Here is a 72089-nt window from a genome sequence, read left to right as displayed (position 1 = left end):
GCATCTATCCCATCATTAGCTTTATAGGTGCTGTGCATGTGTTCCTCCTATCCACTACTTTCTACAAGAAATACACTTTCTACAAGAAAAACATTCTATCCATGAGGAGAATCCACTTGCCTGAAGGTACAAGCAAGAGTGAGTAAGAGAGGCTCAATACTGTCAAAACTTGCACAGTCCTGCTAACACCCAGGGAAAACCCAGCTGTCTCTTTCCCAATGACAAAGTTATGGATAGCCTCAAACTGCCTATGGCAATAAATTTGCTACACACTGAACCACCACATAATAGAAAACTCAATTTGAGTTAAGAAGATGAGAATTATTTAGCTTTGAAGCTTGATATATCAAAACATTATCCTTTCAAAATATAGCTCAGCAGTGCAAGTTGAAAACCAGTGCAACACCAAGTTCTAGCTTAAAAAACAACTGATCACATTATAAGCACAGCCTTGGTAAAAAGGTACTGATAATTACCAGGGTGATTTGGGACCTTCTCATAGTCCAAGCTATAGCTTCTGCACAGCATTAATTTTCAAGCTAGAATAGCCAATGTAAGAGATTTTTAAAAAATAATCTGTATAAAACCAGAGAAGTACACATGCAGGTGTGAACCCCTCCAAGGCAGTGCAGACTGCCATTGCTTTTACTGAAGTGTTCATTCTACTAAATGCTTTTTACTTCATCAAACTACACGTAGGCAAATGCAACTCTTGTCAGCTGCACCTTTTGGGTCACGGCTATGAATGTAAATTATGCCTATCCCTGCTGGGTCCATGGCACTCAGTAAAGCACAGCACATCCCTGGGCTCCACCAAAGGACATTCCATTCATCAGTTCATCTGATGGATGCCCAAAACCTGTAGGTATTTGGAAGCACTGGTGACACCAGGCACCCTGAAGCTGCACTCAGTGATCATGAGCAGCCTGTGGCTGCTGATTCCTTCATTTCACAGAGTCCATAGTGCAGATACAGGCATCCAGTAGCACTTTCCTCAGAATGAATTTCTTCATCTACTTCATATTAAAATGCACATTTTTTGAGAAAGATAACGTGCTTGTGTTTGATGGATAAAGTTTAGTAACACAACATAAATTAGCAGTGCAGACTCTATCATGGAGCACACAGATTTTTACAATCTGAAATTACAGACTTTATTCAGACTTCCACAATCTTTAAAAAGCACCTGCTTATCAGTACACACTCTGCAGCATACTGTAAGGGCTCTGATACAGCACAATAGAGATAATTTTGTTATAGGAACTATTAATTATGAATTTGAAGTACCAGATTAAATCTTCAGGGGCAATTTGGAAATAAAATACTTACTAAATGTGGTTAAATTTTTTTAGTTTTCCCTGAAGACTTACTACAGCTGAATGCATCTCTGTCACTCATTTCTGAGAGATTGAAAGATGAGCAGAAAATCCTACTTTCTACTTTTCAGAGTGACTCTCATCTGCACGGGTTGAACTTCCTCCATCTGAAAAAATGTCTTTCCAATGCATTTCTCATGTGAAATAATTAATTTGGGCAACATTCAGTTCTACAGACCAAAAGAGAAGCACTTCTGCACACTATGGGATAATTCAAACTTTGGGTCATAGCTACAAAGAATGTGATGCTTTGCTTCCTTTTCATTTGCCACCATCTAATAACTTGTATGCAAAATTTAACAGAAACATGGAAAACATCATAAGTGTACTCTTGGTGCTAAACATTTATATCTGCACTAAATATCTCACAACAAATATTTGAATGTACTGCACACATTCCTGTTGCCTTATTTTGAACATTGTTCTGAATTTTATGGGCAAAAACCAAAGCTACACTTTTTGAAGTGTATTTCAATATCAGCTCTCAACTCATGTTCAGCTTAGAAGGTTCTCTACTACAAACTTTGGTCACTACTATGTAAAGTTAAAATAGCTTTGTTTCTGGGATTCAATGCTTTAACACAAGCATATGTGTACCAACAATAGTACACAGCCAGGCCAGCAAGTCTGTACAAGTTTACTAGTACACGGAATTACAATGTACAATTCTAGTACACGGAACTACAAAGCAGTCAATCAAGTCAAGAAATTTGAGAAGTGTACACCAAGCAAAAACAAAAGGTTATCCCATCAAAAATACATTATTGCTCATCCACCTGGTTGTATTTTCCAGTAAATAACCCCCATTCCCCAAAATAGTTCAAGAGGACTAAAAAACTGCTGCCAGCTGCTTCAAAGTAACATTTTTCAGTAAGACCCAGATTGTTGCAAAGCACTAAACTGAAGTTAATTCACAAACCCCAGAACAAAGTTTAAGAATTTAATCCTGCAGGCAGTATTTCTCTCTCAGAGTAGAAACCAAAATGTTGCCTTTTTATTGCTACATCTTTACCCATGTGAGAATAAAATTCTACATCACAAGAGTGAATAAGGGCTGAATAATATCCAAAATCCAGATGCCATGTGAACAAAATAGTCATTACTGAAACATCACAGCATTTAGTTATTTATAGACTCTATTCAGACTCCACCACTAGCAAGACAGCACATGCTACAACATCCTTTTTGATTAGCCTTTCAGAGCACTTGAAAGATATATTTTACAAGCCTGTACCACCATCCAGAGAAGAGCCATGTATATAGGGTAGAAGTAAAACACAGCAGGCAAATACATGCACTTGAAGGAATAAAGAACATCTAATCACTTTTCATGCAAAAAGAGTGTTGAAATGTTTTCCTCTAATACTGACATTCACCCTGAGAGCTCTTCTCATAAAAGATCTACTACCCTTAGAGATGCAGCATTTTGGAAACATGTGCTGATATTTTCTAAGAGACCACTTGAAGAAAAAAAGAAAACTGCCTATCCCCAGCTGGCACAGCCAAGCCATTGTATGTGTTTTTCTGTGAGTAAAGGCTCCAAGGGAAACTTCATCAAGAAGTGTAACTTTCCCTTTTGACCCAACCAACTAATCTTTTCAGTGTGGTCCTGCCTGCAGGGCAACCTGGTGGAAAAACTTCTTTGCCAAGGAGTAGATCTGTTCAAAAGTAAATGGATGAAATCCTCTTTCCAGGGGCAAATGGAAGAATCAGGCAAGAAGGACTTATGAACGGTGATGTCCAAAATTTGCTTTTAGGCTGGTTTTGGTCTAAAACCTTCCCTCTCATTGCTTTATTCAAGGTGGAAGGAATAACAGACTCAGAGAATTCACCTCCTCAGAGGATTCACACCCAGTACAGAATTAGCCCCCTGGAAACACATCTGCCTGCACAGCTGGAGAATCCCACATTGCACCATCACTCCTCCTTTGCTCCTTGTGTTTTATGCTGCTCTTTTATTTCCTTTCTCCCCAGCCCCTGGCACATACTTGCCAATACAAGCCAGTGCCAGAGGCCACTATCCAAAAGGTAATTTGGACTCTCAGACTCACACCTTCACCTTCAGAGCTGCTGCTTTGATTCCCAGGTAGTGAGATGCTCTCCTGACCAGTCTCCTGCTCCAACAGGTCTGTGGGCAAGGGAGTCCCTGAGGCAAAGGGCCTGCAAAGATCTTTCTGATTGCAGTGGAGAGATGACTTTCTAAGATTTGTCCTGGAAGGCACAATGCTTACCCAAAAGTAGAGAAGGAAGCAGTGGTACAGCAATTCTGGTCATGAGCCTAGAGCTGTGATGGCATTGTTACAATAAAATGATGGGGCAATGTGAATAATGCCTTTGTCTGCCAGGCAGCTCTGCCATCCCTGTGTCATTAAGACAACATGGCCATCTTCCAGACCTAAATGTGCTCTGCTGCATAAACATGCCAGGCTCGTGTGAAAGCAGTGCTTGATTTAATGGTTTTTCCACCTGGATTTTTTTGCATGCAAAAGAAGTCATTGCTTCCCCTTGACTGTATCACTTCTGTTGTCCACAATAAGTTAAATACAGAAATATCTGAAGGCAGGAGCTGACACAGCAGCAATAGTTGTAGATGTCTGTTCAGAAATGAAATGAGGACAGATGATAACCACTGATGTTTGACTCCTCCCTGTTTTCCTGGGTTTGGGACAAAGCACCATATTGTATAAGCAGGTTCCTAAAAAATATAACATGTACAGAACAGCAGTGGTGTAACACTGATATGAGGACTGGGAGTTCATTTCATAAGAATGATGCTATGCCCTTCAGCTACCTAATGAATGAGTCAGAGGTGAAGAAGTTTATTAGAGCTCTCCCACTTCATTCTCTTTCAGAGTTGCATTTTTATACCTGTTGTTCTGCTACTCTCACAGTTCTCCAATAGCCATTACAGGATACATCTTAGCCAGTGAGTGAAAACTTTGGTAGAGGAGAGAGGGAAAAAAATTATTTGGCTTGGTTTTGTTGTATTTTTTGTCTTGTCAACACACTTTTAAGGAGATTTTATTTAGTCTCTGATCATGCTTTGGCCTTTCACTACCTTGGCTAATATTCAGATCAGTAATGGTGTCTCATACATTATATACTCCATCAGGTTAAGTCTAGGGAGTTTACTATTTTCAGGCCAGAACCACTGATGAGACACTATTTATCCCCAAATTTCTGTCACTCTTGCTGGCCAGGCTGCCTTACTAGCACTGTCCTTTTTTGTCCACAAATTCAAATATTTCTTTGAGATTTGAATTTCATGTCTGCACTTCATCATGTGATTTCCTAATGCCCCCACAAATGTTGGTGAATGGGGTTATCAGCTACAGGGAAGATCTAATGTTCCAATGTTGCACAGGTTGAGCATATAAACCTTGAACAGTGTTGTCAAAACATAAGCTGAATGCATCAACTCTGTGTGTGCATTTTTCCAATTCCTCTGCCCTCCCACAGTTAAAAAATTCTAAATTGGACATACTGCAGAGCATTTAAAGGCCAGGTCTTTGTCTTTCCAGTCACTAGATGTGTTTCTGAAATGACTGTAAGATTAGTTTTTCTATAAAAAATGAATTCTTTTCTATGCTGTCATTTTCAAAGGAAATATGTGGCAATATAAATTAAACATTAAATGCAAAGCTTTTCTATAAGGCTGTTGAGTCAGAAACAGAAATGCAGATAATTAATGAGAATATCTGTCCTTGCATATTCACTTCCCTCTCCAGTAGAGACCATTAATCTTTAAATGGGTATGAAAAGTACACACATGTCAGCACACAAACAGCATGTATTAAGGACACTAAATAAATTAAGAACACCTCACATGACCGGAAAAAAAAAATATATTTCTAATCTCTCCAAGCCACTTTTGCACAGTCACCTTCCTGCTCCTGTTGCATGGATAACCAGGAATTCCTGGGAAGAGGAACAGGGAAAATCCCAGCTCTTCCCCAAACTGTTTCAATTTTTTAAGTGATTATTTAGACATCTATTTTGGCTAACTTATAAAACATTTTATCTCATGGATAGACACAAATGGGGAAAATCATAATTATAAATTGAGTCTTATGGAGGCAACTTTTCTTGCTTCTGGCAGAAAAGTTCTTACAGTCTGTTCATTCCCACAGTCAAGATGTTTATAGTGAGGAGGAGACATACCTGTGCTTTGAAGCTAAACAAGGCTTTTTAACAAGACTAATTCTGATTGTAAAAATAAACAGTGAGATGAAGGAATGGCAACACTTATGTGTTCTTACTCCTTATCTGCCCTTAGATCTCAAACACTTCAAAACCTGATCCAGTCTGTTACACCTCAAAACATGCCCTGTGAGGAAAATTTCCAAGCAACTTACTGGGATGGCTCATGGGTTGGTGGATTTTTGAAATTCCTTAGCTTTCTCCTGTACCAAACAACCATTTGGCCAGGAAAAATAACTTCAGGACTAAAAAAATTTTTTAAAAAAGCACCACCAAAAATCCACCAACCCACAAAATAAAACACCCCACCACCCCAAAAAACCAAACACCAAAGTAATTCCTCAAGACAAAACTTTTTTCTGAGATTTGAGTCTTGATGCCTAATTCCTATAGGCTCTGTCTCTCCACCAAAGGCTAGGCAGCATTTCACATTCTTGGGGTGAAATACCTCATCCAAATCTTTTAGTTCCTTCCAGAACACTCATCTGGGTTTGGATGAACCCCATTTTTTGATTCGAGGCTGCAGTCAAGAGGTTCTGCACTGCAAAAACCATCTCCTCAAGCTGCCAAAATTTTGCATCCTAAAGACCACATACATGGTCATTCCATCTTCTGGTCTTTCTCAACTATCTTTTGGATTTCCATGTGACCAGTTGCAGACTCCAGTGCCACTTGTTCTGCACAAGAAATTGCTGATGGCTCCATACTAATTTTTTTTTTAATCTTATTTTTCTAGTCTGAAAAGAAGAACTCTATCTCCTGTCTGTGGCCTCAGGTCACACAACTCCAGCAGCCACATCTCACACAGGAAGACCTTTGAGACTCTGTTACTCTGACTTATAGGTTAAAAATTGAAGTCACAAAGAATGAGGTCAACTAAAGATGTCTCAACTGCTTTTCAGTAAAACCTCTCAGTGTAGAAGGGGGTTTTGACAAAAAAAAAGTCTGATATTTGTGATATTTTGTCTGAAATAGTTCAAGTTTAGAAGTTTTTCATTAATTTCAAGGTTTGAATTAAAATGTCATTAAAACCAGACAGTGGGTAGGGTTTTCTGGTTGAAAATTCCACATGAGAATAATAACCAAAAAAAAGAAAAAAAAAAAGCCAACCTCACGGACAGATTAATTAATAAAAAAGGAAAATAGAGCTGCAGAAAAGTCACTTTCTTTAAGGCTTACCTTGTGACAATTTAGACATCCCAACAAACAAACATGCAATTTATTTGGCTAAAAATGCAGCAGTATTTGTTACCCTGAAAACAGAAAGGCATTTCACCCAAAACAGTAAAGCTGTGAGGATTTTCTCTACTCAATATTGTATTAAGAATCTGTTTATTCAGATGTATGTGAAAACAGTATCCATTTTTTTCACAGATATCTCATCTCCTTTGCAAAGAAAAAGTAAACATGGCTTCAGAGTGTTCCTCCTCACATCTATATTTCATGATAATGTGAAAATAAGGAAGTCAGTGCTGCACATGGTTGGGAATTTTGTGAACAAAAATGGTGAATATTGGAATAAAAATAACATCCTAAAGATCTTTTTTTGTGGAGGTTCATATCTCTTTATGTTAGATCTCTAGGCCCTAGGTAGATTTATAGTCCCACTGGAGAATTATTTGGCCAAAAAGCACATCATCATACATCTTCTTACATTGAATTGAACAATATTCTGCTTGCTTATGGCTCCTACATGAAAGATTGGGAAATAAGATGAAGTTCTACTGCTTAATGCAGGCAAGGACTTAAACAAAATTATAAAAAGCAAAAATTATTGGGTTCTGGGATCCAAACACTCTATAAGAGTTCTTTAACTACAGGATGATTCCATTTCTGACAGCACTGGAGAGAATCTGCCTCATTTTATTTTGTTCTCCCTGCACAAAAACTCCGAAAGAGCACAGCTTTCCTTTAGTTAATATTAAAAAGAGAGGGGGGGGAAAAATCTCTAAAAATGCCATGGGTATGAAAGCTGATATAAAGAACTGCAAGGCAGGAGCTGCTGCCCTGCAAACACAGCTGTGAAGTTCCAATTTGCAGGACTGCAGACAGCAGCATTTTCAGTCACTAGCCAGCCAAAGTGCCCAGAAAAAAACTCTGGCCCTGTGAAGATTGCACTGAGACCTGCATGGTGCAAGCCTGTCCCTGAGATGCCCTTCAGTCATCACCTCCTGACACCCAAAATACATTTCAGTAAAAACCACTCCAAAATTTGGAGCTCCAAAGGATTTGCCCTGATCAGGGAACAATGGCTGGGCAAAGTGTTAGCTGGCAAGTGCCAGCCAAGGAGTGAGCTTGCACTTGCCAGTTCAGGCAATATCAGTTTGCAGCCTTAAGAGGAAAGCTTCCCACCTCCAAAGCTTTCACCACTCCTGCCTGCACACTTCCTCTTCTTCCTTCACATCTGCTCTGATATTTCATGGGTCCCTTTTGTGAATTAAACCAATTTGCTAACCTGGCAGAAAAGTAACCCAGCAAAAACAACTGGGTGGTTTCCTATGGAGCTGCTGAGTTAAACAGCTGCACACCAGGTAAGGTCCAGAGCCAAAAGGGAGTTGGGCATAGGGGTCAGCCTGGAAGAAAAGGTCAGAGAAGAGGTGAAGCAACACATCCCCTTCACAATAGAAATGCAACTCTGACTCAGCTCAGTTTGCTCCTGAAACAGCAAACTATATCCAACTTAACTATGCAAAAAAAAACCAGGGCAGTAATACTCATAATTCACATTAGGCTGGTTAAGGAAAACTTTTCTTCTATGCTGTGAGACCAAGAAGTTTGGGAAATAAAAGTAGCTTTTTATGAGAGATCAAATTTAACAGGTTCTAATTACCCCAAACTGATAGGCTTAAAAGTTACAACCCTTTGTAAGATTTGCATTTGCTTCGTTAAATTAGGATCAAAGTCTGGAACTTTTACAGTTCCATTATAATTACATTATCTTAGATGCATGCCTACAAATATAAAAATACTGCCAGCATCTGATATGAAGAAACACATTCACACAAAGTGCTGTTTTGATGTGCATTGCTAGCATACTCCTATTTCTGTTGTTATTCTTGGTTCAGTCATTATCCTTGGTGGGTTTGACCAAATGAAAACAAAGACCACTTGCATTAGAACACTTATGAAGTCATTTTTGCACGCATCAGAATAATGAGTTGGCAGAATAATGACCCCTGGCATCCTGGGTTTGATGCCAGGTTCACATATCACAGAAAAGGGAAAAACTAATTTAAACTTTGATTTTAGGTGCGTTTGTATTATCATTAAGTACAATACAAGTCATGGGAAAAAGCAGAGAGCTAGGATAAGAATGAAATGGGAATACTGCAATACATTTATAAATAATTTACATTACATTTACTATATCTAGTAAAGAGTACAGATCTTGCAAAACAGCTGTGGGTTTTTTCTTAGCTCATTGAGATTCATGTTCACATGACTGTTATAAAAATATTAGCAGAACTAGAGTTTTAATGTGCTCTCTAAGGCCAAGAAGATTAAGGGGTTTTTTTTTGGTAAAAGCTTGATCAAAATTAGGGAGGTTTTAGCAAACTTAAACTATTTCATCTTTCTACACTACCAAGAATCACAGGTATAGAATAAGTCACATTGACAAAAAGAACAGAAAAATTCTGTACTTTAAAAAGCAGGTCATTCTTCCTTTTTTTCCTTGGATTATCTCACTGAACAACACCACTGTGCCTACTGTACAAAAATACAATCTGTGCTTGTTTCTGGGCTTTGTTATATCTGAGTGCTTTCATAAGCCCACCTGCCACTGACATATCCCAGGTTTAAATACAGGCAAACTGGAAAAGTTTTACTTTGAGCACACTAAAGTAGAAAATACTGTTTCATATTTCAGAGGTATCTCAAAGAAAATACATCAAATCAAGTGAACAATGACTAACAGCCCACCTAAACTTTATCTAAACTGGAATTCTGCAAACAAGATTGCTAACAAAGGGGAGTACTGGAGCACGCTGAATGGAAGCAATTTTTGTATTTTAGCACCACAATTGCTCATCATAGCTTTGTCATAAGTTTTCCTGATTAATGAGGAAATTCCTAAAATTCATCTTTATCATACCTATTTATTTTCTCAGCATTTGCCAGATGCACCCACAACAGAGCACACACAGGAAGGCTGTGGAGCACCCTGGTCACTGCCAAAGCACAAGTTCTGACAGAACTCTTTTTCCTGCTCTGATGGGATATGCCCTCCTGCCCCTTCCATTCAATTAAGGGACCCTGAATATTCAAAGTAAATTATTTAAGCAATTAACCTTGCTGGAGGGAAAAAAAAAAAGGCAAAAAATTTTAAAAAAAAAAAAAAGCTGTCTTCTCTTTGATTATGGATTGAGCTCTTTCAGCCTGAAAAAAAAAAAAAACCAAAAAAAAAAGAGATCTGCAAGATCTCTGGGCCAATAGATAGCAGGTCATCAGTCACAGGGGAGGATGAGCAGGCTGGTCCTTTCCAGGGTCACCTTTCCATTAGATCTGTTTAAGTTTAAGGTCACACAGCACAATCAGTGTGGTTTCATTCAAGTTCTTTTTGCCTGGGTATGAACCAGACCAGAGAGCCCTGGAAGTTGAGATGTGTGTGGGATTTTTGATTCATTTGACAATGAAGGCAGGTGTGCTGTGCCTGGGGAAGGAAGGCAGACAAGGGATAGTCTGATGGCTGGGGTGACTAAATGACCCTCTCTAAACTCAGGTTCTGACCTCTTCATCTTGCTCATGTGTGATGAGAAAGAGGTCATGAAGGCAGTTTCTCAAACACAGTTACTAATTGTGTGTACCCTCAGTTTTTAGCTGATAAGTGGAGCTGCCAAGTTATTCAATAAAACATCCACCTAAAAATCCTAAACCAGTGAAACAGAACAGGGTTTTCCCCACCAGTGTTCCAAGTGCACAGCCTGCTATCAGCCCTGCCTGTCTCTCTTCCAACCAGCCAGGGCTCCCAGCTTGGCCGTCTCTCCCTATAACCATCTCACAGGTAGCTCTCGTACCCTCAGCATCTCTCTGAGGTGGGGATGCTCCCATCTCACCCAGCACTGATAAAAAATTATGCCCTGCTGGACCTTTTGCACCAGAAACTAAAGTCCAGAAACTGAAGGTATGATTCACTGCCAGGCAATTGCAGACTTTTAACAGGATAATTTCTCAGACAGCCTTTGCACAAAAAGCAGTAACACAATCATGAATTAGTCCTTCAGCCTTTCCTAAGTTCTATTATACACCATCCACGACACAGATCCTTCAGATACTCTCAGTGTACTTGACAAAGAGTGCAAATAAATCAGTTGAGCCCTCCTGAGCCTGCTCTTGACCATTCTGCTGCAAAGAACCTTTCTGAGCTCACAGGATGCTGATTATCCATACTAGGAGAAAGGGTGAATTATTCAGATACTACAGTTAATGCAGTAAGATCTTCAGTAGCCATTAACTAGTTTATTTAGGAATATGGTTTTACCTTAAGGGATTATCCATCCAAATATTCTGTGTATACTATTGCAAGTGTTCATAAATACATAGCAGAAAACAATCCCACACAAGTAATCAGGAGTAATGTAATTGAACTTCAAATGTAACTGAAGCCAACAACCCAGAAAAATGAAATGTCTATTCCCAGTTTTATTTGGAGCTACATGACTGACACCTTCAATAAAAGCTTGTTCCCAGGCTGTGATGATTTACAATTCAGCACTGTCTTCTGATAAAGTACCAGTTTCGCTTTAAAATTTACTAGGGTTTATCAATATTTAATATCACTATTTTCCACTTTGAGCTTTTGTTTTAAGTATAATCCTGTTCCAGTAAGTCATGCTGGTTATGAGCATAAACCCATTACAAAAAGAAAGAAAAAGTGACTAAAATTAGTAAATTGTGAAAGCCTAGAAACATCTCTCCCCTCCCTTACATTTACCATATCATTTCTGGAATGTGAAAAGATGCTATTTTAGACCTGAGGAGTTCTGGATTCAGGAGAAGTGGATCCTGGTTTAAAGCCAGGGTTCATTTGCTTTCCTGAGCTCCCAGGTTGTTTGGTACACATATACATGTGAATATATTTGGGCCAGAAAGATTGTAAGTCCTGTAATATGAATTACTCTAGCAAATTATTGATGTAATATTTAAAATGAATAATGAAAATATCTATATTTAGTCTGAAGCTCTAATGTTACATGGTGTCCTCACCATAGTAACAAAATCTTTTAAAGCAAGAGAGGAGAGGAGAGGAAGGAGCTTGAATTCTTGCATTGCAAAGCATAAGGAAGTCAGGGGGGAGGGAAAATCCCACTTCACAAGCTTATAAACTTCAGATAGCAATAGAAGGGAAAAAAAAAAAAACTCACCAAAAATAAAAAACCACCTCAAACTAACTAAAAAACAAAACAAAAAGCAAAACAAAAAAAAAGCAAACCCAAACCTATAATTGTATTCATTCTGTGTAGCCAAGACCTTATTATAACTTCTAGAAATATATTAAAAAAAGTGAATATTCAATAAAATAAGAATTCCTCATTTTTTCCAGCCAAAGTTTAATAGGGGAATTATGGAAACACATTACACAGTATTCCAATTGCAGTTAAGGAAAGTTGCTTTTTCAGTATTTTATGCTTCACAGACAGAAATTTACTCATTCTAGAAATTGAAACAGGAAAGAAAATGAAACAGATCTTCATTATGTCATGGCCACTTGGTGATAGACAGCTTGCAGACTATTTGGTGCTACAATAGAAGGATTCTGCTCAGCAGAGTAAAGATATAATAATGAACAATAGACCCTTCACAACTGCCAAAATAAAAGTTGATGCTGGAAGGATGATGAAGTCAGTGACCTTTCAGTGCTGTGATCAGAGAGCATAATTTATGATCTCCTGGACTTCACTGACAGATTTCACATTGAGTCAGACAAGACACAGGAAGGGGAATTTTGCAAGCTGGACTCAAAGTTAATATTTATCCTGTATATTTAATGGTCAGCACCCAGCATTTTGTCTACAGTGACTCTGCCTGGACACAAAGTTAGGATGCAGGCTGCCTACAGCACAGTGCTCCATGTCCTTGCAGAACAAAGGCAGCACCAGGGAACCCCCTCTGCCTTTCTGCAGGCATCTGGCAGTGCTGCCAGAGAAGGGCATTGCTGCCCCTCCTCCTCAGAAGGACGTGCAGGATACAGGAAGGTGCTCGGGCTGCTGCTAAGGTGGAGCTCACAGCTGTGTCCTGCTGTGCACCAGTGCCTGCCCTGACCATGGGCCTATTGACATATCACAGGGATGCTAAGGGAAAATCAGGGTCAGTTCAACTGCAGATACCTCCTGTGTAGTCATCTAAAACTCAAATAAAAATCTATGCAGGACAATTTTAAACTTGTGTTTGAAATGCAGTATTGATCTAGCAGACAGCTTTCATTTAGTGGTATGACTTTAAAAAAAAAATTAAAGTCAATTATCTTATTCTTTAATACATTTCAAAATTTCAACCAGTAACTCCAGACTGGCTGCATGCAGTTAGAAACAAACCAACAAACAAAGTAAAAAAAACACAAACCACAAACAAACCTAGGAGAATCATTACTCACATCATAAACTACTGCTTTGGAGGAATGTGGTAGAGCAGGCCAACCACCATCCACACTCTCAACACAAAGCAGCATGACTCCATATAGCCCAAAAAGGGATTAGAGTGTCTTAGAGCATTGTATGCTATTATTATAGGATATATCATGAGTACATAAGAACTGGATCATGACCACATGCACGCCCACTCCTGATGATTGTTTTCCTGCAGATTATCTGCAGTTACCACCCCAAATTCTTTCCAATATATATCTGTATCCTTCATGCCCTTGGTCTGTACAGTCCACATCTCTAATATCAATTATAGTGGTAAGTAGCATTGGCAAGAGTGGTGAACTCAATATATCAGGTAATTCAGCTGTATAGATTACAATTATCTCAACATCTCTTTATTAACACTGCTGGATTAAAAACTACTTGCAGGGACAGAGCCTTTCCTTGTTGCAGTGTTATGTCAGTAGGCAAAAGAAAATGGTTGTGAGGTACCAGATGCTGAACAGTTGGTTAAAACTCTGCAATAATACATAGTTTATGGTTTATTTTGTATGGGTTTTGTGGCTGAAAGGGAAATAGGACAATGAAACAGATTTAGAAGAGAAGAAACACTCACTAATGTATTCTTCACATTCTTGACCTTTCCTAAGGTATTAAGGACAGGTTCCTTATTTTTATGTCCAACTCCTTTAAAAATAGGCCAATACTTTTCTTTTACTTTCAATTTCTCTGCTTGGTGAAAAAATCCAAGCCTGAAAATACCAGGCATCAGAACAGGCTACCTAGGTGTTTAGACCTCTGTAGAATTGGTCTAATTAAAAATAAATACATAAATTAAATAAATGCACCTCACAAGAGTGCATATTTCTAGGAAAGAGGTTTTGGTACTCTGCCCCTCTATCTTTGTTGTGTACATCTGTGTAGGGGTAGGACTCTTCCTAGGTTTCCAGAGATGTTGATTTTCCCTCTCTTCAGAATATGGTGTGAAGTCTGTTCCACTAATCCTCAGAGAGTGCAAAGGGTGTTTTAAAAAACAAAACAACCCTCTGAGCTGAAGTATGGCCATTTGCAAGCTCATTACACAAGACTATCTCTGCAGGAGTCTCACCATTCCAGTTTCTGCTCCAAGCAGCACACCTGTGGTTTGAGAACCTGAGCATGGTCTCCTGCCCTATTAGTCACAAAACTGTCACAAGGAGTTGGAGCTGGTGTACAATACTTCCTGAGCAGCTGGGGCTCCTCCCTTGCTCAAAGTTGACTTGAGAATTAACTGATAGTAGCAAACCAAGTGAAAAATTCTTGATTAGGATTTTCTATTATAGCTGTGCATGCTCCAGGGTCTCTGGAGAATAAAGCTGTCACTGCTTTCATATCCATTTAACATATTAAATGTTGTACAGAGGTTGTCTTTCACAAATAAACCAACTCAATTGTGGATGTACTATACACCATGTATGTGTATATTCCATTGTTGCCAGGAAAAGTAAACAACAGAAAGCCATGTAGGTATAAAAAGTAGCCTAGATAATTTACATGACAAGGTCTACATTATCTTTAAGGAATAATCATCTTCAGTGATTGATTATTTTTTCTGTAATAATAAGTAAAAATACTGCTTCTTTTCAATCTAAGCATTTCTTCTAGAGAAAAATTTCCAAAAAATTAACTCTGATTGTCTTTCCTTGATAAATTCTTTTACCTTAGATTTTGAGTTTTGCCATTCTGCTCTACAGATGTTTTACTACTCTTATGTCTGAGCAAGGCTGAACTCCTTGGGAATTAAATTTCATTTTCAAACACTACAAAATTTAGCATTTGGAAAATCTTTACTCTTGTTCACTAAGCCACTATATCAGCCCTAGTTCTCAATTTTACTGAGAACAGCTGGCTTGAGAAACAATTCCTAAATTTAGACCACAAGTAGATTGCTTGAGCAATAATTAGGTATTGTTACATGATTAAAAAAAAGAAACAGGCTGTCAAAGACTCATCCCACTCCTAGAGTCTTAGAAGGGGTGTGAATAATTATATACTCATTTCACAGTAACTTTGTTTGAATCAGTCACTGCAATATACAGCATCCTGGAACAAGATATCTGCTTCAAAAAAGAGCAATGGCAAAATAGCAAAATACCTCAGCATTTCAGATAACACTTCAACCATTGGAAGACTGGATTCAGTCTTCAGTGTATCTTTATCTTAAAAGCTGAATTTCCATTTCCCTCAAAGTTAAGCAGCTCAGGTCAATATAGAATTACAATGGTTTTTCTCTTGTATGTCACAGAATTAAACATGGATTAAACATGGTCTGAGTAACACTGCAAGTCTGAGTTCTCTAAGACACGTGGAAGCTTTTGCACACAGAGCAGATCTGACACAAAGCAGAAGTACAAATGCACTACACAAAGAAGAATTACAAGTTCATTAGAGGAACATCATGAAGCCTCCCTGTATTGGGAGGCTATATTGTATTCAATTGGTGTATTGGGATTTCTGGCTGTAGCCCTGATATGTAGCTGGAAATTCCAGCCAAATCACAACATTCCTGACTCTACTAGGGTAAAAATCCCTAGCAGAGGATGAATAGAGTGCAAGGATGACTATGGTATATGATTATTCTTACACTGACCAGAGTATGAGCACATATTTTTACAAGGAGGATCAAGGTTTGGTTTCTTATAGCGTTCACAATTATTTGGTTATGATGTTTAAAAACATTTAGCTTTATTATTGCTTATGGCAGAGTGTCACAAATATTAACAATATGTTGTGGGGATCAGCCTTGACATCCAAAATCAATTTATGAGAGTTAAATCACAACATTTAGGAAACCTGTGGCAAAATTTTCCCAGTTTTTTTCTAAATTTTTTTGAGTTAATATAGATTTAAGAAGATGAGTTATTGTTCTAGAATTTTATAACAAGCATAAAAGAAGAACAGGACTCAATTTATCCTGGGAGGGAGAAATAAGAAGCTCATCTAGAGATGGCCACTTCTGTGAACCTATCTACTAGGAAAATACCACCTTTTACAGGCTGCAGAGCCTGTGTCAACTTGAAATATAATATGAAAATCATTAAAGAGAAACCAAATAAAATTTTTGTACAAGGTCATAGCAATGTATTAAACATCAATGTTTTGACACAATAGGTAGAGTTTCTCTAAAATCCACAGCTGTATTTTTAAACAAACACATCAAATAGTGACTTAAAAATTACAAGGTCTCAATTCAAACCAGAATAAATCCAGAAAATACAGCAAGAAACAAATTACCACCTGTGCAAATTCTGACATTTTGCATCCATTTTCATTTAAGCACTTCCACATTCCCAGTTCTTATTGTTACCCATATATTTTTCCTATACAATTACTTTAATAATTTTTAATAATTCCTATAAAATTACTTTAATAATTTTTAATAATGTAAAATTTACATATTAAAAAGCAGCTAGATTATTCAGATGCATATTTCTGCAAACTGCATAAGATTCATTTCATATTGGGACCATCAGGTGGTAGGGAAATAAGAGATTTCCCAAAAAATGAGTCAATTTAAATATGCACAGAGAAATGCTGCACTGTCACTGAAGGGCAGGCACAACCTCAGCCTGCCCCCATAGCAGGAATTATACAGCCCTGGATGGCACCTCTGGAAAGGGGAGCTGTATAAATTCATATCTGCTATTTCCTGGGTCACAAACCTAGCAAAATTCTCACTGACTTAAGGAAAAGAAAATAATTGAATACTTGCAGTTTTGTGAAGGAAGGAAAAGGCAGAAGAAGACTGGAAAATGGAAATATTATTGTGTAGGAATAATGAAGGTAACTACAGTAAACCTAATTTTAACACAGAACTCATTAAGTTTAAGGTTGGCATTTCTCTTCATTTGAGTTAAGCAAATCAGGTCAATATAGAATTGTCATGGGGTTGTTTTATTTTTTTTCAGAAAAACAAACATGCCACAGAATTTTTTATGGATACATGTTCTGGGTAGCATTGGAAGTCTGAGCTCTGAGGCACATAAAAACCTCTAGAAGAGAGAGTTCTAGGAGCTCTTCTTTTGGAGAGGAGTGGAGCAGCCTGCTCCCAAAACATTATCCCCGGATGAGGCTGCCTCCCTCTCCCCACTCCATGCTGAAGGAATTCAGAGTTTCACTCATGTGAAAAAGAAAAGGTGGTGAGAGCAGGCAAAGCAGCTGGTCCAATGGGTCACCAGCTACCCAAAAAGAGACTGAAAGACTAAAAAGATCAAAAGTGAGTGAAAAGGACATTTTTATCTGTTTCAATCAGTTTGGGTTAAATCAGAATTTTTTTTTCTGCAGGAGATGTGCCATATCATCTTGGGCAGATGGGCCATTTAATTTAGCCCCCAACAACATGGAATTGTGATGCTAAATTCAAATTTAACATCACAAATTCTCATTCAAATTTAGCATCACAAATTCAAATTCTCAGATCACAGTCCCATCAAGAATTCTAGTATTTGATTTAAAATGAATTTAAAATAATAAAGGAAAGCAATATGGTGGCAGGTGAGTTCAAGGCCCCCAGTTGTAAAGCCTCTACAGCAGCTGTCAAAAAGAGTAAAGGAAAAACATGCAGCTAAATTTGATCAGCTGAGATGGGGGTAAGTGCTGTCACTGAGAGAGCACTGTGTGAGAACTAGAATACTAATAAGCACAACAACATTTAGAGGTCAAATGCAGAATGGATTTCTTTCCCCAAGTTGGAGCAGTGATTTTTTTTTTTTTTTTTTTGCCAGTGTTTAAAACATTTTAAATAATGTGAGAAGCTTGGGAGCCTTTAGAAAATCAGAAGTCTGAAGGGTGAGAAAATATTCCTTTTCTAGAAGAGGGACCTGCAGAGAGGTGAAGGGTAGGGCTTTAATAGAAATCTGGGGAGTTGCTCAGCAATGATCTCAGGAGAGCCTAAGGCTGCTCCATTTCACTAAGCAGGCATGTTGGGTCAGATGTCTTACCTGTTTCTGAAATGTTACCTGCCCTTGTGTAACCTCTAATTATAAGTTTCAGTGAGAGTCTTTATAAACTCACTGCAGCTGGCCTTATTTAAGCATGGTAAGACTTGAAATGGTTCAGGACCTCTGATACACTTCCCTTTTTCTTTTGTGTCTATCAGCCTTTCATCTTTCTCAACTGTCTCTTCCTGCCCCTACCTCAATTTCAATAGGATCAATTCTTACAAAACCATTTCCATCTGTAGGATACAAAAACCAAGGAAAAAATAAGTTGGAGAATGTACGAAAGTAAGTAATAAAAGAAATAAGAACTATACAAGTGATTAGAGCAGGGTAAGCCTGGACAACTCCTGCATGATAATAAGAAAAAATCCTTTAAACTTCTTTAAAACTGTACATCCAATTCCTGACCATTTCCCTGAAGCTGGATATGTCAGTCCATGTAAGTCTACTTCACCATGCAACAGTGTCACCTTGTTACTCAACCACACAGCTGAAGAGCACTAGGATTTGATGCAAGACCTCTACAACCCAGTTCAAAAGGACAAAGGTTGGTAGGGTTTCTCCACCTGACAGCCTCCCACTCAAAGCCAACAGAAGCTCTGTGCTGAGCTAGAAAAACATCATCAAATACACAACATTTTATATATTTTCAAGACAACACAGTTATGGTTTTCACCCCAAAATAAGCAAATTTTCATTGATGCAATGTAAACGTAGCACCTCATCATTCCAGCTGTTGAATGCAAAATACTTTTAAACACACAGAAAAACAGTGTCAGAGTCTGCAAAACCCTGACCCTCAGCTCTTTAGCTATTGAGACTAAAAGACTTTGTTGGATCAAAGGATATTTCAAAACAACCTTCTGTAACTGCATATTCAAGTCTAATTAGAGGCTTCAAGTAACACTTGCATTTGGCTTGACACTTGTTTCTTACACATGATCCTCAGATGGAAGACTGCCAAAAAAATACTTATTATTCCAATTATAAACAAATGGTTCTGCTTGGGGAATAATGGGTCTGACACTGGGAAGCTTCATGCACTCCCAGGTATTTGTACCATATCAGGAGTTCTTACATGCTCACTTCTTTCTGTGCTTTCCCTATGAAAAGCATTTTAGCTAAAACAAAGCACGGCACACCCACTCTGCTTCAAGGCACTGCCTCACAGGTGGTGACACATGACAGTAATTAGAAGGGTTTTGGTAATGCTTTGATGGCCAGCCAAATTTGTATGTGTCCCTTCTAGTAACTCCAGTGAGAGCAAAACGAGTTCAAAGCATTCAATTTACTCTCCAGAAAAGTAAATACTGCAAACCACTGACTGAGCAGACTATTAACTGAGAATTACTGGGGAAGAGATTTAAATTCACAAATATACATCTATGCATATTTGTGTGTTTACGTGTGTGTATCCACCTATACAGACATACACACAAACACAAACACACAAAACTTGTCCTTTCAAACAACAAAAGGAAGGCTGAGACCAAAAGCTTGTGACCGAAGACAGTGGTTGGCAAACACAAAATAAGGGATAATGAGGAGCATTCATTTCCACAGTCTCCTGTCCTGCAGGCACCTGTGGAATGGAGTGAATTAATCGAGAGTGCTTGCTAAATTCAAAATGAAGGCCGACAAAAAGGGTGTTGGCTACAGAAAAAAAAGTGAGCTGTAGGAAAAAAAATTATCCAAACAACTGAAACACACATTTTGGGTTGGAAAAAGAGTGATCATGAGAAACAGGGAGAGTTCAATATCTAAGGGGAGGCAAAAACTAGAACAGGCCTAATACAAAAAATTACATTTAAATACGATGTACTTGAAAACTGGAGGCTATCTTTAAAGGAGAAAGAAAACACAGTTTTCCAGACACAGCTACCAATGCCAAAAGTGCTTCACACCAGCCCAGTTTGTGAAGCACCTCATGGTTTTCAAGCAGACCACATAAACAAAACACCTCTAGAATTAAATTGTGGTGAAGAATACACACTTATAAAAATAACCAGATGACACCCTATGTACAACTGATGAAATAATGGGAGTACTCATTCTTTCTTACACAAGAAAACCCAAAAACATCCATACAAAAAAGAAAAAAGTTAACACAGATCTGGGAATTCAGTGGGAAATCCAAACTTTTCAAATGTTCAGAGCAAAAGGCAAAATGGCACAAAACAAAACCTAGCAAAAAGGCCATCCCCAGGGGAAAAACCAAACAAACAAAAACCCCAAAAAACCCAACAAAAAACCAACCAAACAAAAAAAAAATACCAGCAGCTCAGCAGTTAAGAAACACACTCATATTGTGGCAGACAATTTTAAATTCTCAGTCTGCAGGTCAGGTCCTGACATGCTAGCAGGGCATGCTCTCACCACTTGGCTATGGGCTGTACACTCTCTTTCCCTCTTCCCTACCCCAATTCCAAACAATAGTTTGTCAGATTTTACCCCTTTCAACAAAAAAAGCTTGTGACAACATGTTTCCAAACCAGTACTTTCTAACAAACCAGAGACTTTCTAACAAACTCTTTCTCCTATGATGAAATAACCACCATGACAAAGATGAGAGAGATGTCAAGAAACTGAGCAAACTGCTCATAGCCCAACATCTCTTGCTCTGGTTAATTGCACATCTTTCCTTTGAAAATCTCACCTTTGGGCCATACCGCTTTTATGTTTGTCTTGCTTCCTTACTGTTTTTCTGGCTTGTCTGGTCATTTTTATGTCTCAAATTGTTCTAAATTGCTCTTTTCAGCTCTCATTAATATTCTCGTGTCTCCTTTCCTCCTTTCCTCTTCTCACCATCCTCGCCAAATTTTATTTGCATATTTCATGCTCTTAAGTTGTTTACTGTATTTTCTCTCTACTCCCAAGTCTACATTTCTCTCCTATTTATTTCCTTCAGTAGTTTCAATTTGGAGCATTGGAGCAGATAATCTATCCTAAATTATCTCTTAAAGAGATAGTGATTTATTTTGAGGAATAAGTAGCTTTCTCTTTCTTACATTTTTCAGGAAAAAAATTAGCTAACGTAGGAGTAAAAGGAAATACAGATGGTGTAACATCCAGTTACATGCACAGTTAAACCATGCCCTTGATTACAGTGCTAAATATCTGTGTTCTTTCTTGCTTTGTGTCTCTCTTTAAGTGATAGCCACTTATTTTCAGATTTAAAAATGCCAATATGGGTTGTTATATTTTTAAGATAAATCCATAAAATAAAACACATTAAAGACATTTCACTTCCCTTTTGTGACAGCTTTCATTCACTTTTAAACATCAAAAGTGACAATCGATCCAGATTATTACATGGATGCAATTCAGGATAATGATAATTCCCCAATTTGGGCAGCCAAATCCACACTGAGACCCTTGGTGCCTTGTCCAAAGGACTGTTTAGGTCTTACATGTGCAGCTAAAATAGAAGCCCAAGCTCATCTCAGAGTTGGGTACAGCCAATAGAGGTCATATGTGCACACCTGCTGTGGAAGTGTGAGCTGTGCTGACCTTCAACAGGAACACATTGAGAACACCAGATACAGGAAGAATCACACTCAATGATCCTACCAATTCTTTTAGTTTGCCTGTAGCTTTAGGATTCCCACACCACTTTTCTGTAGCAAGGCCTCTGAACATTTTTCTGATATTCAAAAATCTCAGCTTGCCTGTTCCCAGAAGCCTGGGCAAATTTGGTGCCAGACCAAAGAAGAATGGCCAACCCTCTTCTAATGGGTTTCCAAGTGGTACTCACAGTAAGGAACTATGAGTGGGTTTCTTGTTGAATTTGATGAATATTTCACCTTCCAAAAGGGTTGTTTTGGAAAGCAAAATGACACATTTCTTACTCTGAGATCTCTGAGGGAAAAGATCAGCTGAGTTATTACTTACCATCATATACTTAGTCTGTCTAAAGGCCAGAATGAGATGCATTAGTTTCTAAATACTTTATATCCCACTGCTCTGCCACAAATGAAACTAAGTCCAGCAGATTGCCTGATTTAATTCCTGGAAGCTCTGCAGTGTCAGAGTTTTATAGAAGATGCCCTTCACAGAAATAATGGTCTTTATTATACTACCTCTAACTTGTTGCCCTAACCTTGCCCCTTGGTTCTTGTTTTGATATTTAAATTTCTTGCAGCAGAGCAAGGGAAAAGCCCAGCATAAATATCATTAAAACAGATACTAAGAAATTTCTGATTTCTAGCACACAGTATTTACCATTAAATTTACCATTAATTTACCATGTAACAGATTGAATACACTAACAAAAACACAGTCACTACTCATCAGCTTTTCTGGAGGAAAGCCCTGAGACCTTTGTTCAAGGAGGTGGTTTGTATTCCTGGCATTACCTGCTGTATAAAGCAGGTCCTTTCTATAAATTTTTGATAGATGCATACCTGCTGCTAATTTATAGTGTAATGCCCCATTCACACCTTTTGTATCTTTAGCAGTTTACACATATGAATTTTCATATTGAACTTTTTTTTGCCCTCATACTGGATAGATTTAGGGCAGAAAATGTTTTCAGGGGCTATGTGTCAGAAAATGCAATAAATTATTGCAAAGTCAGTCATTTATTCTCCCACAAAACAAAATAAATCTGCAGAATAACACCCCAAACCATAGATTTCCAAAGAACCTTCATCCCAACAAATCACAGACCACAGCTTGTACTTTGAATACCTTTGATTCAAATGAGAGAATTAAGAACAAACATCTTATTCAAACAGATAAAAAGAATTTCCTAAATGATGCAGTCCTGACACTTCAAAACTAGAAAAATTCAGAATTTGGACTGCACAATCTACCAGCTTCATTTCTAACTGTCAGTTTTGCTCCAATAGTCTGTTTGGAATTAATATTTATGCTGCACAATACAGGTTTTTCTTTGGCTTGTTTTGTTACATGATCTTGCTCTGCAGGAGAAACACAGGATCAGCAAAGCTTATCCATTGTTTTCTTTGATGACAGATTACTAACAATGATAGGTTTTTAATGATATGCCAGAAAGTGTGTGAAACTGAATGGTTATGAGGTAGCAACTGTCAAGAGAAGCTGCTCTGAATGCTGCATATAGAAAGTATATATTATGGTTCACTTCTGCCACTGACAGCTAATTTTGATGGTGCACATTTTACATTAGGAAATTCTTCCTTTCCCTACATGAATGAGATCAGATGACCATTCAGAGGACTGTTATAATTTTTTTCATTTTCAATTTGTGAGTAACATATTTTAAGAAAGCTAGCAGAAACATCTTTTCTTCTAAAACTACAGCAATTAAGAAACATCCAGATTTATAAGGGAATTTGGCATGCATTATGAAGACATGGATAAAACATGGATCACCATAGCAAGGAAAAAGTGGAAATAAATTTTTGTGAACAGATTATTTTGTGTATTTAATACACTGAAATGCCACAAAGTTCTTTGGTTTGTTATAAATAAAATACTAAAGTAGCAACAGACATGTTGCAGCACTCTTTTATCCTTTAGAGTCAAAAAATAAAATGACAGATGCAATACATTCTGGTCAACAATGAAGATTTCCCTCAGACATGAAAATCTGCACCAGCTGTCTCTTTATTCCAATTTTACACGTAGTTTCCATGCTACCATAGAAGTACCAGGCAAGAATCCAACACATGCCATGCTGGAAATGAGTCACCTCTCAGGTCATGTGGCTCGTACGCACACAGAGGGGACAGACGCGCTTCTCCACAATACGCTGAAAAACATTCCACAGAGCACCACTTCCTGAACCAGAAATCACATTTCATGCCTCTCAAACTCTTTGCCCCACACATAAAGGAGTGCAGGAGGTAGAGGGGTGCTGATGTCTGGTACTGTTCCCAAATCCACCCTCAGCTGCCTCTCCTCACTGTCAGTGCCCCATCTCTGGAACATGAACACTGCTCTCCAGACAAGGAAATACTGAAGGGGAGTGTGGAGGTGACTGTCTCTTTTACATGAGCTTCAGGATTTCTCTATAGCAAGGATGTCAATATAGTCCCAATTAACAGCTAGTTTGCAGCCTTGAAAACAGCAGGTAGGATTCCTATAAATTATTCTGGACTTATACAATTTATCTCAGCTTAGAAAAGAGAGAAAGTTTCTCTGGGTCCACTGCACACGAGAGAAATTTTACCTATTTACGTAAAGTTTGTAGGTAGTATCACTCATATGCTGGTAGCTTAAATACAGCAACTTCAAGCAGAGTGTAACATGATTTGCCAGTACATCTTTGGGAGCTAATCATCTTGATACAAGAACTGATCCACAGCACACTTTATGTCTGAAGTGAACGTCCTTGCCACTGAACGTGCCATAACGAGGACATTGGATGTTGCAACCATTGCCTGATTATCCCCACAGCAGTACAGGAGATTTAGTCACATTAGAGCTGTTAAAATGAATGCAGCTAAGTGGCTTGTACTGCTTTAGAAAGCTCTATCAGAGGCAAATTAGCTGTTGACCTCTTAGGGCATATGTAATCTCTTCAAAGCTCTGTCTTCTATCAGGTAGTTCAGCTGTTCTCTTGTGAAGGGGTCTGCTTCTCACTACAACTGCTAAGTCTTGAATTTAAAGAGCAAATACAGTTTTCAGAGGCTTTAATTAAAAATATTTCAGAAGTGTGAGGGTGCACTTGAAACCTAACAAGCAAGATTTTAATCTCCTCACCTACAGTAATCACTTCACAGCACGGGTGCTAATGGAGGCAGCAAGGATGGGAGATACACTGATGAACAAATTGAAACCAAAGAAAAATACAAAATATTTTCTCTTAAACAGGGCTTGCCCAGCAATGACAACAAGCAAGTAACCAAAGGTTAATCTGGTTATTTTGATACATCTCAAAGATGTGCAGAGTCAGTACTTAACAGCAATCTTGTAAACTTTCCTTGCTGTGTTGAGATTGATTGCAGGTTGTGCTGCTACAAAGGGCTTTGCCAAAGAAAAACTCAGAGGCCCCAAACATATCCGTGGATTTGTCTGAGTGCACAAGTCTCATTAGCAAAAGAAATCATGGGATACTCTCACAGAACCCTATATTTTCTGTTTAGTTTACCTGGATTCATGTTCAAAATAATCTAAAATGTTGCAACCTCAAATATATTTCTTATCAGTTCAGTCCGAGACCGTGCAACAAAACTGTCTTAAAACAAACGACAAGATGCTTTCAGTTCCACTTCACAACACTACATTTTCTGCATTGCAACACAGGGAAGAAACTTGTGAGAAACACACAAACATGCACACACACTTAACATTTCAGCAGCCTGTGCTGGTTTGGGACTATTGGATTGAAATTCATCCTCCATAAAGCCACAAACATTGCTATATTTCCTGAAAAAGAATAGTGCTATGTCTTAGAATACTCTTTCAGATCACCACCTGGACACCTACTCTGAAAAGCAGACAGCAGCTCTTAAATCAAAAGATATCAACTCCAAATAATCCTGTTTGCCAGCAGGTATGTACACACCTCTTAATCGAGACATGTAGCAATTCTGATTGGCATCTGCACAGCAGAAAAAATAGGGACCACTAACCCACTGTGTCCTACTGGAGACTCAGGAGATGGCACAGACACAGAAGCTCATATACTCAAATACAGCATGGGCAAAGCACGTGAAAGCCAAGGCATAATTACTTTTTAATTAAGGTTCTAGGCAGTGTCATTTAAATATTGTATGTATTTAAAAAATATATTTGGCATTGCAACAGAAAACCTTATGAGTATCCTCTCTTCACTACTTGTACAGTACAAGTACCTTGCTGAAATGAAGCACCCATTAACATGTCAGAGAAACAGAGAAGATAATTGCTTTGCTTATTATTAGGGGAACACCTTAAGCATAATTGATCCAAAAAAACGTGAACTCCTAATTTTAACTGAGAGTTCAAATGCATCATAGAATCACAGAAGGCTCTGGATTGGAAGGGTCCTTCAAGCTCACCCAGGTTCAAGGACCCTGCAATGGGCAGGGACCCTTTCATTGCTCAGAGCCCCATCCAACCTGGCCTTGAACATTTCCAGGAACAGGACATCCACAGCTTCTCTGTTCATCATATATGGAGCATTCCCATCTCCTCTGAAGTACCCTTAACAGTAGGGGTTCTCTGGGAAACTCTATGGTAAGCACAGACAAGAGCAAAACCAAGAATGAGAAATGATAAAATTCCAAGCATAAAATCTTCAATGTTTTTCCTCTACTAGGGAGCAGTTAGTCTTGTGAATTAACACTTTTGTTTATAGAGAAGGCCCTTAGGAAGCAAACTACTAAACAAATTGTCTTCAATGGTGGGTGTCATTAACACCAGTTATTTAGTAAGGAAAAAGCACCAGCAAAAAACAAATTGCCAACAACATCTAACAGTATTTAATTAACTTCCTTGTTGAATATTTTCAGCTCTGCATTGATTGATTCTCATATATAACAAGCTAAAGAATCACCATTCTTTCCACATACAAAACATAAAGCAGTCTGCATGTACTGAGAAAGATCAATACAAAGACAAGTAAAAATGGCAGAACTCTCTCTGAAAGATCATCCAGAGAGAACAGATGTCCTCTTCTGGTTCTATTTCAGGATATATTCTTTAGGAGAAAACTTACATATAAATTTAATACTGGCTAGAGACATCCATGTCTTAATGGAATCTTCATGCTCATCAGTAATAGTAATACTATGCTGTTATATATTATTATGGACTACTGAATAGTTATTCATTATTATATATTAAATATTTAATATATGGCTGACAAGTTAGGTCAGTACTAACAATATTTCAATAGACACTAGATTTCAGTAACAAGTTTTACTGCAAGCAAGCCAAAATAACATTAGTATTTCATGTGAATCCCCTTTCCATTTTTATTTCTGCAAGTCTTTCTATAGCACTAGATGATTATAGGCAAAGTACTGGAAGCAATTATCTTGCATCTTTACATCTGTATTTACTGAGATAATATTCTCCTAAAGCCAGCTGCTTTGTGCTGTTTTAGTTCTTAATTGTAAAGTAAAACTCAGAATGGCAACAAAAATGTGTTTGGTTCACAAAGATCATTTATCGACATCATCAGCCTGCAATGAAAAGCTAAGCTAATATAGCATTTTTTGTTGAAATTGCCAAATTCATTCACTGGAACTATAAGTTCTCTCAGGAGACCAAACTTTCTCAGAAGTAAATATGCTCTTAACACTTTTCAGAGAGTCTCTCTCCCTTAACCTAGTTTCTCATGAAGACACTTAAAAGCTGCCAATCTCATCCTGGGTGGTGAAACAGGAAAAGTGTAATCATAAAGTGCTTTGTAGAATCAGAAACCACTTCCTGTCCAGCTCCTTTGATGCATTTTGAATAGGGGAAATAAAAATATTTTTAAAAACGTAAACAACCATTATCACATAGATCCATTTGCAGCACGAAGACAGAGCTAAGCAGGAGTCTATATCCACAATTATTACTCAAATCAAGACAGCACTACAGAAGCAGATCTCCCAGTAATGTCCATTTCCTGAATTCTCTTTTGTGTGGCAAAATCCATGAATTGGATTTCTTTCTGAGAAAATAGGCTGAGAAAGGCATCCAAATTTATTTGGATCTATCCTTCATCAGCAGTATGATAAAAAAGTTATTTTTTTAAAATGACTTTCATATTTTTATGAAGAATAAAGACTTTAAAGTTCAGTATAGGAATAATGGCCATCCTATACCATGCTCAAAGAGAAAGCAATTTTACTACATTAGTTTGATGAGTAATGTGTACCAAAATTAATGGTGCCATCTAAAGTTCAGCTCACTCAGTCTATACCAATTTGCTTGGCAAATATTTGTTCTCTGGACAAATAGCACCAGGTCTTCACCTTTATAAATTAGGTCAGTGGCACAATGGTTTCCTAGATTATTGCCTACTGAATGATGGTTTAGCATAATTCACAGGTGCAGGTAATGAAAACACTGTTAAATACACACACACTTTCATGAGCACCAAGGCATAAACAGAGAGGGACCTGATGCACCAATGCCTGGCATCTTGGAATGAGAGCAGACAAAGCAGCATTTTGGAAACACTCTAAAGTGCCTGAAGATCTTTAATGAATTTGGAACCAAGGAAGGCTGGTTCTTTTGGAGGACATCAGGCACTCTAGATTTGCATCTCCCAGACATAAGCTATGGCCTTAGAAAAGGAAGTCTCCATCTAATGTGATTTATTAAATTGGTGTTTCGCCACTTTTAGATTTATTTTGAAAAGTAAATAAATAAAAATACTCTCTCATCTGCTACATTTGTTTTTATTTCTGAAATTATTCAAATAAAGTTTCTGGTACCTCTTCACAAGAAAATAACCTTACTCGTGTCACAGATATTTCAAAATACCTTTTAAGAGTTGCTTGCCTAAAAAAGAATAATAAAAAAAGTAGCTTTTAGGCACCTATAACTCCTAAAAATAAATGCTTTTGCTACTTCTGAGCAAGAAAATGAGCTGTTAAGGTTACAAGATTATTTTTATTTGGTTTAAATATCTCCACAGAACCTCACTTTTGCTGGCAAAAGACAATGTGGTGCAAACTACATATTCCACAACAGGCATATTTATTTTTCTTCACTCAATACTGGAGTTTCAATAAGTCACCACTATTTCAGGATGTGCTATGGTCAGAAATAGTCAGTAAGTTACCTTTAGGTAACAAACATTTTTATCATCCCCCTTGAAATGGGGATTTTGCTGGGGAGTCTACCCGTTAGAATCAGCATGACAGCCTACAGGCCAGAATGGTCTTGCTGGGCAGAATGATGATAGGCAAAATTTTGCATGTTTAAAACCAAGAAAGGTTTGCAGAACTCAACAGAAATTTTCTGGAAGACAGATATTTTTGGGTAACCCTTTCCTTTTATTTCCATATTCCTGACAGGAACAGAATACCAGAAACATCAGCAGGACACCCGCTCCTGTGAAATTTGTATTCAATTTTCAAAACAAAATTTTGGTTAGTTCACTTAAGGTGAAGCCAAACTTTTGGTTGCTTAGCTGAACAACAATGGATCATATATTCTGAGATTCCCTTTAAATTATTGCACTAACAGGAAACAGAAAAGGATAAAGATAGTTAATCTCCTCCTGAAAATAGACAAGTTTGTTTATGGGCTTGACTTTCTTCCAAATATAGCATCCCAAAGGACTTCCCAAAGAACAATTAATAATGATATATTTGCTTTGTTTCTGCACTGTTTTCCTTAAAATTATGAAGTCAAGGGATAACCAATGTGCATGCATACCATATTAATGGTAAAATGAATGCAGGGGGGAAAAAATCCAGCCTGGTCTGAAAGTGAACCTTAGACATAACACTGGGGGGTTTTTTGAGCAGAAGCTGAGAAAGATCCACAGGGTTTTCTCTGCAGAAATGTTTTTGGAGACATTAATGAGAATAAATATATTAGAGTTATGGTTGACTTTGAACAAAGATATTGCAACATACAGGAAAATTCACAGAAAAATAAAATAGTCCCTTTTTTCATCAAATACAGAAAGGGAGGCATGTTTTAAAAAAAGGAAGCAAAACATGCCCATTAACCTCAACATTATGCCATTTATTGATGCTTTTGCTGCTGTAAATATGTTCCCTCATAAGGGATGATGAAATGCAGAAGTATGAGGTCACACTGTGCAGTGCAACAGCTCAGACCACTGAAAGGTACAGCTCCTCCAACCTCTTCCCACCTTTCTCATCTCTTCCACTAACATTCCATCATCTCACCAGACAACCTTTGAGAACCAGGTTGAACTACATGGGAAAAAAAAATCAGAACAACACCAAAAAAAAAAAAAAAAAAAAAGCCAAACAAAAGTGGACATTTTGCTACTCTTTAACTGAGTTAAGGCAGATCAAAAAAGGATCTGGAAATCTTCAGGGAAGGAAACTAGTGAGACCAACAGAGCTGAGAATCAGGGAGAGGAACAGAAAGAACACCATGTAATGAGAAATAGCTGGGAAAAAAGTAAGTTAGAACATCTAAGTAGCATATTCTGCATTATATTTCTGCATTATAAATGGAAGAAGTGAAGGTACATTAGTTTTATGGTATTACTTTAAATGATGCATAATCAGGATGAAAGTGTTCATAATGACTAGAATCAGTGTAATGATTTCTCAGAGGTTCACTCCTCCCTCATAGCTCAGCTAGCTTGTTGAAATAGCCATTACCTGTGTCTGGACAGAGTTTCTCATGAAATTTGCTTATTTATAATTTGTAAAAGGCATACATATAAAACATGGTGATTTCTAATATTTTGGCCAGAAATCCAACATTACTGAAGTATTCAAAACACTTTCAGATAAATTTAATCCAAATATCAGGAAATGGGAAGAGGTGACAATTAAAATATGATTGCATAATTTATATCCAAATGCAGCAGCTTATCCCTGACAGGATAACAGGCCAGGACCCTGTGTTTGAGGAGAGGACAGTCAGTTGAATATTTAGTACTGATATAGCTCCTGATTCCTTATGGGACTAACTTTGGATCATTTAGTGAAAAGGCCCACAGCTACTGATGCTAATTGCTGATTTCTGTTTCAGGAAATTACCCAAATTACTCCCTTTATGAGCGTAGATATAGTTGCTCTTCTCCTCCTACAGGAGGAAGCTTTCCATGTCATTAAGATATTTTCTGCATACACTCAGCTCAAGGCTTGAGCAAGATAAACATCTCCAAGACATATATATTTCAAAGATCATGACATCCTTAGGACCTCCTTTTTGATTTTATCTGCTATAATCATTTGGGATACTGTTTGGGGCTAGCTATTAGTGTAATTGGGATGGCAAGTTTGAAAAATGAAAGATAAAGAAAAACAAAGTGAATTTTTGAATACAGCACTCTGAACATTACTCAATTGTCAAAAATGAACTAAAAATTGCATTCAATGTTAAACAGAACTTCACGTGAACAATTTGAATGTGTTTGTGTTTAAATTAAAATACCTCAAGAATAAAAACTAAAACTAATCACAGGAAAATGGCAACATCAAATACTGAAAATTTCAGCTGCACTTTTTGACTGGGGTGCCAGTTCCCAAGATTAGATTATATGAAAGCTCAAGTTCTTGTTTCTAAGAAATACACACTTGGTTACCTGATTGCAAAGATGTATAATTTGAACTAATAAAGGTTCAGACACTAGAAAGCATGTAAGAAGTCTAAAACTAAAAATAACAACAAAAACATAAAATACAGAAATAAGACAACTTCAGCCTTGACAAGTACCTCAAGATATTTTCATATGTAGCATCACTTGTAATGAAGATGGCCATGTGACTTCCCTATCCCTAAAAAAACAAAGAAATGTTATGGTTATGTCTATATAAGATCAAATAAAATACAGAAAATGTAATAGCACCAATAGCACACAGAGTAACCTGGAAGACAAACTTTTGAATTAATATAAAGTCTCATTCACTATTGTTGTCTATCCTAAAAGCCTACAAAATTATTTTCTATGAATGCTAAAATAGTTGGGTACAAAATACACAGTGAAGAGAAAACATGGAGATCAGTGATAATAATCAGTTTCTGCAGTCTCTCCCACTCATGCAACACATGACACTGAGCTGCCTCTGCACAGAACCCTAGGTAAAAATTCCCAGGTATTTACATGGGTCTATCCTAGCTGTAGAAGTATAAATATACACTGAAGAAAGAAAAAAAGCCCTGCCTAAATCAAGATTAAATTGAAATGATCTCACTGTGAAAGATAGCAGAGGACCACCCTGTAATTTACCATCTTCTGACATGATAGTTTCTTTCATGTTCTGTTTTGTGCCTTTAGAAACATTTGCATTACCAGCTGTTGCCAAATTTTATCATTTGATATTTAGGATCCAGACAGTTGTGCCAAAAAAGAATTGCCTGTAGTAATGGTCATGCTACACTGATCAGCATAAACAACACCACTGACCTAGCCAATAGCTCTTTGAGAGCCAAATTCTCCCAGAGAAATGCCAGTGTTAATCCCTTTGGGATATTTTGTGGCATTATAATTCTGGTTATTCTCAAACATTTCATTTTCAGAGTACTCATACTTTCTTATTTATTACATCAACCGACCTATTGAACCAAATTATTTGGGATTAAGTAAATTATTCCACAATGTTTATTCAGACAGGACAGGACACATTTATTCCCACCATGTCCAGGCTATAACTCATCTCCTCAAGTGGATATACTGAAGTTGCAATATAGAAAGCCAGGTTCTTGGCCTCAATTTCCTGTTGTGGTTATACTCAGGTGAGCAATGTTACAGCACACGGTTCCCTATGATCACACAACACTGCCACCCCCACCCCTTCCCAAACACGTCCAGTCACAGAACAGACTTCCTGGATCACAGGCAAATAGCAGGTTGGCAGGGATTATACACCCCAACTACTTGCTGAAATGGAACTTTTTTATTAGAGCATTATATTGCAGCATTTCTTTCACTAAATATGGAAACTCCACCGACAGCTTGTAATCACTTGCACTGAGGGTTCCTTACATTGGAATTTTGCTTGTACCCCATAAAGACCCCCTTCAAAATGCAGATTACAGTGGTTGCCTGTAGATCATGAGTGATAGCATCCTGTCTTTGAGTAAACCAGGACATCACAGAGAAAAAGTTCAAGTAGACTGATTGTAACAGTCAAGAAATAACTACAAGACTAAGATAAACTGCTAAGACTCTGCAAACATCATACAAAATGGTTGATCTTGTAAAAAAGGGCCTTACTCTTCTCTCACACAGCTGACTACGCCAGAGTTACCCTGCTTTACTGAGAAGTTTTAGGAGGCTACAACTGATGACAGTCAGATCTGAATCTGGCCAAATGCCTACAAATGGAGTAGCTTCAGATGCTGGCTTAAACTGAAATGGCAGATGTACTGTCACATGGCAATCAGGAAATTTGTTCTGCTTTCTTTCCCAAATTGCTACTGACCCCAGCCATATCCTTATGTCAATAAGGAAGTGTGAAAACAGGAATCTGAGGAAAGAGTAGGCTATTAAACAGCTAAGAAATCTGTTTTTAAATTTGTGGTTTTATCAGCAAGACTTAAATATCTAGTAGCATTGCTTCAATACTATTTATGTCACTAAAAGCAGTTACTAAAAATTTTGAGCTTTTTCCCCTGGCAGCTTCCTCTGTCTTTTACTTTAATCGCACAAAAACTAAATAAAAATCTTTTCAGACACAAAAGAAGGCTTAATGCACTGTAAATAACTGACCCATTTCAGGCTTTCTCTTCCATTGTGCCTAATTCCATCTTCCAGGATAAATGGGGAGAAGACTGACTAATCAGAGAAGCTTTTACAGTTACAATGGACTTTTATGACAGTTGCCATGTACTGATGCTTTTGTAACAGCAGGGGCTTGGGCCAGCAGCAAAAGTGCCTTACCACTTTCCCAGATGAACTAACTCATTGACCCCACTGGGGGAAGAGCTACAGCAAGGGAGAGTACAACCTCTCAAAAAGTGGCCCTTTGTTAGTCAGAGAAAATGCACAAGACAGTGAAAGGAAGGGTTTATAAATCTTGAGACCACAGAACCACTTTGCCAGTGATTTTGTTGTACAACTCCAGTATGAATGCAGCTAATACCAGAAACCTGCAGCCTGGCTAAGGTTGCTCTGTGTGACAGCTAATCTTGCCTTTTCAAGGCTTCTATTTTTGAGCAAGAAAACACATCCACAACAATCATTTTGACAAAATAGTTTTATCTGCCCCAGGTTCCTTCAACTGAAGAAACCATCATAGTCAGCAGTTTTGTCATTAAATATCCCTAACATTCCCATCTCCAGGAATCTTTGTTTTCTATAGCAAAGACAAGTCTTGAATCAAATAAAGGAGGTCAGCTGCACCTTGGCATGCTTCATCAAGAGGCAGTCCTAATGACCCCATATTGAGCTTCTGCTATGGGCTGAAGGGCATTTACAAATGACAGCACAGCCAAACTCTTTTGAGCACTGGTGAGCAAGCTAAACATGGACCAGAGGCACAAGCTGAGCACTGAGACAGGCACACACACACAAAACTCCCCACCAATGGACTACAATGAACAAATCTAAGAGGGATACGCAGCACTAGAACAGGTTACCCAGGGTACTCAGAGGGACTCCGTCCTTGGCAGTTTCCAAAACTGGAACAAGTGGTGGCAATAATCCCTGTTTAAGGTGGGCTTCAAACCAACCCTTCTAGCCAGCCTTGCTATGATTTTGGCAAAATAGTGGGCTAGGTAGCCTGTTTTAGAGACGTTTAAAAAGCTTCATTAAACTTTTGTCAGAGCCAGACAAAGCAGGGAGGGGCAGGATCTGGAGGCAGCCCCTCTGTCAGGCCAGGGTAAAGGAGACTCCAGGGAAGTGTCTTGTGACACTAGGGCACAAGAGTGCAATAGGAGAGTGGTGTCATTACTGGGACAAAGTAAAAGTGGCAGGTAGAAGGAATTAGATTAGTGAAATGATGTGAATAAAGATTTTTTCCAGTTCTTCTTGAAAAAGGAGTGAAACAGACAAACCTGTTACACAAGTGAAGCACACTGACCAATGTAAAAACTGCCATAGAAAATGGGTTCCAGGATGGAAGCTTTGTTGAGCACCATCTGAGGGAAATGTTGGCTAGAACAAGTACCTGTGACAACTTCCTTTCCAGAGTTATGGCTGAAACAGACAAAGAATATCCCAAGACAAATAGGAAAAAACCCTTTTATGGGCCTAATACCACCACTGCAGTAGACATGAGTCACATTCAGAGGGACTTCTTACACTTTTAATATTGTAGGTTATAGGCTATATTTATTAAAGAAAAAAAATAAAATATCTTTACTCATTTAACCTGCTCTTTCATAAGACCTGTTTCAGATATTGATAGATACCTAAAAAAGTAATTTTCTTTGAATAGCCAAGCCTTCTTGGAATAAGCCCTTTGTCCCTGTCTTGCTGCATATCATGCAGATATCACACTTATGCTGTAATATCAGTAGCTAATTTCCTTCATTGTTAAACTCAGATCCTCTTCTTTGTTTCAATCAATTTCACTGTATCACCCAGGCTGATTGATCCAAGACAAATGTGACAGGACCTTTGAGAGTCAGTCTAGCATTGAGTGCTCTTCTGATGACTCGGAGTGGTCACATCAGTCCATTAGCTGTGATTTAGATGAGTGAATGCTCCATTAGGCTCTCCTTATTTCTTAATCATTTCTTCCAGACACACTGGCAACTGCCCTGCAGTGGACAGGGAGAGAAAAAACACCCTCCAGGACAATTGGGCTGGAAAATATGAGACCTCTCACTCAGCTTCAGTAATTGCAAACAAGAGATAGACGTCACTCCATCAAAAGTAGATTATTGTAAGGAACAGTGGAGTTGGATCCAAGCCAGGGTGCTTTACTGTCAGTAGTAAAATCCAAGGTTTTTGTCTCATACAAGTCTTACTACTCTGTGACACATTAATTATTATTTAAGCAATTACTTCAGTATTTCAGAAATTGTTTAAGAAATCAAAAATAAGCAGAGGTCCATCCTAAGAGAACGGGATGTACTGTGTTAAACTTCCTGCATGCAGGGAACGGGAAAGAAGAAAAAAAAGATAATTTCCAGCTAATTGTTTATGTCCTATTCTTTGGCAGCTATGCCAATAAAAGCACTGAATAATGATCCTGAAAGGTCCAAAACAAGAGAAATTACATGTTCAGCAGTTCTTGTTATTTGAAATCCAGTAGTGTATTTTATTTGCTTTTCAGCTTTACTTTGGTGTGGCCTTCCAAAAGGAAATAATCCTGCGAACAAAATATCTGGCTGAGAGACAGAAGGGCTGCCAAGTCTGATCCACAGGTGATGAGTACTTGGCCAGCAACCAAACTTAGGCTAAATTAAATACAATTAAAACAGACAAAATTGTCCATCTGCTTGTACAGTTAATATAGACAGTGTGTAAAAAGGTGCTAATAATGACTAAAGAGAAGACCTTACACTACATGCTGAAGACCAAATGTCCAGCAAAAACTTCTGCTGTACAAAACAAGCCAAAGCAAAAAGCCTGTAAAAGCAACTCTAGCAAAACACTAATATGAAGTACCTGATTTTCTCATGATTGGTAGCAATAAAGAATAGACAAAATTTTCAGCTCCTCTGTGAATGGCAGAATTTGATTCTCAAATCTAACATCTTTTCCATTTTAACTGCAGTAGCTAAAGGGATATTTAGGAAAATCTTAAAAGTATGAATCAACCAGAAACTAGCATGTATATTGAAATAATATACATGAGCATCTTTTGAGTCCTACACATGCAGTGTGCTTAAATTCAAGTCCATAAAAAGAAGTCATATATCAAGAAGGAGGAATATAAATAATAAAACACCATAAACACTTAAGTTTTATATAACTGAGATTCAATCTCTGTCAAAAATCTAGCACAGTTAAAACAATTTTTTCCTCTAGTTTTCAGCTACATGTACACCAGCACAATCTTCAAATGACCCAATAGTACAGTAGCTGTGTTCTTTAACAGCAAGTGGGACACCCAAATTGAATTCTTTGCTCTGACTCAAATCCACAGATTTTACTCAAATCCCCTCTGTGGCATTTTAGTCTACAGCTAAATCTGTCGTAGTTTTCCACTGCCCATAACTAATCCATGTGTCCCACGCGGTGTGTTCACGCTCCCTGATTTCCCTGCACCCTTAACACTCGGCTTTAGGAAATCAAAGCAAAAGACCATCCCTTGCCTTGCCAGGGTTATGAGTCTTTGCTGGGTGAGATGCCTGAACAGGTCCACAGTTAAGTGCTGGAACAAGGGGAGGAGCTGAGCACACAGCATACCAGGAATGAGCAGGGAACCAGGACTGCCTCTCTCAACAATAGCCTGTGGTTCTGCCTCCTGAGTGCTATCCTCAAACTATATCTTTAATTTCATAATTGTTTCAAATGAGACAGTTGTGGGTTGATGCCAAAAACAGGTTGATGCCTTGCTCACTCCTTTCCTCCTGCCAGCATTCAGGCAGCCATGCAATGAGCCACATTTGCAAACTCATGCTGAGTTTGGTTATGATTTTCTCCCATTAAAAACATGTTTATAAAGACAGGAAGAATGGGAATACTGTTTGGATATTCAGGAGTTTTCACAAAGTGATATTATTACTTTCCCTTTCAGAGAAGAGATGTACATTTTTAGCAAATGCTCAGTGCCTCAGTGGTGAATATTCATGGCTTAAAGCACATTTTAAACACTTTAGGAAAAGCAATTTTTTGTGATTTAAAATCTTGTAATAGTTTATTTTTTTTTCTTTCCTTCCTTCCCTCCTTAAAGAGAGGTACTTGGGACTAAGCCAATACCATTGGATGAAAATGTATTACCACCTCCAAGATGACCACTAACAGGGACTAGAGAGTTTATTTTACCAAGTGCCCACTGATATCTTAAATCATTCCTAAAACCAATAAAAGTACAAAACACCCAACTTTGTGCATTAGCAGGACTCCTGCAACCTGAATCCATCTCCAGAAAAAATGTCACCAAAAAAGCCAAAAACAGTCACTGCCAAGACATTGGTTTTTATCTCATGAAATGGTTAAATGGAGATGAATTAACCCCTCTAAGAAGGAGCACCTTGGCTGGCATGTTTAGCTTGGTCTCCCATGGTCACTGAGCATACAGCACAAGCTCCCTGCTTACTGAACTGAATGCTGCTCTGGGCTGAATCACACTCCATAGTGCAGAAGGAGCCAGACTCACCCCAACACTTCCAGATCAGCAGCACCATGGGTTTAGGTAATCGAGGCCTGAACTCATCAAAAGCAACTCTAACTTACAGGTCTTTTAGTTCCTGATCTTCATCAATTCTTCTTCTAACATTGATAAAGGAATAGGCAGAAGAAGAAAGGGGGAGAGTGACCCTCATTCCTGAAGTAACCAGCCTAAACATGGTAGTGTTTCATTAGACAAGGAAAACATTTTACACACATTTAGATAATTATCCCAAAACAGAGTAACAAAGAATTCTTGCTGTGAATAGAAACTAATTTATACTTCACAGATGTCAGTAATTTCACTAAAAAACATATAAGAAAAGAGCAGCTAGTTCTTTTCTCTGTTTACATCCACAAGCAGTAGCTACTCATCAGAGATTAGCCAAGATTAATTTAAGGAAAGTAGCCGGACAACAAAATGAGTAAAGAGAACTTTAGGAAGTTACTGTTTCTGGAAAATCCATCATCTGAGTGCAAAGTTTAAATATGCTTCCTCCCATGCCCAGCCTTAGTAGAGACAGAATAATTTCTTGGATCATTTTTAAAAATTTGTACTGAATCTCTGGTAAATATTTCCGATAAGCCTTTCTGCCTCATCAAGTGCTCTAACAAAACAAGCACAGAAAGCAGAAAGTATACAGCATGATTTCCTTTCTGAAAAACAGACAATTTGGAATAGTACCCATCCCTCAGGCTGGATATTAATCCTCATTTTTGAGAAGAGTAAGATTCTTATTAATTTTTTGAGAAGAGTAAGGTTCTTATCTGTAGACATGCTCCAAGGGGGAGGTGGGCAGGGTTGGCTGGGTTTTCTCTAAATGTGCCTATCTTCATGCACACAACTATCTTACCAGAGGGTTTAATGCATCCCCTTAACCTCCAAAGGTCTGGGCTTACACAAAGCTCCTGAACTCTGTCATTCCAACTCCAAGCTGTTTATACCAGAGAAACTGCAGAGCAAACACACCAATCATGTCTTTATCAGCCCCAGCCTCACAGCTTTGCATCACTCATTTTTATTACTAAACAGTTTGGTCTTTTTTTTTTTTTTTTCTTCTTTTTAAGCCATGCTAATTAAGAGAATCCAATGAAGTATATTGTACAATTTCTCCAGCAGAACCCCAAGGGCTACTATTTCAACTAGAAGGCAATCTTCTAAGCAGAGTTATTATTGGTAGGGAGAGATTAGCTTGCCTCCAGTAGCACTGGAGTACTGATAGCCAGAGGTACACACACAGTGAGCACACCAGCATGGTATGAGAAACCAGCCAGGATTGCAAACAAAGCTGTGCTGCTAATGAGGGGCTGGAGGAATCAGAGCATGAGGAAACAGCAAATTAAATGCCTTCCTGGCTCAGCAGTGCTCTCTTTAACTGCCTCAAAGGGCCAAGGGCCTTTAAGTACCCCCATCAACAGCATTATACTTACTTCAGGTCTTACCCAGAACTTTATTCCCTCAAATCTCAGGTCACAACCTTTTATATTTTTCTCAATGGCTCAAAGAGCAGGCCCTTGCATTTTATATAAAAATGCTGTTAAAAAAAAAGTGTACTACACTCGCAATATCTTCTTGTGGCAAACATAAGTGAGCTACAGAATGACCTTCTCAATTGCCCACAAAATTAACACTATACATTAAGACAATAAAAATAATTCAGTACTGGAATTAATCCAGTATTTGAAACTTTCTTGATCTTTCTTCTCTATGTAAGGCAGATGATTAACTGGGGAAAAAAATGTTAACAGTAAAAATCAAATAACATAAAAATTTAATCACACATGAACTATGTCTTATATCCTCTCCGCCGCAGACCTTGCAAGAGCACAGCCAGTGAAGGACAAAAACAGTGTCCAAGAAGGAAAAGTACCAAGTGTTTGCCTAAGGGCTGTCTAATTTATCAGTACTTGATGAGACTGTAACTCAAGTTGTTTCATTTTTATTTTGTGTTGAATCTGGGATCCTCAGAGTTACGAAATGCTTCTCTTAAAGCATTTCTGTTAGGCCTTTAATTGATAATTGTAATCTGGAACAATAACCAGAAGGGAAAAGGAACAAGATGTAGAATGGGTTTTGCTATTCCCCAGAGTGTATCCTTTGCTGACGGGAGCAGGCAAAACAAGACACGTGCTTGGATCCCTGTTCACTACTTGTTATGCTGACACAAGGCTGCCTTTGCTGGCAGGCACAACCATCAGCCAGGCAGTGACCAGCAACACTGCAGGAGCCATGCACACACTTTCCTTTACCCCCTGCTAAACTCACCTGGGAGAAGGAGTAATGTCTTCCACTTCAACAGGTGAACACCCATCAGAGACCAGCCCTCAGACACCCCTACTGAAATAGTCACCCCGTGTTATGAAGCGCTTGATGGAAAGACAGAAACTGTTAGAGATTAAGATAGGACTAACTAGTATTTATTACTTCTCTGTAGGCTTCAGGTGAAACCACACTGAAGGGAACTCCCTCCCCACCCTCCACAAGTTAATAGCGTCTCGCCTCAAACACGTCAGCTCACAAAGCTCCATGTCAATCCAAATTCTTTCATAACCAATATCTGGCCAAAGCTTTACCCTGCTTTTACTTTTGCAATGGGGACTGGGGACAGCTAAAAGGCCTGTGAGCAATCTCAGACGAGCCTTTTCAGAGTGAGGGGATAAAAGATTGTGCCAATTGACCGTAAAACCCCAAAGGCTGTGTTCAAACAGCCAGAACTTGAAAGCCAAGACAGGCTGTACAGCTAGGCAAAAAGCAGGCTACCTAAAATTGTTGAACAAGGCTTAACTCCAAACTTGTGTAAAGTACTTTCTTTTCCCCCATATTATATGAACTCTATGGACACACTTCTAATTCCTCACATTAATTTGCTATTTACAAAACTGGCCAAATACCACTTGAACACATAATTTTGGAAAATGTTAATGAGTTGTACAATTATTAGAAGTACAGCTGAACAAATACTAGTCCCCAGTGGAAATGGAAGACATCCAGTTGATGCAAGCTGATTTAACTCCCTTCAAACACTTGAAGTAGCACTGACTTATCCAAGCAAAGAATCTCTGTAGAGTTCAGACTTATTTACAACCCTTCTGCTGTTTCTATCTTTTTCCTTTAGCAAGTCTTAATGATGACAAACATGCTTCAGCTAGTAGATGGTCCACTGAAAATTCAACACCAATAATATTTGTTATGTTTGCTACTAAATGACCACAAGAGAGAAGCAGTTTTTTCTGTTTCCCAATGGAGCTGCTTTCAGAAATGGGACTTGAACAATTTTAGTCCAAGCACTTGTACATGTAGAGGTTTGTGCAAATACTTGCATGCTGAGATTGTACTGACCATAATTTTCACAACCAGTTTTATTGACAGAGCTTTATTAAATAACAAATTCTACTGAAAACTAATCTGATCACTGTAATTACTCATAGAACAAATTTAATTTACATTGAATATATTTGCTAATGCTTTCTGCAGTAGCTACCAGATGCTATTTATTAGGCAGAGGCTGAAATATAGACAGGAAAGAAATTAAACCCATGAAACAAGAGGTAATAGGTGTTCCTTCTATGAGCCTCTCATTGTTTTCTGTCTAAAGATGAAACTAAGCATTAGTCAGTTATTTTTGTCCTAGGGCATCATGTGGCTATTACACAATACTGGACTGAACAAGCCTAACATCTCAAAGCTGCAGAAAGGTGGATCTCCTTCCTCCATGTCTCCTTCCATTCACTCCCAGCTTCGTGTTCCCTGCACTGGCATAAATACACCTAGCCTTACAACAAACTGCTTAAACTAGTACAGTCAAAAAAATAATTTAAAAAAAAGCAAACCTAAATATGCATAGGTTTTTTACTAGCTTTTTGTTGGGTTAGTGAATTTAATCACCAGCTATTCTGGTGACTCACAGAACAAGGAAAACGCAGAAGAAGAAGACAGATCCTTGAGGCTGGATGCAGGAGACAGAAAAAAAAATGGGAAGAAATAAGGACAACCTTTTACTTACACCAAATGAACTGGCTTAATGCCAACATTATCTTCCCCACTACGTCAGAAAGGAATACAGTCTTTTTGCTTATGCATACACCTAGCATATATTAAATAGATGCTCACTTACAAGACATTTCCAGGAAATAAGCGTCTAAAATATTTAGAGACACCCATTCTCATCCAACAAAACCATTTTGTATGGTGTCCTGTTTGCATGACAGGTAGAAAGGTAGAGTAGAAATTACACTGGAAATAAGGTTACCTTCTTCACTTAAAATTAGTTCTGCCTCAGTGTTTCTAGTGCCACTTTGATACAACACTACATGCAAGATCCATGTATATATCTTCATCCATAATGCAGGCACTACCTAGACTAGCCAAGTATTTTCCCCATCTCCCCCCTTTCATAGCCAAAAGAAACATTTGTCAAAGCATCATTGTTTTGCCTGTTTTCAAGCAGAGCAGAACTTGACTCCCTTCACTCTAAGAGTCACATTTACTCAAAATCATTCTGCTGCACCTGAAAAGCCTTTGAAATAAACATTGTTAATGCTCAGATTGTCCAGAGGGCTCAAAATCAAGGACCAGATTGAGTGCACTGTGGAAGACTAGAAGATACAATAGCAGATTACATTTTTTTTCTTTTTAAATTTGTCTTATTGTTACTAAAATTGGTAGGAAAAACTTCTTAACATCTTAATGTGGCATTAAGAATCAGGCATTATTTATTCAGCCCTGGATGCACAGGGGATATTTCCTCTTATGGTGTATACTGAGTTCCTCTTCTTGGTTAATGTTTAACATGTTTTTGAAAAATAACCACTGTATTTTCCATGAGTTAGGCAAATTGTTTATCTGGTGACACTATGAAGCATTAAATTGCCTGTAACAGAGGTAGCAGCCATCTGTAAAAGCCCACCACATGCCATTTCTATAGGAAACAAACAGCCCAGAGGGGTCAAATGAGAAGAGAAGGATCAATGAGCCAAACGCTCAACAGCCTACATTGCACTGCCATTTTCAGCTTTGCCATACAATTTACCTCAGCTGAGACTCAAATATTGCTGGCCTACAGCAGTTTTGCATATAACAGCAGGGTAAAATTAGTTATGACATCCCTAACCCAGCTGAAGCACGGAGTCACCCCTCTGCTCCTCTCCCACCCTGTAACTACACCATTTCCAACCTCAACCCTCTGGCAAAACCACCCATGAGGCCATGATATACAGCAGGGAATGTTCATTGATCCACTACCAATTGCTCACAAAAGCATTTCACAACTTTCAGGTGATTTTGGAAAATTTAAGTGCTGTTGAGGATCTATTTTTCAATACAAAACACCCAGATGGCTGTTCAAATGTCTGACTCATCATTTTTACAGCTGTACAACATGAGTAAAATATTGTAGGAGTAATTGGCCTTCCTTGTTCTTTCTAAAGTAATCTTACTGATATGACAGTGCTTTCCACCGAGCTCCCATGCAGTGAAATACCAGACAGGTTTCCTTTTCCTTATGGATTCTGATCTTCTGAGGGACAGGGAGGAGGGGGACAAGGCAGTAATCTTCATTGTAGTCCCTGGGTATTACACCACTGGTTTGTTCCCAGATGCATTAAAATAATCCCAAACTATTCCAGCAAAACAGAGCTACCATTGATCCTGAAAGTACCAAAATCTAATTCTTTAGTGCCAGGAAGCTGTGGCTGCCCTATCCATGGAAGTGTTCAAGAACAGGTTGGATGGGGCTCTGAGCAACCTGGTCTAGTGAAAGGTGTCCCTATTCATGGCCAGGGCAGGGTGGGACTGAATGATCTTTAAGGTCCCTTCCAACCCAGGCCAATCTATGATTTTATGATCTCATTAGAAGAGGTCTGTCTTTAAGCACTTTATAATAATTCAGTGAAGTACTTTCTTATGACACAGTCCTTGGCTGTCCCTCCATACAGTGAGGAAGACAGTTGTCTCCATTCACACAAATGTTAAAGACAGGGCTTATAATTCTTCTACCATCAGCAGCTGCTCATTGTTTTCTTCAGTATCTCAACAGTGTGGGGAAGGGATGACTTGATGACAAAACATCTGACAGATGCCAGGTGAGGAGCCTGGAAAAAGGTCAGCCTTGGTTTGCTAATTAAAGGGATACACCTCAGAACACATACCCTTGAAGTTTGGGGGTTTGTATTAGAGGATCTTTATGGCCAGCTATTCAGTCTGCAAGTGCTTGTTATGTTTATCTAGAAGGCCTCATGCTGGAATTCTTTTGACAAACAAACTGCCACTACTTATCAGGTTATTCTTGCCACTGATGTGACAAAATAATTCATGAAGGGATTTTAAACTGTATCTGATTTCCCTCCAGCTAGCTGTAGTCTCTGGCACTTAGGGAATAGCTGTATAGAAGTACTTGAGGCAGAAAATAAATGTAGCTTTATAACTGGAATATTATTTTTAAAAACCTCCACCTTATATTGAAGAGTCTTTAAAATTAATCTGTCAGCAAAAGAGCAGCATTTTTAGAGGAAATCTGGAAAATTTACAATTCTACTTGCATTAATCAAGAGAACTAGGAAAACTGGAATTTTGCTCATATAAAAGAGTCAGGTAAAACATATTTACAGAATAAGAATAAAGGTTTAAAAAACACCTGCCTGAATTTTGAATGAAAAACGTGAGAATTATTTACAGCATACTAAATTTATATTTGTTTAAGTTAGGCTAGATACACAAGTGTTGCCTTAATCTGAATAAATATTTCTTCAAAATAAAGAATTTTGGTGGAAAAAATCCTGAGCTTGAAACCAGACCATAACCCAACCCAGCCCCTGCATAACCACTCTGGGCTGAGCCACTGAGCACCAGGCTCCTACCCCACACACACAAGGGTCTGCAACTCCTCTACCTAAACTCCCAAAGCACCTGGCCCAGTAGGTGAATTAAGAGTGTGCTTATTTCTTTTTGACAGATTCAAGTTTCCCTTAAAAAAAAAAAATTGAAAATCAGCTTATAGATGTGAGTTGGGTGGGGCTTTGGAATCTGCTCTAGTGGAAGGTGTCCCTGCCCACGGCAGGAGATTTGGAACTACATGATCTTTAAGGTCCCTTACAACCCCAATCTTTCAATGATTCCATCCTTTACTTAGGAAACTTTGGGGTTAGGTACTTGCATGCCAACAGACAATCAGAGGAGCTAAGACCCACACACATATTTCTTAGGAGAGTGCTTTTCTGACAAGAGGAGCAGACTAATTGTGCAAATGGTCATTGGACATGCATGCAGAAGAAAGGAGGCTCCTCCCAATATTTCTTGGTTCCTAAAAAAAGTATCTGAGTTTTGTACGGTTGTTGCAGTCATTGGCTAAAACAACTAAGCCATTTGTTTCCTAAATTTCAATTCCAGATAAGGCAGAAGTGCATTTTTCTCTTGGATAATCACAGGGGATAGGGTGAGGTGACTGGAGCCCCCCTTAAGCCCCTACTCATTCATTCCCGGCCACAAGACACAGTCATCGTCATCCAGCCCTCGCATAAGAAAGTTTAATAGCAAGAACTGAAGGCTTAAAACAGTGCCAACCATTAGAACTCTCAAAGCTGGCAATCCATCATGCACTGATCCTTGCAAGGCTGTTCAGCAATCCTTGATCACAGGTGTTTCCAACAAGGCAGAATGACCTTACAGTCCTTACTTCTAAATATGATACATGAAGATACATATGATACTTATCAGGCATGAAGTCAACATTACAATTGTTTCCATAGAATTACTTGAATTATTCAAACTTTCTCTTATTTGTGGGAAAAACACCCAAAACTGAGATAACATCTTTTTTCCTCCCATTGTTAATATTTTATGCTAGAAGCCTTAAATATTTATGCATGTTGGGAAAAGTTATTTTCTGTCAAAATGGTCTCCCTTCAGAAGAACTGCCTAGTCTTTTTTTAGTTACTTCTAAAACAAATGAATGATTGAGTGTGTTCTTTTTACTGCAAAACTTGCTCTTGGGCCTTCTTTTCACTGGTAGATATAAGACCATAGGGTTGAGAATATCACCTAAGACCTTTCTCAAACCTTCAGTTCAAACAGGTTTTCTAGGGATAAAATTTTGATTGCTCCTTTTTTTAATCATGAAATCAATTTAGTCAGGTTTTCATGCAAAAATTAAGTACTAAACCAAAGAACCAGACCATTAAAACAGAGAGGTACAAAACCAGTGTCACTGGTTTTCTTAGTCTTGACCACAGAAACTCTTTCATTACAATGCATGCAAACCAAAGATTTTTCTGTAATGGTTAATATGTGTCTCAAACACATATTCCAGTTTTGTACATGTATTTTGCCAGATAGCACCAACCTATGCTGCTCTGCTGTAACTCTGATAGTCTAACCCTGTTACTTAGGACAGCTGAGTGAATTACTCAGGAGGTAAGGCCTTGAAGGAAAACAACAGCTCCAAATTGAAAGAGTTCAGCAGAATTAATGTTGTAGGATACCAGAACTGTACCTTAATACCTCTTACCCTGAGTAGACATGTAGTTTTCTCTTCCTCAGCATTACATTAGTGAGTTTTAAGTAGTTCAGCATCAGTGACTCAAGACAACTGCCTGCTCCACAGCCCTGGTATTTGTGGCCTTCTGAGACATCCAGAGATGCCACAAACAAACACTAACTGGTCCTTGCTGTCACAGTTAAATTATATGGCTCTTGCAAACCCCATTCATTCTACACCTCTGCAGCAAGGGTGTCTTCCCAAAGCAGCACTGGCAGACAGGAATGTGTGCCTGCACCACAGGCACATCTCCACATGGTCTGACAGAGCACATCTCCAGTTTCCTTTCTTAGGCAGGTGTAGCTGGGGCAGCTGCTGGGAGCATCTCCCATGGTCCCACACTTCCCCTACAATGGCTGCACCATTGTAACAGGGGCAGCCACAGAGGGTGGGAATCCCCAGCCCAGCTGCCAGAGTTTGTAAATGTTCAGTGTAAAGTGTGACAGTCCAGAACCAACTAAGAGTCCTGTCTAGCTCTCCTTCCCAACCTTTTTGTATGGGGACAGGACAGATCCTGTTGGGCACCAGGAGCCAAATCTCCCTGCAAACACAAGACAGAGCCATTACGAGTCTAAACTGATATTCCAGATTATGATTTGAGGTCGTTTTGGTGTGGTTGCATTTTGCCCTTGCCAGCTCCAATGTGGACATCAGAAATTCCTACAGAAGAGCAGAAGCTCCAGCTGCAGGTAGTAACTTCTTAAACTGCCACAGCACATTCTTCAAAGTCCTCTGTGGCACCTTTTGTCTCCCACAGATCAATCCCAGGCACACGATGTACGATGCTTCGGATTGCATTCAGGAGAAGACACGTTTAGATCTCAGTTGCTATAGCAGCAGAGAAATGGATTGCTTCTTTTCAACCTGATTGTAGAAGCAGCACAGACCAGAATCCAGCTTCGTTAATACTACTTGAGTGTGAACTTTTTTCTTGCCATGCCGTGGCATCCTTAACATTTTGGGTTTGCACACACAAACAGCAAAGTTGTAACTACACCCTGCACAGGCTTGGCTGAGTCAACTTGAAACCAGCTCAGGGCACCGTTGTTCTGATGCTTTGAGACAATGCTGCTGTGAGAAGTGGCAAGCCACCCTCCCTGCTTTCAATCCAAACTCTGTGTCAGCAAGCAATTCAACTCAGCAGGCATCTGTGCAACTCTATTGCTGGCTCAAGAAAAAGGAGAGGACTACCTTCAACTTCTCTTGGTGAGTCAATGGACCTCTGGATTTTGGCAGGAAATCACACCAACAAGCAACAGCAATGCTTCAGCTACAGCAGCTTTTATGTGGAAACAGATAAAAAGCCTTCTGGAGCTAAAGATGCTTTATGTTGCAAAATCTGGATTTCTTAAATAGTTTGCCTAGCTCAGGTGTATGTGGACAAACTGCAGCCCTCTTCTGACTACAGTGTGAGAAAAGACATGGTGACTAGATGGAGTTCAAATGCCACAATCCAAGTTAGGGACACCATGTCACCTATATTTTAAAGCAAACAAAAAGAACAAGAAACAAAACAACCAATAACACCACCAAAAACAAACCCGTGAGAAACAATCCTTCTTCCAGACTCAGCAGCAGTAATTGTCATTCCCAGTGTTTTTGTTCTTTTTATTTAGAGTATCTCAGCTTCACAAATCTCTTCATTACACTCTGGCATTTCATACAAAATGAGATGGACATAATTTGTCAGTGTCCCATCAAGTTTTTACCAAGAATCAGGCAAGGACTGAAGATCAGAACTGACATTCCTCTTCAGTGAATCTGTTCCACGTAACATGACGTTAAGTACATTCCACCCAACTTACGTTTTCATTTTCACCTTCAGTCACGGATCAGCTCTCAAGTACTCTTACCTTCCCAAGTTTCTATGTTGGTTTGTTTTTTAACAGTCCAAACAGCATGCCTGGAGGCAATAGATTGCAAATGCCATGGCATTCTCCCTTTCTATCAGAGCAAACATTTGTAAGGTATGAACAGCCTGAGAACATTTTGGTATCTCTTCAGACCAGATCTAGAACTCTAGTCACACAGACAATGAGCTCAGTATCAAGATTTTGTATATCCCATCCAGAATAATAAGTTATCTGTACTTGAGGGAGACAAGAGCTTGGGAAGCAGTCATTGTACAGGCAAATTTATTTCGTTATTTTCTCCACAACAAAAACCCTGAATTCTACCCCCAAAAAGACAAAAAAAAAAAAAAAAAAAAAAAACAAACAAGCAAACACAACAACAACAAAAAACTGGAAAAAAAATCCTTTTTGAATGCTGGAAAGGAAAGGGAAGGATCCAAGACATGCAGGAGCTTCACTACTTCAGCTGCATGAGTTACTGTTTGCGTATGCTAAGAGATGTTTCTTTATATGCATTTCAGAGTTCTCTATGAATTTTAATGTTTTGGAGTTTTATTTTTAAATTTTGCATTAGATGAATTCTAAAAGATGACTGTGATGATGAGATGTGCAGGTCCAGCTCTGAGCTGAAACTGTTACTGCACAAAGCCTGATTTGAATGGAGCTGTACAGGAACCTTTTTGAATCAATTCTTCATAAAATAATAATACATACAAAGCATATATTCTAATAACAGACCTTACCCTTTGAGGCATCATATTTTGTTTTAGCTCAACAAGTAATTAATCACATTCAGTAATCTATCTTTCAGCCATGAACTATTCTTACCTGAAAGCTTGTTTTTATAGTAATTTTCTTAGAATAGTTCTTTTCAACTGATTGAAAGTGCACATCTTTAAAATAAAGGTATAGGTAGGTCTGCACAACCTTAAACAAGTGCATTTTCAGCTGAAATTTGACATCAGATGCCTGAGAGGTATACATCACCATAAATTGCTGATAAATTCCCATTTTCACTACAGGCTTTGCCAAGTGGGTAGTTTGGCATGTCTGAACACAAGAATCAGAATATAGAAAATCTTGGTATAAAGAAACAGTCCCTGGGATTTGCAATTCCCACAATGTCTCTTCTAATTGCATTTTTACCCCAACTGATTTGCCTGCAATTAACAGTTCTGCCTCCCCTCTCTTTGACACTGACTTAATTCCTCAAGAAGACAGATTGTTGCAAAAATTGCTCTTGGCTGAAGGATAAAGACCCAAGTGCCCTCAAAAAAGGGCAGGGAGAAGAATTCCTTCCTCTGGCTTTTTAGTAGAGTAATAACACATTTATGCTCATATCTTTAGAGAAATGAAGGCCAGGGACTTCCCAGGTGGGGATCCTTTATCAGTCAGACCCTATCATTTTTCCCCAGACTCCTCATCTCAGACCTGCATGGTTAATACCCCTTAGTCATTTAGTGCAGCCTCATTTACATGGAGCACAATGAATTACATTGATTCCAAGGTCTTGACTATTCAAGAGCAAAACTAGACAAAGTCATGTATATCCTGGAGTTTGGCTGGCAAAGATGGCTTCAGTAAAATAACTTTGGTTATTTCCAATTAACAAAATTCAGCTTTCTGCAACCCTTACTACACTGTGTTGATGCCAGGTGCAATTAGCCCATAACAAAAGGGCACAACTGGCAAAAAAGAAAATTTAATAGCTGAGTCACAAGCAGCTTCATTCCCCTTTCTTCAAATTCAATAGAAATCATATAGCAAAGACAAGTTAATTTCCTCCTACAGTGAGTTATTCTGGATAGCATGCTGTAATGCATGTGATAGTAGAGCAGAAAAAAAAGTTTAAAAAAATCTAAATACAACCCTTGACCAAGTAACTGTTTGATAGTTCAGTCTTATCTTTGCCTTTGTCTCATTCTTAGTCAAGAAGTTCCTATTCAACACAAGAAAAGACCAATGTAACACCTCATTGTGCTTTGCATCTGATAATCATGATAAAATCCATACCATGGTCTCAGCTTGAAATCCTAATGGAAGAGATCCTCCAAGCATCTCTAGTCCAGTTTGAAGTTTACCTTCAACCACAGTTCCCAAATGGAGCCTTCTATTCCACCTCAGACAACAACATGTGGTTGGGGATTGTTGTTTAAGCACTTTCTGTGCTGGAGAGCTACAGAAAGCAGATAATCTTCCCACCCCCAAAGCAGAACAAGACTGTGAGTTTGTAGAAGGTGAGCAAAGAATGATCTTTTATGAGTTCACAATAGGGCAGGTACAAAATCCAAACAGGATCAGAGGCAAACAGCAAAATCCCCTGTTGGAAAGAACAGGTTTTTAAGAATGGGATGGCCTCACCTGTCTCTGTTTCAACCATAAGAACAAGCTCTTGAATGCATAAATCAATTCCATAGTTTCCCTCTCCTCTAAAACTTCATTCTCTATCTCTCCATGCACCTGCTGTTACTTTACTTGGAACACTTAGTTCTACATTAAAAAATAATAAAAAGCAGTTTTGATAAGTGATCTCAAAACCTACACAATTTCTGTAACAAGCAGGGATCAGGCAAGATTCAGGATTAATAACTAACCAGATGAGACACAGTGGGAGCCAGTCCTCCCTCCCACTCTGCAGCAGGCCAAGGACAGGAGGCACTCTTAAATGAGGTTGGCAGCATCTACTACAACAGGGTGGGGAAAATAGAGTGGCTCATTGCATGCCAGCTTTTACAGCAAACTCCCCAGGGTAAGCATACAGCCTCTTTCAGTTTTGCAAGGTTCCTGATTTTGTTCCCAGGAGAGCCTGCTCCTCCCAAGCAGATCCATTTGCCTGCAGTGCCACGGGCACCCCAACCTCCCTCTCTCACTGGCAGTGAGGTGTTAGCAGTGCAGATGGGCACCCCCAGCTACACCTGGCTGAAACAACCTTGTGCTCTTGTGTTCCTTAGCAACCCCCATCACACTGTAATGGAGGGCATTGGTTTTAACTCTTTATCACAGCACTTAGATCAGATAAAAAATTGCCCAGGAAAGAGCTAATTATCTTGCCAGGCCCAGAGAACACATGCAGACAACAGGAGAGAGGAAAGCCCCTGTCTCAGGCTGAGATCTCAAGACACAGAAGTTCTGTTGCAATGCCTTTCTCCTCCCACACCAGAAGGGAGGAGAAGCCATCCTACCCTCTCTGACAGCTGACAGTTCAGGGCCACCATGCCATGCAAGGATGCTGCTGAGGCATTCAGGGAAGCACTCCTCTTCACAGCCTTACAGCCCATGCTCTCACATGCCAGACACTGTCCCAAGGGCTGTCCTGCCACAGCTGGTAAAAGTGGGAGTGCAGCAGGGCACTCATCTGACAGCAACCTCAGCGCTGGAATTGGCGGGGAAGCAGAACCTGGATGGGTCACTTGGCACCAGCCCACACCAGGAAAAGTGTCAGAGATTCATTGACCCAGGAAAAAATGGGAAACTCAGCAATACTCCCAGATACAGCCAGTTCATTAGGCTGAGCTAGAACCACCACTGCCATGCCCAAGAAAGACATTTACTGCCACTGTCATACCACCCCTGGCAGGCTCAGGATCTGAAGTGACAGACTTTCGTCACCCTTTTCCACAGAGAGGAAAATGACCTTCCACAGCCTGGTGTCACTGTTGGTGGTGTTCTTACAAACAAAGGTCAACCTGTGAACTCACAGGGCTACATGGTGTATATTTGGAATAAAGCAGTTACACTTTTACCAGCATTTTGCTGCCTAATCTACACTGCACATGCAGGACTGCTGAGTGGGGGAAACCCAACAGGTCTATATTTACACATGCACGAGGAACCACTCAGAAATCAGCTCTGCCTGCAGAGAGATGGGGAAACAGAGGTGGCAAATCTCCAGAGGAACAGTCCTCAGCTGGAAAGGCTTCCTGGAGAGACAGGGTTCAGGCACCTCCTAGAGCCAGCCTGCTTTGGGAGCTGGATCATCCCCAGCATGCTGGTAGGGCTGGGGCAGAGTTGGTTTCCTTTGCAGGGTCGGTTATGGGGCAATGTTTTGGATTTGTGCTGAACACAAGGCTGGTAATGTGGAGATGGTTTTGTCATTGCTGAGTCAAAGCCTTTTCTGCTTTTCCAACTGCCACACTGGGAAGGGGACTGGGGGTGAATGAGGGGCTGGGAGGAGACACAGCCAGGAGAGCTGACCCAAAGTGACCAAAGGGATTTTCCACACCATGAGACATCATGGTCAGCATATAAAGGAAGGGGAAGAAGGAGCAAAGGGGGATGTTTGAAGTGATAGCATTTGTCTTCCCAAGTAACCATTATGTGTGATGGGGCCCTGCTCTCCTGCAGATGGCTGATACCTGCTTGCCCTTGGGAAGCAGTGAATTAATTCCTCCCTTTGCTTTGCTTGTGTGTGGGGTTTTGATTTCCCTATTAAAGTATCTTTATCTCAACCCAGGAGTGCTCCATCTTTTACCCTTCTAATTCTTTCCCCAATTCTGTTTCTGGGGGAGTGACTGAGTGGCCCTGTGGGGTTTGGTGGCTGACTGGGGTTAAACCATGACACATAACCTCAGCCCACAGCAGTGGAGATGCTCAACCAATTGATAGTTACCCTCTGGTCAAGGCCACCAAGGCTGCCCATGGCCTTGGGGTCATGCAAAACTGAAACTCTGCAGCCTCTCCCCATCTCTCCCCCGCAGCCAGGCAGTGGGAAGAGGCTGAAGAGTGGAACAATAATATTTTCTTAAATCAAGAGATTTCCCATAAGTTTGGTGCACTGGAGTACTCAGAAAGCAAAGGTCAGAACAAATGTCTGCAGTGAAAATCTATAAAGGTAAGTTTAAAAGAACCACTGAAGATGACTTTTGCACTTTCTAGCCAACACCATGTTCCCCCTCCACATAGCCCTGCTTCTTTCAAGACCAAAAGCAGAAATGTCACAGCGCCATCAGACCACTGCATCATCACTTATAGCACCTTTTTATTTCAATGTCTTTCACTCTCTGTCTCTGAAAATCCTTTTCTCTTTCTCTGAAAATCCATATTTCACTGGCTCAAGAGTGCTTATCCAAGTCCAATTGAAAAAGTATTTGGAATCTGAAAATAAAACCCATAAAACAGCAAGGACCCAAAATTACACAGCCACCCCAAAGCAAAATTCATATTGCTTTCTTTACACTTCCCTTATGAATGTAACTGAGCAGTTCAAAACATAATTAGATGTTGGAAAGGAAAAAAAATTTGTTATGTTGTACTTGTGGGGTTAATAAATGAAGTATTCTTAGTTAAAATTAGGTCTGTTCTAACTTGACAAACGCAGAGTTAGTTTCAGGATTCCTTAGTTCGTTCTAGTGAACATCAGTGCAGTCAAACATCTTCTGTTAAGACCAAAAAATAAAAGTGCTTCACAAGGGCTCTTTGCAGGAAAGGATACTGAAGTGATAAATTTCTGGATTTTTGCTTTATTAAGAATCTGGAAACCAATACACAAGTTATCACACTACTGAGCCTTTTACACTGGACTGGAAGACAGCTCAGGTTAAAAACCAGAGAAGATTAAGGTCTACATCACTACTGCAGTTAGTAAATGACCTGCCCCAGACTGACAATCCTTTATAAATTCCATGACCTCTTTGGAGGTTTTAGATGGGACCAAGAGGGCACTGGACCTGGTATTAACATTAAAACTTTAAAGGGAACAAAGAAAGCAACCTAAATTATCATCCTTTTTATATGTAAACTATGGTAAATTGGGAGATAACAAAAGCATCTCAGTCTGAATTGTTTTTCTTTTTTGAATGTTGGCTTGCTACTCAGTACAGAATGTTCCATCTTCCACTTTTTTTTTAAGAAGACACATAGGAACTTCAGAAAAACAGCACATGCTCACAGAGAAAAAAAAAAATCTCAAAGGACTGGCAGATACTTGTGATTTCTGAGCAGCAGCGGGGTTTTCTAACTACAAATTGTTCAGATGTTGTGGGCTTGACAGAATCTATTCCAAGCTTGTTGTTTCCCTGTTCTCTTTCACAGATTTAGAGTCTCTGATGAATGCTATGCATACCAGCCCAGATGCTCTGCTCTAGCTATAAAACAGTTTTAGTCAGCTAACTGGATAAGAGAGCCTAAAATAGTGCAGCTCTTTACTCTTTATCAGCTTAACATTTTCCACTACACACCACTAGGCTCTCAGAAGAACAAACCAGCCTGGTTATAATTGACACACATATTCTGGGGTATTGTTTAATGTTGCCTTAATATTGGATTGAAAGTAACTAGGATTTAATTCTGTCCTGTCGATCTAAATTGTGCCCAAATATCACAGCTAACTGAGCATTTAACCATTACAGCAATTACTTGCAAATTAACAGACTTTTTGGAAGGATTTGATCTTTCCCTTGGTTTTAGAAAAACCTTTAGAGGGCCTTGTGTCCTCAATCCAATTCTATTTTCTAGACACTCTCTAGACACTAGAAAGAGCCTTATTGTTTTGTTTATTGTTTTTATTTTTTTTAATCTTTACTATGACCATTTCTCCAGACCCCTAAGATCAGAAGCAGAGATTTAAAACTTTTCCAGTTCTAATCATTGCTGAATCAAGTATCAAATTTTAAGACCAAAATCATTTTGACACGTTGAATCTCTCAAATCCCTAGTGGCACCATGCCTTTTGGCAAAGCTTGAGACACTAGTCATGCCAATAAAGCAGTTTGAATTGAGCTGCCTTTTTGCCCAATCCCACTAAAACCATAGTAATTGGTTCAGACAAAGAGGCTCAGCTATTTCAAAGAGGGCTAAAGCTACCAGTCAATCTTGACAATGGCTTTTTTTCAAGCCTGGCAGAATGAAATGTAATGCAAATGTTCCTATTCTTGTTACTGGCCTGGAACATTTACATCTTTCCAAGCTGTCTGATTTTTCATGTGGGTTCACATTCCAAGGCATGTTGACCAGTTTCAACCAAATATACCAGAAGGTGAAAAGTTCCACATATTTCAGAGAACAGAAAAGAAAATCTCATTATAATCGAGAAATCCTTATAAGAGGAAGATGAATGCCTCAAAACAAGAAAAAGAGTCCCTCAAAATCAAATCACTTTAATCAGAAAATTTATTAAGAGAATGAATCAGAGAATTCATTAACCTTAAGACAGCACGACATAACAGCCAGACCTTGGGTCTCATGGAACTATTTGACTTAGCAATAGTTGAGGGGTTTTTCCTCCTTATAGAATAAATTTTCCAGCTCTAGGAGGGACTGGATACTGTTGTGCTGCTTGACTTCTTATGAAAGTAGCAATATCAACCACATTCACCTTGGGCAATCAGAAAACACTCGCTGTCAGAAGTGTTATATCAGAACCTGCTGTTTTGTGGCTCACTCAGCACATCTGTCTAGATATAGCTGTCATTTTTATCAAAACCAAATATAAACACAACAATAATTGCTCCCTACATGGGTTTCAAGTGTTATGTAAAAATGTGACACCTTCTTCAGGTTTTTCATTATTCTGTATTATCTCACAACAAGCCACATCAACACCAGGGACATAAACATGCAGTACCAGGGACAAAACCTTGGTAGTCTCCTAATATTGTGACAGTGACAGTATTTTGGCTGCCATGTGTGATCCCTACTAGAGTTTCAAATGCAATTTGTTTTCACCAGTCCTTCCCAGTAGCAGTTTGATCTTTCAAGGAAATTATGAAATAAGTTTTATTCTACATTTTGAAGTGAATTATTTGATTCTATGAAGAACATCTAAGGAGTTTAACAAAGGCAAAATGCCAAAGTGGGGTTTTCTGTCCAGCCAGATCAGAATTGCTTTGTTATTAATCTTGTTTATAAACAAGATTGGGGATATCTCTAATTGGAAATTCCCTCCTGCCCACCCTCTCTTCTTCTAGTAGGACTCTTCTAATCCACTTGGGAGCAGCAACCATACAGAAAAGCATCAAATTGATAAAGTTTTCCTTCCCATCATACTTTCTTCCTTTTGCTGACCCAGCACCTCTCACATTCCAGTCCTTTGCCTGCAATGTAAATGAGCAATTAATTCAACCTAATCTAGCATCCTGATGAAATATCCTTTTCCCTTGCTGAATTTTTATCCTATGGGACTTATTCTCCAGTTCTGCAGTAATCTCTTTCAGGACAGACAATCCACATCTAAAAGAAACATTACAAAACAACGAAGCACTTAAAAACAAATTAATCTGTCAGTTTATGTTACACAGTAGAAAGAAACAAGAGAGCTATGCATTCAGAAGAGGTATGAAAAATTCTTCACTTTTGCAGACTGTTTTGACTCTATTCTAAACACAGGGAAAAGAATCTTCTAGTTCCCCCTCATTTGCAGCTGCTCTGTAATTTATTTCTTACAGAAACCTCTGAAGCGTTGCAAACTCCAGGAATTCTGCAGGTGCCTGTAACTGCAGTGCTGCACATTTCTAAGTACAGAAGTACATTCTTTTATGCTACCAAAATCTTTTCTCCCCATGTCTGCATCAATAAAATTCAACAGCTTTTTTTGCAACTGAAGATTTTCTAATGCAGCTCAGATCTCTTGAAAGTGGCAGACACACGGATTTCCCCTGGCAGAACTCCTAATGACGAACAAGTCTTACGGTAACCAGACAGGAAGGCTCGCTCATTTCCCTTACTCTGGCAGTGAGGTGCAGCACATGGCACAACCTGGCTTCTGTTTTCATCTGCATCTCAAGTATCCACTGTGACAAGCCTGCTGTAATGTAGGATAATTCTTTTGTAAGAGCATGTCTGAAGGTTCCTCAAACTGCAGCAAAGTAAAATTCTGCATCGGAAGAAAGGCAGCTTCACCAAGAAGCACTACAAATCTCTTTTTGTATAAATATGGAAAAAACAAGTAGTTGTGCTGTATTCACAAATACTTATATTCCAGACAGGTACATGGTATTCCTGACAGTAGAAGTAGTCTGAAAGCTGGTTACTATCAGGGTCATAAACAACAGTCAAATACTGCTACCATGCTCCAGTAGTCTCTTGGTTTCTGGCATACATCCTAACTAGCTGACCTGAACAAAAAAGGAAAACCAAACCAAAACAATGACAAAAGAAAAGGCAAAAAATATTACACACCCCCCAAACAAAAAACTTGATTTCAGATTAACAACTGTGAAAAAGTTTGTCTAGCCTCTCTCAAACCCCTTAGCAGAAGTTCCTGAATTACTGCTGATGTGCAAAGGGGTCCTGTACTATCAGGAATCAGTGAGGCCATGCAAAGATCAGTCAATCTTTCTGTGGTTTCAAGCATTTTTCCTCAGATTTGTCACAAACATGTATGCAGTTACACATGGTTTCACATTTCTTATTTTACAGAACCCTGGTCTTTTAGGCACCACACCTCAGTCATAGAGAGCAGGGAGATAGAAAAGTCCTTTACTGAAAGGGTATTTCTTATGAAATTCTCATCCTCTAGAAGAATGCTTCTCTAAGAAGAACATAAAATATTCTGTAAGAGAAAGGGGGAACCTGTTGAAAGCCCTCATCTCAACAGCTGCAGGATGGGCAGGTAAAAAACCAAAATCACTAGTCCTAGGGAGTGTAAAACAGGACCCAGAATCCGAACTTCTGCTTCCCATGTGAAAGACAGTCAAGTTCCTTTTTGTTAAGAACATACTCAGTGAAAAATAAAAAAGGAGGCAGGAACTGAAAATAGGAAGCCAGGCTACAGCTACCCACTTGACAGCAAATGCAAGGGCCAAAGAAATATCTCTCTGTGAAGAACAGACTTAGGTGGTTCTTTGCAGGGTTTTCTGGCCTTCTTCAGAGCATCAACACAATATACTTTGATACCAAAGCACAATGTAGTCTGAGATTTATTACAGTTGGGGCATATAAGTCATTGAAAACAGAATTAGTGGTGGCACTAATGGGTCTGTCCTCAACATCTGACTAAGAACAATAAGACCAAAAGGAAATAACAAGAGAACCAGTTCAGAATTGCAAAGATATAACTGAAACCCAGGATACAATGAGCCTTGGGAAGGTAGAACAGTCTTTTGCTTCTTCCTACTAGAGTCTTAATTTTATCTACTCTAAGAGCACTTAGCACTTTTATCTACTCTAAGAGCACCACTGCCTGAGATGTGGTACAGAAGCAGCTGCAAAATCTGTTTGCATGTATTAGGTAAAGGTTGAAAATCAAATCTGTAAAGGAAACCTGAAGTGGTTTGAAAATTCATGTTATAGCAAGATACACACAGAGTAAGAAAGAGGATTTATTATCTTTCTTCCTCCATTGAAGCCTCATTTCTGTTTGTAACAGATGGCACATCAAGCATGTTCTGGGTGATCTTTGCTAACATTTAACATTTTGGAAGCTGGCTTCCTTTAATCTGGCTGTTCAGGGAGGTACATGTGACAGTTGTAGTACGTAAAAGCTGCAGGGCTGCGTTTCTGGGCTGCTCCTTGCTTATAAAGAAAACACTCTCCCAGTGAGGAAGGGTTAGGAGGGAATTGAGAATAAGTGAGACAGAGGTGGAAGTTAATGCAGGTAGCTGGCTTTAGTGGAAAAGCCCCAACAACCCCACAGCCAATAAAACAGAATAACTCCTTGGAAAACCTGTATGAAGAAACCTATAGGAGCTTACAGGTTGTAAAACTCCTGTACAGGGAAGCCTTTGCAGTGAGGCTAAAGACTTTGGTTAGAACAAAGGGAGACCCCTCCACACTTCCAGAGGATTATCTAATCATGCTAAAAAAAAAAAAAAACCAATATAGAAAGCACTTTTTAACAGAAAAAATACTGTTTCCTTATAATAACCAGAGATCCCAGAGAGGTTCTTACAAAGCAGGGGTATGAGTTTAAGGCAAGAAAAGTACAAACAGATGCTTACCTTTCTTGTCCGTGCTTGTCTTAGCAGATAGTGACCCTTCCTGAGCTGTCTACAATTTTAGAGGGAAGAAGGAAAGGAGACCGGGGGAGCCCAGTACTACATAAATTGAAGCTGAGCAGGGGGAGCAGCTGGAATTATAACACTATAAAAGTTGGACTGGATTAGATCAGCTTCTATGAACCTGCCTCTTCTCTTACTGCTTACCAAAACAAGAGTGAAAACTTTTGATGCTGTGCATCAGAAACGGGCATCAAACTTCACAGCTTCATTAAAGTGAAGTGTTCGGTTAAACATCTTTCTTTTAAATATTTTTATTTTAATTTTATGCATCTATTATTTAAAAGTAAGATATAAAAGACAAAAGGTCTTGCATTAAATTACAGTTTATTCCTTTCAGTGGAGATATTGCATTATGTAAATGGTACCTTTTGACGTTGGAATAGAAATTGCCACGAGGCCCTTCTGGGATCTGTTCTGATTTCCCAAGTATTTGTTCTATTTCTATACACAGCTGATAGAATTGCACTGAAATAAGGGTTTCTTTGTTGCTATCACTGCAAAAGGGAGAAGAATGGCAAGCAACAAATGAGCAATGCAACAAAAGCCTCTAAATTAGGCACTTCAAAGACTATGGGGTGAACTCAGATGACTTCAGCATTACAAAGGTATACAGACCCACAGGGTGACTCCATGAACTTATGCTAGGAATTTACGTTTCCCCTACAGTCTATAGAAAGAACTGGATATCTCTGTAGAGTAATTACAAGGTGTATAACAGAGGTAGCTTTGGCCCCGAACTCAACCATGTCACAGGGAATGTACATCGAGTAATTAAAGCACAGGCACACATCAAAACCTGGTGTACAGGCATGGAGCAACACCTATATTCTCCAGTGGATATCCCAAAAACAGAGCACACACACTTGTGAGAAAAGGTGCTAAGTCATTCTCTTGACTTGGTGTCACCACCATGAGAAACAGCTGACACAGCTGGAGCATAAGGACTTGTCCACACAGCAGAGCTAAATGCTTGTGGGGATGCCACAAGAATCTGACACACGGGTACTCCTCATGGATGCACAGCACTGAGGGGTAGGTGTTTCAAAAGGACTATCACACTCCCACAACCCTCAGCCTGCAGGAGTGCATAATCCAACACCAGGTGTGGCATCTCTCAGCTGCAATTTGAAAGAATGACCCTAAAAGAAAGCTTGGAAATAAATCTGTCAGGTTGAAGCAAGCAGATCATGCCTAAGCTGTGGAAGCGTTTTCCTGATGGCAATAACACAACTTTACAACAAGAGGAGCATCTATGTCTGAGAGTTCCTCTGTTCCCAGGAGACCTGGCTGGCTGAACAGCAATAGCTGCTCTGCTGGGGGAGCAGACCATTGACACAATTTAAAAAAGCAGCTGGGTCCTGCAGTGTTGACAGCCCTGATCCACTGCTACCGATTTCCTTGAGCCCTTCTGACCTTCCAATGAGCAACTAATGAGACACAGCTCCAGAAAACCCCATCTGAACCCTCTCAGGGGGCTGCTGCTTCGATTTGTACCAGTGCTCCAGTACAAGAGCCATGATAAGACCTTTGTCTTCAGAAGCAAATTAAGGAGGATTTTGCCCCACTGTTTCCTTTCCATCCTCCCAGGAACAAGCATGAGACTGACATGGACGAGGGAACACAAGTGGCCCTGCCAGGGATAGAATAAGGGAGTGTGAAATCCTCATTCAAATACTGCTATTTCCAGCTGATTACGTGAAGAGCACAAAAGGGAATCTCAGCACCACTCACAATGAGCCCAAGAAACTTGGCAGGTTTCTCTGACAGGTCTGGGAAGCAGCCTGCTGCCATAGTGATTCTGCTCCTCCCTCAAACGCACTCTGCTGGGAAGGAAGAAAGATTGGGAAATATAAACAGAGATCAGGGACCATTTGCAAGGGGATTTAACAAAAAATCTTCTCTTAAGGCAGAAAAAACATATTTTTCTTTTTTTTTCAGTGGGAAAAAAAGAAAAAAAAAAGAAAAATATCAAGGACCTGCAAAAACTTACTAGCTCTGTTTAAAACAGCATAGGAATAGTAAATGCAGAATTGCTCTGTATTGCTTCTGAAGGTCTGCTTCTAAGGTAGTTGGGGTGTGACCAGTATTTTGTTTATCGTCCTGAAAAGATGCCAGCTGCTGCTACCTCGGGAACACCTCTGAGTCAAACAAGTGGGAGCATGTCAGGTGCCTGCTAGATTTCAGTTCTAAACCTCATGTAAACAATTTTGGCTTATCTCCACAAAGGTAAGAGTAAAGTGCCTCAGAGTGAATTGTGCTTGCACTAGGGGAGATGCATCAGCGCTGACAGTGAAGAAAAAGGGATGTCTTGCAGCATGAATGCAAGGCAACCATCTTTTAGATCCCCTTCCTAGTGTAAATCAAAGGGTGATGGGCAAGATAGGGAAATCAGAAGAGGTCTGGGAATAGTCAGATTGAGAACTCTGTTCCTTTCATTGTAATCTTTTTTGATTAATACCCTTTCAATTAGGTTAAGGTTATTCTTTGGATCGAGGTACAAGGTTTGAAAAGCATAATTTTTATGTCAACATGAAGTATCACCACTAATAAGGACTTCTACTGATGTCATATTTCATTTCTATGTTAACAAAATCTTAATTGGAAGAAATATTTTAAATTTTTGACATTCTATGGAGCCTTGTGATAATTATCCTGATGCCAACACTTTAAAGGGGAAGGTCAAAAGTCAGAAGCCAGTCACGTCACCAAGAATGTCCTCTAGAGACTTAGTCTGCTAAGAGTCTTATCCTAATCCTTCCAAGGTATTCCTTAATGGTAACAAATCTGCACTGAACCCTCTGCAGGAAACTGCTGTGCAGAATGTAATGCCTGCTCAAGTAGCTATTTATGGCAGAATTTTAAAGAAATTGCTTCTTTCATACACTGAGATTTTAGCAATACCTATGAGTATAATTCAATATTGGATTTCAGATTTTTCTTTTAGTCAGGTTTCAGATTGTATTGTTCCAATACAGAATGAAATAATATTTAGCCTGTGACCTTCAGTCACAGAGACTCCTGGAACAGACAGTCTGATTTCAGCGGTGTACAGCAAGACTGAAGGACACAGGCTACACCACGTGTGCAGCCCTTGAGAAATCTCCCCCACAGAATGAAGAAAGGAATGAATCCTTCTCCATGCCCCCTTGCACCCCACCCCCCCATTTTACTCTAGAACACCACATTTCAAATATATCTTTTAGAGGGAGGACTAATGTTCAAATAAGTCAACATGGGCTGTTTTCTTCCTGCTCTTAGTGCAATGGTGAAATGTCATAGAAAGCCCCAAATACTAAACTGTTTAACACTTTTTTCCTCTGTGCCTTCTGCTTTTGTCATACATTTTTAATTGGGCAAAGAGGACTGATGCAAATGAAATTAAATTATGACTATTAAACTGTGTCTCCTGGGGAAGGTTTTCAGCATGGTTAGCAGGGAATAAGGCAAACTTCTCCTTTAGCGTTAATGAGAGTTTTGCTCCCAGTTCCTTTACAGTACAGTTCTGACAGCACCTGCTCCTTGACTAGCCCTTCAACTTGCAGAGTGTTTGTGTGAATCAAGACTGGGCCTGTTAAGGACTGTGACACACAGATATTATTCATTTATAACTGCAGAGATAGGTAGAGGCCCAGGGAGAGTACAGAAATTCAGAAGTGTATTGTTAAAACAAGAACGCGAGTGTACAAGAGCTGTAACTGCAGATAATCCCATAAAGCACAAACACTGAGCATGGCTCCTCTGTCCAAGAGGCTCTGGAACACATCCTGCTTCTCCCTGGCAGCCCAGACACCCCTGTGCTGCTGCTCAGGATACTCCCCACGCTCCAGGCTAGGGGAGAGCAGGGCACAAAATGACCCCACAGCGATGTTGGTGGTGCTACTGATGAGTCCAGGCACATTAAAGACCCCTGACAGTGCCAAGGCCACTCCCCACCTCACACCCTGGTTACACATTACTACAGTGACAACATTCCTCATTTCAAAACAGTTTTCTCCTGTAGGACAGCTAGGAAAAGGTCATTGGGTTGTTCTCCTTGTTTGGGCTTTTTTCTTTTTGTTTGGTTTTGCACTACACACAATTCACTAGAGAAGAAAAGCAGCTGCCAGAGCTGCAGTCTTGTTCCCTGGCTCCATCAATGATAAGACCTTCAGCAAATAGTTTTGCTGGATGTTGGTTCTGCCCTTTTTGACTCAATTTCCCTTCTTTCATTTTGGCAGAACTAGAGAATAGGGAAATGAGAAATTGATATAGACTCCCTTTCCTTCTTGACACAAAAAAGACCCCAATTTTTTAGATATCATGGTCAAGCAAAACAATTTATGAAAACACACATGGTTTTCAGACACTCCATGGAACTTATTTGCCTTTCTGACAAGTCTTTTTACTACATACTATCTAAACTTAGTTTAACTTTTGGTATTTAATAAGAGGAGTATCAGAAACATTTCAGAAAAAAATGGGTTTTTTTTTCAAATCAACTGAAAATACTCATAGAAAGGATATTTCTATTGTTATATAATTTCCTAGTCAGATAACACTTTCTGTTTTTTGAATCTATCAAAAAGTGTGCTAAAAATTAACATTTTTTCACATCTATAACATTTATCCAGCTTTTAAATTTTTACTTAAGCTTGTATACTGCAAAAATAAATAGCAGTTCAGAAACACATCCCTACAACCAGGCAAGAACTGAAGCAATAGCTTGGTGTAACAACTTCACGTACAAAGCAGAAAGAATTGAAGCTCAGAAGGAATAAAAAATCATTCTAGAACTTGGAACCTAAACACACAACCTGAGGCATTCAACTGTCTGCTTTGCCCGAAACTAGGAGCAAACAAATGAACCTAACACATACTGGTTTTTACAGCTACCTCTCCATAGAGAATAAATTCCTTCCAAAACCAGCAAGAAACAGAAACGAGTTGGCAAGAAGATGAAATCCCTTTACACCGGTGTTTATGTTTAAAACACAGGCAATAAAGAGAATGTCAACTGCAGCAGCTCCAACCTTGTTTGTCACTAGATTAACTGGAGAGCCAGCAAGGACAATGACTCCAGCATTCATGCCTGTTAGGCTTGCTGTGAAAGGCTCCATTCATCCACCAGCTGGCATGGTGCAAAGATATCTAAAGATGTGAACAAGCGCAAGGGGCAGAGGCAGCCTGGCCCCGCTGCAATCTAAAACCAAAGCTGCAATTAATTATATATGGAATGCAGCCAGGCTCTCCTAGCATTGTAATCAAATGGGACCACACAGAAGAAAGAAAACCCTTTATCACATCACATGCACTCATGCAGACAGACAGACAGACTTCTGGCAATAAGAGTTTGTTTTTTTTTTTTCCAATTCCTCATGACACTATTCCTGTTGACAGGCTATAACGAGTTTATATCTTAAAACTTCGAGTTTGCTGCTTCTCTTTTATTTCCAACAAAAGGCTTACATGCCTGTTTGTGTATTCTTTTATCACCAAAATCAGCCACTCAACAGAATTTTTATTTGTTTCATATATGCTTTTTGCCCTCATACTCATAGCAATAATTTAATACTATTCCAGTGCTTGTACCCTAGAGATATTTAAATCTACAAGATTATCACTCAAACTGCTTGCAAGTTATGAGTCTAACCTGGGAAATTCCTGATAGTCCCAACCACACATTGGCACAGCCCACAGAATTCATGATGCTGTAGGCATGTTTCAGATGAGACCAGCTTCAGCTAATTTCCCCTTAGTGTAATTCTCTAGGACTGCACAAACACTTTTCCTTTGGGAAAAAAAATTATCACAAAAAGCATGCCTCTAAACCTAATGAGGAAAAAAAAGTGCCTATGGATAGCCAGAAGGATGGAATACCATCAACATCACCCATATCACAAAAGAAACAGCATTCCCAAAACTTATCTGCTATGTGTAGTGCTAAACTTATATCTTCCCATCATAATCATCATTAAACACTATTACTGTACTATTTTGAGTATGTAACTGAATTAGGACCCCAGGATGTACTCCCTGACATGCACATCATCAGTAAGAAACTCTAGCTGAAGAATGTGCAATCAGATAAAAACCCAATCAACCCCCCCAAAAAAAAACCAAAACAAAAAAAGGTACATTTTGCATTTCTTTTGCTTAAAAGGTGAGTACAAAGGCAGCTGATGGTAGAAACAGGAAGAAAAGAAAGCCCATCCTAGGCAGCAATTTAACCTTACATGCATCCTCCTTTATATTAATTATTTTTGTCATTTGATTATTTCTTGAATAATATAATTTCAATACTTACTTAACCATGTAATAGCTACTTACAGTGCAGCACTAAAATCGATGAGAAACATCACTTAGAGACAAATAAAATGAACTACAGTCTTTGCAGGATGGGGTACAAATTATCTAAGGATGGGATATTACTCTAAGCTTATTTTTTACAGTGCAAACATATCTTGGTTTTCAAGGTACAAAAATATTGAACAAAAATTAAACTGCTTTTATGATGAATAAAAAGTTGTGAAGGCAAAGGCAGGTATTTTAACAACACAGATAGTGAAGGCCTGCATCTGCTTTGTTACAAATTACGCAGAACCCACCCCAAAAACCTTTAAAAAAGGCAACACTGCACCAGCCATTTCTTATTATGAAGATATGTTATGCATTCACTGTGCAAAAAAAAAAATCTGCCATCCTGTAAAAGGCTGAACCCGGCCCAGTTCAGTGCCTGCAGTGTAGCTCCTGTTTCACTGCCTGGTGTACTTGTTGGCAGATGTTATCTTCACAAACTGTCACCACGTGTTTTGACACAGAGGAAAAAGGGACAGATTCAATGTGCATTCATGGATACAGATACTGCTAAAATATGCAGAGATCTAAATCCCCACATAATCCAGCACATAATAGAACACCAGGTAGCATCTCTCAGGAACACTGGGCTTTTTAGGAGGAAAACACAGGTCTAAGGATTTTTTTTTTTTTTTTTGGGGGGGGGGGAGTTTGCTTTATTTATCACTGGTCATTCAGGTTATTCAAAAGACCACAACACATAAAAAAATTCAACCTGAAAAGGAGAAAGAGAAGTTTGAGAGACCAGGTCTGGCTGCAGCAGCAGCTGTTCAAATGGAAGCAGAGACTGGCAGAGGAACTGCTGATGAGGTGCTGCAAATAAGTGTGCCTGAGTCCCTCTCTCCTGTTGACAGCCTCTGTGCAGGCATGTGGGAATACTATAAGCAGCAACGAGTGCAGAGAGGGGCAGAAGAAAAACACCCTTTTAAAGCCTGAACTGCCAAGCCCCAGCCCAAGCAGAGCTGGCTCAGTACTCAGAACACCTACATGGAGAGGGGGAAGGAGACACACAAAAGGAGCTGTTGGCAGCAGTCTGAAGTCACATCATCTCTGGTAAAATTTGAACTTCTCAAAGTTGGAAAAATAGAAACACCTCCACAGCATGACTGCGCAGCCAAAGCAGGTGCCTCCCCCCACGTGGGGAAAGAGACTCAACACTCAAGCACAGCAGAGTGCACTAAAAGGAGGCCCAGTAAATTGATTTTTTGGATGGTTTGATGGTTTTTAACCTCATGCTGGGTATTACTGGGGAAGACCATGTTCCCCCAGCTGTGAAAAATCCCTTCATTAAAGAAAGTATCATCATTCTTCATGGATGTAAAATGGCCAAGGGCTATATTTTCAACATGATTTCAAAAGAGTAAATAAGCATCAGGTGGGATTTTCAAATGCTTGTAGGTACTTCAGACTACTGAGGACTACACAGAGAAAGGAGAGAAAACAGTACTCTGAATCCTGGATACTAATAACTTGAGTCAGTTATGGTTGATTTGAAGCACGTGGAAAGACTGGATCTATCAGCTGACCACTGTGATCCTCTCTGCAGGGAAGCATGAGCAACATTTTGACTATGTAGGTATCTATGTGTTTGAACAGAAATACACACACACATCTCAGTCCTGTTAAACTGGAGAACCTCCCACACAACAAAGAAAACATTTTGAGAGCAGTTTTCCAGTGATCTGGGGGATAAAGGAGGAGCAAAAGAACCAAACAAAAAGAAGTCCCACATACAAAATAAACACTTGATCTGTAAATATTGAAGAAATGCCACATTCAGCTGGACTGACCACTTGTGTAAAGGAAACAGAAATTCTCGTGTTCTGATTTAGGATTTAAACTTTCAATGAAGTCAAACATCAGATATGGATATCATGGGCAGGTGTAGCCCAATACAACCTCTTGCCTTAACTGAAGAGGTTAGGAAACCCACAAGCAGCTCAAGACATAAGTGTTGAGATTTATCTGCTTGGTACCTCCTGAATATATATCAAGGACCAAAGTGTAAAAGGAATTGTGACTGTGCAATCCAAATCTGCAGGGGAAGAAGAAAGCCAAGATACTGGAACCAAACATCAAATCTCCAGTTTTTAGAAGGTATAATTAACCATGAAGCACAATAGTCCTGTTTGTCTCACTGGATGTCAGGCTGAATCCATAGCACTGCAGGCCAGGGCCATTTATACTGCTGGTATACAGCAGAAAGCCTCTCCAGGCAATTCCTCAACAATTTTAATTGCTTTTAATTCTCAGTTATTTGATGGTTTCCATTATTCTAAGAAAAAGAACATGCAGAAATCTGTGAAGACTGGAGAAAAAATACAGAAGACTGTTCTACTTTGACAATTCTCTTTAAAGTATTCTGCCATCTCTACTCTTGATAGTAAACCTACCCCTAACTTTCATTAAAAATGGTGCTTCTTTTGTTATCAGAGCAAAAAAAGTCAGTGAGTACTTCACAGCAACCCAGCTTTCGTAGGACCTTCTGTCCTTGTACTCCACAGAAATTATTTTGGAGCACAGAGAGTAGAGGATATGTTGGGATGCAAAGTGCCCAGCAGCTCCAGTGGAGAGAGACTGTCCCCCCATGCAGCAGCAGCCTCCAATCTGCACACTGCTTGACTTATTGGCATTTAGGAGGACTTTGCAACCAACCCTAAATAACGTGTTTATAATATCTAAAGAAGAAGAAAATAAGTGTTAATGAGAAATCAGCTCATTGTCATCTCATTTTTTCCACATATTCAGTTATTTGTCATCTGCTTGTGTCTTCTGACTGACAACACTCATGCCAGCTGCTGGCTGAATGGGAGCCTTCCAGCATGCCTAAACAGACTGTTTGTCTTCATTAGGGCTTTGTACAAATTCATTCAGCAAGGACTTGCAGACTGCCATTAGGCAGGTCCAGTCTTTCAAGTTCTGCTGCCACAATCCAGGATATTTGCTTTAGCAGACTTTCCCCTGCTTTTGTTCCTTTGACAGAGGAGAACCAGTTTCTATTACCACAAGTTGTTGGGTTGTTTTGTTGTGTCCCACAACTGCTGTTTCCAGGCATACTTCCACATTGCCCTACAAGGGGAGAGGGAAAATGCTCACACGCACTCTACATCTTTAGGATAATAGATTTCACTGTATTGCATTCATTTTCTCCCCACTTTTCTTTAATAAAACAATTTAATACGGAGTCCATATCAACTACATGACTGAACACCAAGGAAGAGAGAGACTTAACCTGATCTTTGATTTTTCTGCATCAGGAGACAGATGAAATGATACTATATTAAGTGGATTTATCTTTCATTTAGTTCGATTTGAAAATAATTAGTTCCAGCTTTATGACTTTATGCTTGTAAAGAAAAGGTTGAAAATGTCAAAGAGTGCTCAAAGGTATAGGTAAAGAGAAAAAACATGTATTTTGTGACACTTGTTCAAGGAAGACGTGTAAATGACATTCCATTGAGAAAGAGAGTAATGGTTTAAATATTTCTCTAAATTATTTTATAGGACATAACATACAGTAAAAATGAAGGAGATCTTAAGAGACTCATTAACAAAGAGAAAAAACCCCAACTAGTTCTCGAAGAGAAGTAGTCAGATAATTCATAATAAATTAAAACATTTACTGGAAAAGGCAGATTTTCCAGAGGAATGAAAGCATTCCAAGACTTCTGACACACAACCTCTAATTTTTCAATTTGTTTAAAAGGTTGAGAATCATTTTTATTGGATTTTCAGAAAGCACAGCCTGGTTGTTAACACTATTCTCTCTCTCTCAGTCTAGGTAAAGTACACATATTAATGCATTAATCCATCATCACAGCACATAAAATAACATGGAAACAGGAATTGTCTCCTCCAATCACAAAGGCAGGCTGTGCTTTCTCCCCCAAGAAATCCTGCACTGCACTGTCTCCTGAGTCTCTTGCAACAGTCAGACCCAACTCTTCTGGGAGAAAGCACAAAGACTCCCAAGAGAATTTTTGTGCAAAACTGGTTCTTCCAACGAAAGAAAACTGGTCATTCACCAGAGAAATACAAAACCTGAGAGGTTCTGAGTAGAATTAATTTTATTCAGTAATTGAGGTAGATTTTGATAAGTTATGTAATTAAAAAACCACCTGCATATTTATACCACATCTGCAAAAACATACATTTGGCCTTGGGCTGTAAAATGGATGCACCACTTCTATCATACAACCTGAGGAATTAAAATCCTCTGTAAAAAATATGCCAGGTATTACCTACAGTCCAAAAAATACACAACACTCAATTTAGATCCTGTGGATTGTATGACTGAACCAACAGATTTTTTTGAGGAAGTATTTGATATCATAAATACCCTTTTCCCCCCACAGGGAAGTTAAAAAAAAATCAGGTTTCTCTTTATTTTTTAATTAAAGTTCAGGAAAGAGCATTCTCAAAGCAGAAAGCATAAAGGTCCTTCATGATTTCCAATTGTCTTTTCATACTATCTAGGCATTGTCTTCAAAACTGGCATTATGTGGTAAGCTGTAGAATATGCACAAAACATACAACCTCTTCTTTTGCTTGTTCTCTCTCAATATCATTCTTTAACAAACAATAGTAAGGTACATTTCCAGTATTTTTAGAACAATATTGTCTTCTTTAAAGATGACCAGAAGGAAGATGATTTGCTGACTGTTAAAGAATATCAGGTTCTACCCTTCATTGCTTATTCTCTCTCTTCATCTAATTTGGTGTTTGAGGGTTTCTTCCCCTTTTTACCACAAACTTTACAATATGGAAATTGTTTCCTTGTTTAAAAAATTATAGAGAAGTTATCTACACTCCCATTATTTTTCTCCATAAATATAAGTCCTGAGAAGAATTTCAATAAGATATTCTAGTGACCGAGTCTTGGTTGTTGAAATGCATTGTAAATTAATTCTAATATTTATCAGATATTTTATTATATTATACATTTATTATATTATACATTTATTATATTATACATTTATTATATAAATATATATTTATTATTACTTCTAGAATTAACAGTTATAAAATTCACTGTTCCCTGTTGGCTAAAGAAATTGTTTCTAAGCACACAAACAAAGCACACACATGAATTTGAGACATGAAGTTTCCTTTTCAGGGAAAGGGATGATAATTGAGAAAGTATGCCTTCCTGTCCCAGGTCAGATACAGCACATGTAAACTGTCAGACACTCAATTCCTTCATTTCCAAAAAGACTGAGGGGCTGAGAGCAGGAAACACGGAAGAGAATTGTGAACTTGAAAAGCTGTGGTGTTCTTGACACACAGTGGTTATTGCAGCCTGTTTGTTATTTCTAGGTGAACAGCAAGAGGGACTTGCATCACTGCAAACAACATAAGGTTTGACATCTACCTGCAACTACAGAACAGCTTTAGAAGAGTTTGTTTAAGGAGGATGTGGAACTTGTGCCCTCTGAGGATTCAAAGAACAGAAATAATAACCATGCTTCTGCAAAGACTTAAACAGAACTATAACTTTCACAGGTTGCTACTGTCTTTGAAGTAAATGAGAATATTTGCATGCCAAACTTGAAGCATCCTTAAGACAATAGTCTCTATTTTCCCAAGCCATGCCCAGAGCAGGCAAAACAAAAAATCAGTAGTGCAAATTATTTATTTAAACCATAGAAAAAAAATCCCTTACACATCTGTCTTGTAATTTATTTTAGAAAAAAGAAAAAGCTTAAAAATCAACAACTTTATTACTAATTTATTATACTCCAGTCATTTCACTTTATTTTTCAGAAGTCCTGCTTTTAGAAGAGCACAGCAGCTACCTCACATCCCAGAGATGATGAAAAAAAAACCCACAGGAAATCCACTCAACAATACTAAGGAAGTTGTTTCAGGAAAAGAATATTCTTTTACAAGAAAATTACAAGGTTTTCCATGCTGAAAGACATCAGTTAAGCTCTTACTTTCAGAGTCTAAGCTGACATGAATAAGCAATTTATCAAACATCTCCCAAATCACAGAAGCAAAAGGCTTCTCTACAACCAGCACAAGAACTCTAGAAAAGCCAGTTTGGTTCCTGAAAAAGTTAAAATTCCCTCAATATTTTTTTTAGATAGGTGAGCTAGGAGAAAAAACAAATCCCCAGTTATATCCACAAATTGATCTGACCAAAATTGTGTCATTAAAAAAAAAAAAAAATCTATAGAAATCCTATCAGAAAAGGGAATCAGAAAAAAAAGTGGTCAACATCCAGAACATGGAAAAACTTCACATCAGAAGGTGTAGTGGTAGCAGTTCCATAACTTCAAAGTTTATGTATTTGCCTTTTTTCTCCCCACAGATCTGTAATTGTACAGACTCCTTCAAGACGAAACCAAAAATAAATGCTTCTAGAAAAAGTAAATTGATCATTTTAGCTTTTCTCTTCATCTATTCATCCTATTATCCTTTGCACACAGACAACAATGTTCTGGAGCATCCTCTGCAGACCAAGACCAAGCGAACACTTTGGAAAGTAAGCTTGGTTGGCTTCCAC

This window comes from Serinus canaria, chromosome 2, assembly GCF_022539315.1.
Source record: "Serinus canaria isolate serCan28SL12 chromosome 2, serCan2020, whole genome shotgun sequence".
Taxonomy (NCBI): Eukaryota; Metazoa; Chordata; class Aves; order Passeriformes; family Fringillidae; genus Serinus; species Serinus canaria.
This window is presented reverse-complemented; position numbering follows the sequence as displayed.